Here is a 54737-nt window from a genome sequence, read left to right as displayed (position 1 = left end):
GTTTCCTTCAAACTGCACTCTATAGGTTACTGTTCTTCAATTTACCATGTTTATGTTTATCCTTAATTGCTTCATGGAAGCCCCACTGCAACTGATGCCAAACCTTGTAGGGTTAGTACTCTTCCAAAATATGGATTCAGTTTCAAGTGTGATGAGCGGGCTGAAAAAAGGAAAGAGGTTGGTGCTTATTTTACATTGTTGATTTATATTGTGTATTCTTGCAGCGCTTTTACTTAACTTTTAAGTCTCCAACAATTTTTTGTGCAGTTCTACTCTAAACTTGAGGAAAAGATTCATGCGAGGGAAATAGAAAAGAGCAAATTGCAAGCTAAGTCCAAGGTATTATTTTGCGATTGTGATGACTTATGGTCCGGAATGATTTCCTTCTTATCATAATAATATTTCAATTTTTTGCCAGGAAATTCAAGAAGCTGAGATTAAGATGTTTAGGAAGAGTTTGAACTTTAAAGCAACGCCAATGCCAAGCTTCTATCAGGAACCTTCACCTCCTAAGGTGGAAATAAAGAAGGTTAGTTGAATGTTCTGATGTGTAAAATGCTAGAAATTAGCATAGGAAAATTTTTCACTGTAATTCAAGTTTAATGACAATGGCATGTTTATCTTATTCTTTGATTACTTTTTCTTTTCCTTTTGGGGTTGAGGTGGGGGGAAGGGTAGGGCTGAAATGCTGAACATGGCACTGCCTAGGTTACTTTCAATGTTTTATCTTTAGGTTCACCACCTTTCCCAGTTGTACACGTTTGTTGTTCAGGCACTTGCACGTCTCTGCTCATCATTCTACAAGAGCTGTTTTCTTTTCTGCAAAATGCTGTTTTAGATTGTCGAGTTGCAAGTCATGCGTCTTCTATGTCAATTGTCATTGTTAGTTGGAGCTGATACATATAGCTTGTAACAACTTGGAACTGGTTAGCAATTAAATCAATGTTGTTGTAATTAGTGAAAACCTTTCTCAATGACATCGAGGATAAAATTGGTACATTACTGTCATGAGGTTGATCTTGAAGGGCTGAGTTTTCTGTATGTTATGTCGGAAGATGCAAACTTAGATGTTTTTCCCCTTATTTTCCGTTGTTTATTGGTACTATGTTGTTGCCACATCTCTCCTTGGAGCAACCTTGTACCAGTCCCCATGACTTGTAAACGGTGCCCAAGTAATATCACTTTATGTTAAGACATTGTAGCCAAACGTTTATTATCCTAAATATCCTAGTTTTGCACGATGTTTTAAGTTGTTGACACATTTATTTTTATAGGAAGTCCAACTTCACTTTAAGTATCGTCAAAGGAGATTTTATTTCGACCAACATTTTTCTGTTTTGATTGAACTTCTGAATGTATAACTTTGAATTGAACTGCTTTAAGTTGCTTTGGCCCATTCCTCATCTCAAAGACCACTTTATTTATCCTTTCCCGAGTGTGTGGAGATTCATCATTCTATAATATATTTGATGTACCGCTTTGGATGATACACATGTTAACCATGGTTCAACTTTATTTCTATTTTGTGTTTCATATGGGAGCATTGGATTTATCAGGATATGCAATATTGATCGTTTTTCTATTGCCTGGATGCAGGTACCAACAACAAGAGCTAAATCTCCAAAGCTTGGTCGAAGAAAAAGCACAACTACTTTGGACTCTGATGGTAACAGCAATAGTGGCCACCAATTAGTTCGGCTAAGTTTGGATGAGAAAGCAAATCCAGGTAGCTCTGCCAAAGTAATTGCTCGTCCGCTTAAAGAAGCCACAACGGAAATCTCTTCACAAATTGCCTTCTCAGAAGACTAGTTTGTCCAGTACAACAAATGAGGAAAATGCATCAAAGGCACTCGATCTGGGATCAACTGTATCTAAAGCAACTACTGAGGGAAAGATAGCCTCAGTGTCATCTGAAGTGATAGAAGAGAAGGCCACTTATCTAATGTGACAAATGGGGAATTATCTCCATCCCAACAGCAGGAGACAGTTTCTAGAGCTGATTCAGGTGAAAGTCAGGCTGACACAGATCGAGAGCCAATGGTTGGAGAGCAAGGTTATGTGGACTTGGTACAATAGCCGATTACATGAAGCACCAAGCAAGGCAATGGTTTGAAGTGGATGTTCATATACAAAGCTCTTGACTTCATTTTGCGTAAATAAAGATGTCTAAAGACTGAAATCATCAATGAATCAAGCATGAAAAATTCTACATCATGGGTTATATGTTGCCTTCTATATTCGGCAGTTTTGGTTGTTTCGTGTGTCACTTGCAAAGGTTGCTGGGCTTGTAGTTAGGATTCCTGCTTTCCTGTTTGAACCACTGTATGTCAATCCTCCTTCACTGAGTTGTCCTAATTTTCGGAAATTTTGGAGTCTGTTGCTGTTTGAGGATCCATGATCGATCGGGGTTTGTCCAAACCGAATGGAAACTTTGTTTTGTGAATTATGTCCATTTTGAAGTTGTAAATGCTTTTCGTTTATGCTTTTGAAATTAGGGCCTACATTATTTTGCAGACTGAGCATCAGTCAACCTGCTGCACTCAATCTATCATTTCATGCTTGGGAGGCAGGGGGCACTATTTATAGTATACTATGATTGAAAATTTCAGAATGGCCATTAACCTATTAATTTTCTTTGGGGGAACGGTATGGTTTTACCGGATTATACAAGCAATGTTTGGCTCTTTGTTCAAATTAATTTGCAAAGTCAGTTATTTGTCTGATATCGTACTTGCTGCAATTATTGCGTTATAAATTAATAGTTCACTCATAACTCCGATGTGTAATATTCAGAGTGTCTATCTGGAATTTACGGGAATAAGTAGTGAATTTTACATAATTTCTTTGAAGTGATTAGGTGTCCAACAAGTGACCTTAGCTCGAATCAGGCTAGGTCTTGGAGCAAGACTTTTTGAGTTGAGCATTTGATTCATTTCATTTCATTTTCTTAATAAAAGATTTTTTTTATCTAAATATAATGTAAAATATACTAAAAATATGAAAATATAAAGGACTTTAATTTTTTAATTATTAAAATTTCCCCATATATGGCTGTGTCTGTATATGACTGAAGGCCCCCACATCAGGCCCAGCTGAAGAAGCAATCCTTTATTCTCTTTCTCTTGTGACAAGATTTGACAGATCAATAAGACGACGAATGAGAAACTATTTTGCGTTTAACTTATCTTTCACAGTAGCATTCGCGCTAATGCTAACCATATATAAATAGATTTTTTTGTGATTATACACTAATTGGAATCCACGAAGTCAAACTTTATATAATTGAGATGCTGAACTGTAGCAGATAAAGAAAGATCATGTTCCCACTTTATAAGATGCTGTTTCCAACAACTCCAGATTTTTTATTTTTTTTATCTATTGTAGCTGAATGTAGACTTCTGATCTTTAATCATCTCGAAAGATTAATAGTTTCTTCAGAATTTTTATTTATTTCTTCTAACATGCTAGGAAAATGAAGTTCCGATCATTCAGAAACAACAGAATTTATAGGAAGATATATAAGTCAAATTAGCAGATTAATATCAAGCTTTTACATACATAAACTTCGATCACTTTTATTAATTATGGCACAGAAACATACATGCATGACCTCCAATGGCAGATTTAATGCTACTCCTTACATTGTTCAGAAAGGTTACAAACTGCAGTTCGGAGCAAGTGAGACCAGCAAAACTAGGGCTTGGTAAAAATAAAACAAAAACAACTCCAAGAGTTGTCATGGCAGACTACATAAACTGCTGCCATGGCCAAAGCCCGTGAAAGCTAGACACCACACTTTGAACTGCCAAAAGCGAACCATAACTACAATGACTCGAGATCTTCAATCCGCCACTGTAAGAAAAGAAAAAGACCCAACCATCACGTGTAGAACATTTGAGTTCAAAAACGTGGGAGACTCGGTAAAACCAACTATGATGGACGAAAGACAGTAACAAATAACAAAAAGCTTAGCTCAAGCAGAAATGAACATTGCTAAGCAAAAACACCAGAAACCCAGCAGACTAAAACCTTTACGAGGAAGGAAGAAAAGATTCCCTAAAATCCGGAACCCAGCAGCGACTATATTCTCAGGGAACTCCGGCCATGAAGAAACAAACACCCATTATTGGGATTCAAAACCTGGTAACAGATCTCTGATGTAAAGAGACCTGCAAAAAAGAAACAAGGAAAATGGCCGTATTCCCTGGAAAAGGGGACTGAGTACTGGACAATGGAAGACCCATAGATGATGGACCCAAAAACTACACAAACTGCTAATACTAACAAAGGCTATTCTGAAGCTTCTCGAAGGGTCAAAACCCGAGTTGTTGACAATCCCATACTGCAACATCGTTTAGAAAAGGATATCACACCTCCATAGCTGCTCCACTAGCAGGTCAACTGCACCACTGCTGATTGCCTTGCACTGCTGTAGATTTAACCCCAAGAGGGTCTGACCCAATTTTCCAAGTGATGGCAGGCTTTTGTCGGAGACCAGATTGCAACCAGACACAGATAGGATCTGCAGATTGATCAGATTAGAACGAGCAAGAGCTGCAATTCCAGAGTCGGTTATTGTGCACTTGGAGACATCGAGATCACTGAGCAACTGACAGTTCTCTGCAATTGCAACCAAGCCAGCATCACTGATCTTGCATCCATCAAGATTCAGCATCTCTAGAGTCCAACCATGCAAATCAGCCATCTTACAAACAACTTTGTTACCTAAATTGGGACAACCGCTGAGATTAACCTTCACCAAACCGGCCTCACAACTCTCGAGCAATGGGAAAAACCCAACATGTGTTATTCCATGAAGCCCACTCAACTCCACATTCTGCAGTTGAGGGCACAACTTCCCCAACGCAGCCAAGCTAGCATCACCAAACCCCTGGCAGTTACGGATAGACAGCGATCGAAGGGACTCACAAGGTGGTAGAGGAGGCAATCCTACATTTAGGTCCTTGATCCCCAAGCAGTTCACAAGAGAGATAGATTTGAACTTTGCACCACAGTTAATAAGAGAACCAAAAAACCCAAATTGGGTGACCCAGTGGCACTCCTCCAGTTCCAAGCTCTCTAGTGAACCTGCTGCTTTAGCAAAAGACACCAACCCATTATCAGATAAGAAGGCACACTTGCGGAGGCAGAACTGCTTCAAATTCGGGCAACCCTTGCCAATAGCTTCAAGCCCCAAATCTGTCACTCCACAGCAGGCTTTAACAGTGAAAGATTTCAATTTCTGTAGCCCATGACCATTACCCATAACCCAGAAGCCCTTCTCAGTCACATTTGGAAGGCTAGTGAGAGATAGGCCAGTCACTGCCTTGCCATAGTGTCCAATAACGGCTAGAGAGACATCAGTAATGTTCAAGGCCTGAAGCTTTAATTTTGAGAGGGAATATGAGGTTGAAGTCAAAAGGCTTGCAATTCCTTGGTCTCCAAGGAGGGCGCAATCTTTGATCGAAACAGACTTTAGGTTGGGACAGCAGCGAGCTATTGCTTGGATACCTTCATTTCCAATGTTTGCACAACCTTCAATGGTCAGATCAGTCAAATCAGGGCAGCCCTTTGCAAGGGCAAGCAAAGACTCATTAGTAATAGCAGGACAGTGACAAAGGTCAAGCTTCTGTAGCTGGTGACATCCCTCAGCAATCTCACAAAGACCGTCATCTCCAACAGTAGCCAAATTCCACAAGGAAAGAACCCTTAGAGAAGGACACCCACGAGAAATGGCCCTCAGGCCAACAGTAGTCACTCCACGACTGGAATTGCTTCCTCGAATGAAAAGCTTGCCCAATCCTCCACGACCAGCAGTTCCAACAGCAATAGCAGCAAGTCTAACATCTGTTGCTTTCTTCCCTTCCAAACTCCTAGAGAGGTATCCACCTGCAACATCCTCATCTTCAACGTCAGAAACATCTCCACCCTTCTTATCTGTGCTCTCATAGTTGAGATCCAATGCTTGGGTAGTCTTGTTGTCACTGATTTCATCGCTGCGGATGTTGCTTACAATTGTAAGCCAACGCTTGGAGACACAAGCGCAGGAACTCCTCTCTTGGCCGCCAGGTAATCGTCTGAAAATTTCGAATAAGCATTCATCAGGGAGAACCTCAATTGATGGTTTCTTCTGCTCAAACCTCTCTCCAGAGAAAACAAAAGGCGCACTGATGCGGGACCTCTTGCGAGAGGGAAAATATACATCCACATGACGTCCAAGGGACAAAAAGAGACTTGATTCCTTGGGGTTTGGGTACATCGACCCCCCAGGGCAAAAATCATCAGTTCCTGAAAACCAAGATAAGAAAACATTGATGAGAACAGAGAAGTACACAAGACGATAATAAGAAAATCCAGCTTAGAAATCAAGTTGTTTGACCATATAAAAACTTTCAAAAACCACATCTCTACCAATATCATTTCGAACAAAACAAAGAAAAATGAAAAGAAACCTATGAATATATTCTTAGAGGCCAAACTTTCGACTCCAGTGGTTCATATGAAGCCCCATAAATGCAAATCCACAAGATCCATGAACTATATGAAGCTTTGAACCTATAACTCATAAATCCATATCATATATAGTCCCACAGACCCGTATATTTCAGAAAAATCAACCTACAACCCAAAAGAAAGCCATCTGAACCTCAAACCTTAGCTGATCCCTTCAGAATAGACCAGATCTACAACCAAAACCCTTCTATTGTTCTCAACATGAAAGATACATAAAACCACAAATAGATCCAGGTAAGAAACACACGTAGCTCCTCTGCAACATCAAAAGATCCCATAAATTAGACAGTTCACGGCCTGATCTACAACTAGAACCCGTTCACGAACTTGGTTATTTAAAGAAACAAAATCAGCAACTAGAAAACGTAAAGTCAACTGGAGTTCTTCCACTAGATCAACCTGGATCCGACTAATTCACAACCAAGACTCCAAATTCAAACTTTACCTAATCAAACAAATACCAAAGAAAGACCCTTTTGTAAAATCAAATTGGGAATATATCAAAAGCTATAAAAATCATCAATGATATTTCACGATAATAACAAAGATCAGTACCCTAAGCTACCATGTACGTTCTCAAAACTCTAGTCTTTTTCCATATTGAAATAAAGTATAACCTAATCATATCCCATCTACAAACCAAGTTGAACAAAAACGAAATAGAAGATACCCACACAAAAAAAAAAAACGAAGCTAAAAACTAGCAAAGTTGGAGAAATTACCACTAAAAGAAAAGAGCTTTGACATGGGTACAGCTCAAAAAAACCCCGGAAGGTGAAATCTGCACCGTTAGCCGCCCAAAAACCCTCCAAAGAGAGAAAAAAGAGAGACCCGACAAGGAAGAAGGCTAAAACGTCAACGTATGTAGCTGGAAGACACGAATGCATGAGATGGATTGGAGCTAGAAGGACATGAAAACCCTATCAAATAGGGTAAAAAAAAGAGAGAGAAAAATGGAAAGTGTGGAGGAAGTGCAAGGAAAAGATGGATGAGCAAAGAGAAAAAAAGGGATGGTTTTTATGATGATAGGAGAGAGATTTGGGTATGCAACAATACACATTAAAATAACCCACATGCAATGTATCTGAGCTAAGAAAGTGGAAAGCTCTGCCGTTTCCTTCTTAATCAATATTCTCTCTCCTCTCTTACAACCATTTCTATTTTCAATACCGCTTACCGCTTATTGCTGATTTTTTTTTTTCATTATCGTCATATGTTTGGATACTCAATTAATCTATACTCCCGTACGGTTGTTGAATCCTATAAGGGAATAAGCTATTCTTAATTTAAATATTTGGGGATAGGTTGAGGATTTTCCATGAATCGAATCCAAATTTGATATCAAGTAAAAAGATTGTTACTAATTTTTTTATCATTTCATAATTATTTTTTATTATTTTATGTAGAAGATTCTATACCAATTACACAATATATACGCCTTGCAATTTTGGAATATATTTATTCCTTTGAGATTGAATTGTGGGTTAGGTTAGAAAACGAGGTGAGAGTATTAAATTTGGAAATTAATGCATGTTTAAAGTCAAAAGATCAATACTATTATTGTGGTTTGGGTGTTCTAAAATATAATTTAGAGGAAATAAAGGGGAAACTTCTTATTTTGGACCTACTTAATTAAGTGGGTACATATACATAACATGGTGTTTTTACACAATGCTAACAACCAACCATTCCTGCAATATTAATTCAATGATTTTTTAGGTCCATTCTTTTTTAATAAAATATTATATTATAAATTGAATTTTAACTCGGTTAATATTATTAATATTAGTATCGGTATAAAAGTTGGGGGTTCAAGTGCGTTTATACACATTTTAGCTTCCTATTTATAGGTTAAAATTGAGTTAAGGATAATTCTAAATATTGTATTTTTATAAATACTTATTAACCAATCGCATGAGATTAGCTATTACTTTATTAATTGTTTAGAGTTAATTCATTTGATTAAGATTTTCAGTCGATTAATCATTTTAGATGTGTGATGTGGAGCATATTTAAAATATATTATTTTATTGATGCATATTTAAAATATGTTAATTAAATTGTAAACATGTGTGTATTTACCTCATAGATAACTTGAATTTGATGTGTTAAAACAAACATGTCAATTAATTTTGAGAAAATATGTTCTTTCTTTTTAACACAATAGATTCGTGATATTAATGTTGTAGATAGAAACATGTTTATAATTTAATTAAAAATGACAAATTTTAAATCGTCTAATGTATTTCAAATAGGTCTACCCTAAGTGGAGTTTTGTTTTTTCTTCTGAAATGCAGGTGTGAGACGGATTTTTTTTAATAGCGAGTATAGAGCATCCGCATTAGCAGACGGTTTGGAAATTGTCTAAGAAATGGGGCTTAGGAAAGTTGAATGGGAAATTGATAATTTGTTGCAGAATCAACAGAACTGGGCAGGCGAGGAAGCCTTGGTTTGCCACATTCTGAGGATTTGCTCAAGACCTTGGATGGTTTGTTTCAAATATAGCAGCATAAATCAAATTGAGGCTGGCACATATAAAATATTTGACAACAGGTATTCATCATCATCCCTTCATTGCTATCCTTAAATTTAATCCATTTACCTTAAATATATTTTACATCATATTTATATCATCATCTAACATTCAAACCAAAGAATAGATTATCATAATAACTTAATTAATATATATGACACATTAAGAATTTAATTAAAATACTTTAAATTTTTTATCAATAAAAACTTAAAATAATAATTAAGAGAAATTAACCCAATTGCTAAAACCATTTGGCGTTGAATTCCAATAATTTTGTTTTAAAACATGTTTAAAATATTTGTATTGCTGTTGTTATTATACACCATGCATATAGCAAAAACATGGACTGTCTTAGGACATGCTTCAATAATGTATTTAATACATAATATTATCGTGTATGACCAGGGGTGAAGTTAGGAAATTTTTTAGGGACCGAAACAAAATTTTAATTTTAATAGTATATATGTTTATAATTTTAATGAATTAAATTAATTTTTATAAATTAGGAGAGTCAAAATATAATTTTATATTTATTAATTTAAAATTTTAAAATTTCTAAAAAGCATAAATATTTTTGTATGATATAACTTTTGAATTTGATTATTTCAAAATCACTCGTCACTTTGAATTATAACATTTTATTATGTCCAAAAATAGTAATAATTGTAACTTTTATTATGTTTAGGTCTCTATTTTTACTGCACAAATTTTAGATTCAAATTATTTCCGTTTTTAATTTATTTATATTTTAAATTAAATTAAATTAAATTAATTATTGTTCAAGCATATATTTATGGTTGTAACTTGTAAACTCAAGAAGGAAAAAAATAATTGCAACTTGGAAAATACCATACAAGGCTATTAGTTAATTTTAAACATATTAATTAATATTACTTGATTGCCAAACATTAATTAATATGTGGTAGCTTATTTTGTTATTATTATATTATTAGGCTTAATTGCAACTCAAGTTAAACATTAGTATGAGGTTCCTTAATAAGGTGATTGTTATCCTACAAGTAATTAGGATAAACAAACTCAACTCGAAATCAATGAAAATTAAATAAAAATCCATTAACAAGTTGTCTCTTCCAACTCATGAAATCCAGAAATGCACCTGTATGCATGCATTTCATTATATATATAAATATAAGTGTTAGCAGCTTTTGCTGATCTCCCAATCTTCATTTGCATATGCATTCATATATAATTATAGATCGGTTCATGTTGGAATTTTATACAAACCTTTGACGGATCCAGTTGTATATCCAGAGATGAATCCCCCCATGAATTAAGGACATTAATAATAATAGCATAAAGGAAATGACAGCCATAATTACGCAGAGCTAAACCCAACTCATATACATTGCATTTTAATTATTATTATTATCGAAGAAATTAGAGTAATTAATATTATATATAAAATGTATATTATGTGTTGTCACTAACTCAGTGGACCAAGAAAATAATTCGAAAAGATTTGGTAAGGACCCCGTACTACCCTACACATTTATTTTTATTATTTATAAAAGAAAATTTTTGTGATAAATTTTTATTAGTCCATGAGAAGGACGTGAAACGGGGAAAGCGTTATTAAAGAAAAATGAGGGACTTAATAATTTATGGAAATAGAATTTTTAATATTAATGAGAAAAAAAAAAAAGCACCACAAGTTGTTCTATAATATATCAACTTGCAAATTGCAATGTATGTGGGCAATAGGAAAAGATTGATGGCCACATACATACATTTCCATATCTTAAATTTCAACCACATATGACACTTGGAATATTAATCCACAGTTTTCAAACATAAAAATATAAAAAGTATGAATTATTTTATAAATTAATTTTTTGAGATAATTAGTCACCAAAAAGTAAAGATATTTTAGAATTTAGGCATTAATTATAATAACATATTGTGCCAAGTGCATTTATTGATAAACTCTGTATTAATTTCAATATATTTAATAAATAGAATAATCCTAGAAATTTTTTTAGATCTCTATTGTTAAGTGTTAACAAAAGCTATACCATTTGAAGCATAATTTGCCCCACCTCGAACGGCAGTCCGACCCTGCCCTCATAGGCAATAGCACTTCTCACATATGAACATTTTGACTTGGAAAAATATCAGTATTATTGATTAGTGTAAAACATATATAAAAAACCAATTGATGAGATAAGATGAAATTCATAGTTTAGCAGGCAGGGTTTGAGAGATTAACAACAACTATTTTCCCACTCAAAATTTAATTATTGGTAATTATGATTTGAATATATAAGGCTTTTTTTATATATATATGTTAATTTTAACCATTAAGAAGCAAGGTATGCAAGAAAATGGATAGGTTCATTGTTCATTCTGGAATGTTAAATCAGCCATATACAATGAAAACGACGTCCATCCATTTGAATTATGCGTAGAATTTTGTATTAAACGGATGTAAATTTAATTATTAATTTTAACAGGGATCAAAATGCAATACTTCCATTTTACCTAATGACCCAAGTTTCTAGGTTACTGTATGTACTATTGATAACTAAGGAACCTTTGAATTACCCCAGTTTCTAGGTTACTGTGAACACATGAAAAGTATAAATATTATTTCTAGGTTACTGCATACACATAAATATATATATATGCATCATTTGAGTTTATCACAGGCAGATGCATAGATTCTTCTTCCCAGGTTCATTGATTTTTAGTGAACGTAAATATACGCTTTTGACCAAAGATTAAGGTTCCCTTTCTTTGGTAATTTAACTTGCATTAGTATAAACATAAATAATTAATAAATATAGTGCATTAATTATTTTCCTAGGTTGTTATTATTTTTAAATTGATTTTAATCTTAAAAGTTGAAACCAACCACTTGGACTAAAAATCTTCCATGATATCCACGAGGGATAATATTAAATTATAAAAGGAGCAAGGACCATCCCCAAGTCTTTCTTTATCTTCTTATCACTACTACTTCTAAATGTGCCCAACTCATCATGTAATGTTCATATTCTCCATTTGACTAATCTATTATCATCATCCACTTGCTTTCTCTATTTTTTTTTTTTGGGGTGCATTAATTAAGGTGAGGGAATTGCTTGTTCAATACGTGAAACCTCCCAGTTTCAATCTATATTTATTCTATTTCACTGTTTTTATCATATTAATTTTTATATATTAAAAAAAGCAAATATAAATAACACAAAATATCAAACGGGACGTGATAATTGAAAAGTAATTAATTTTAAAATTTAATGATATAAAGTTAATCATGATATTATCATAAAATGCTAATGGTATTAAAGAAAAAGAAAAGCATAAAAGAGGAACAGGGGTTGTTGAAAAAAAAGACAACTTGACACAGGGTTCTTTGCCTCAATGATGTACGTGGTAAAAGGGCAAAAAAAAAAAAGGCTGACCATTTGTTTTGTTTGAAAGGGGGGCAAGGAAAAGATACGAGTAAAGGATGGGGCAATAGTGGGGCCCAACAACGCCCACTTTGTATGTTGGAGGATGAAGAAGCCATCTTTTCTTTAAATTTTGTTGTCAAATTCGATGTATGCTTCCAGAAACAGTGACTTCATTAGCAAGTTCCAGTTTAAACACGGTTGTGAAAGTATTCTCCAAACTTTCATTTACTATTACTTTTGAAACTGATCTTTTAGAATATTAATTAAAATATAGGACATTATATTATGTGTTACAACATTAGGTTAATATGCTCATTCTTAAATTAAATGTGAAACACATTTAGTCAATTCAAGTTGCTTTAGTTGAATTTAAGGTCTGATTGTCTGGTGGTTATCAAGAAATTTCCTATGGCTTCCCCACACGAAAACAACACACCTTTGAGGCAGCTTAAGATTAACCTTCAAAAACCTTTTTTTTTTTTATGTAATATTAGATCATGATATTTGTAATTTTGGAGTTTGTCTTTTATATATGTAAAGTATATGGAGTTGTGGTGTGGTGCATGTGCATTGTAATACAACTGGGGCCGATTTTTTTGTGACAAAGGAACCCACAGGCAAGAGGTGCTATTAATGTTTTGAGCCTAACATTTGCATAGGGCAACTGTTTCCAAGTTTTGAGACACAGTGGGCTAGACCCAGCTCCCTTTAAATGGGTTATTGATGGCATCTTGTTTCTTTTAATAAAAAAGACAAAAACGCACAAACGACAGTCCATTGTTAACTATCAGCAAAGGGGCCAAGAAGTTCATATAGAAATAGTGGGATATTTGCATCTTTATGCAAGAATAATACAGAGAAGATGATAAGTAAATAGACAATCTCAATAATTTATGGGGAAAAATATATTTCCTTTCTCTAGTTTTGCATCATCCTGCTTTAACCATATAAGCCCTCTTGCTCCCAAACATCAACTAGGAAATCCACCATCTCCTGTCACAGTTAACACGACAAGGCTTGAGGAACAGTACGAGGAGGATATCTATAGTTTCTAATAAGGATAAGAAAACAAGCATACAAAACTTACAGGAAGGGGGATTGGGTGCGGAAATGGCTTAAAGTTCCCATGTAAACTCTCGTAGATTGTATTCCAACTGCAATAAGATGGTGTAGATAATAAGCACCATCAAGATATAGGTCTTTAAAAAAAAAGAATAAAAATGAAAAAGCCCTGTTTTTAACATGTAAAGTTGTAAAGAGTGGTTGAAACAAGTTAAACTTGGCTTAATGGTTGTTATCCTCTCCTTAAGAGGGTTAAGGTCTGGGCTTCAAGTTCCCTCTCCTATGTATTGGAGTTAATGTTCTATGCTTTTAAATTAAGAACAACTAAAATTACGAACCTTATCGTGGGTTGCCGAGGTTGCACCCATTTGTCGGACTTATTATTTCCAAGCCATTGTTGCCTTGTTTGGTCCCAAAGAAGAAGGCCTGCAAGCAAAATTTTCATCTTGAGAAAATTTACCTACCAATATGATTATCCCTCTGTAGGCAGATGTTTTCCGGTACATTCGGTATAATGCTGCTACAAACTTGCAATATCACATGAAAATAAACGAAACAAGGGGATGCTATTCAACTTTGTTTAGTAGCATATAGAAGCTAACATAGGTGAACTTGCCATGATTTTCAAATTCAGAAGGATGACTTGTGCTGCCAGAAGGATCGAGATTAGATGCGTTGGTTGATGAAATGCTTCCCTGGGACTGGACTCCACTATGTTCCATCTCGCACCCACTGCTATTCCAGAAATCCTCAGAACAGCTAGATCTCTTTGCTTTCCGGCCTTGAATCTTTAGACGCTTAGATGGATCATCCACCGCAATGAAGCACCCAAAACAACCTCTGCTCTGTTACAAACCAGGATTAACCAAGTGCATGATCGGTATCAAGTATCAACTATAACAACTTAATCCTTAAATCTACCAGCTGGAAGAAAAAGCCATCAATTTTGCAGCCATAATAATATAAAAATCTGAGAATAATTGAAAAAAAAAGGGAAGCTTCAAAATGTGTGATGTTGAAGATAATCAATGAGTGGTTGCACATGAAACATAGTGACATTGACATATCAATCATTTTCCTGAGTCTAGATGACATGAACTACAAATATGACCACGGGGCAGGTGAATACTGCAAATTACGCCAGGCAAACAGCTAAACCTTTGGTGGCGAAGGGGCGATATCTAGGCTTAATCTCCAATGAGTAGGGGATCAAATTTGTGCAGTAACTAAAAGCAAACATGCAAATATCAATCAAGCCCATTTTCCCTAATACATAAATGCAGGGAAGGTAAATTATGCAAATTGCACCAGCTTAATCTCCAACATGTAGAGGATCATATTTTGTGCAGGAACTAAATGCAATTACAAAAATCACTTAAGCCCATTTTACTAAAGTTTCAATACAGAGAAACATACAAAAGAAAAGTCGTCTCTCACACTGAAGAGAGCTTTGCATTTAGCCTTGAATGTGTCCATCAGCCAGTGTGTTAGAGCACGTAAATAAGCTCCAGAAAAGAAAACAAACGAACAAAATGGTTTCTTCCCAAAACATCTCTCAGTCCGAGGTAATAAACAACACCTAGGGTTCATAGCTCCCGTGGAACCTCAAATCCCAAAAGCAAAACAAAATCTCTTGTGTCATGCAATCAGCTATCCAATGCTTCAAGCAAAGAATGCCCCTCAAAATCGAAAAAGTCCCCTAAAACCGTTTCCCCCTTCCCTCCGTACGTCTCATCTTATAGCTCGCTTACACAACAAGTAAGCACTAAACATAGCCCAAAGATTCTATACTTAAAGATAAAAGCAAACTTGAACTACACAAACAAAGCATTGACAACATTGTTTTATAACCAAGAGAGCTAAGAGCTAAATGTGATAATATCCACTCAAACAAACAGCTTAAAAGGTACAAACTTTTTTTCCTTGCAGTAAAAAAAAAATATGAAGAAGAAGAACTGACCCCATGCAAGCAAAAAGGGCAGAGACCCAAGTGGAAAGGTAACCAGAAGATTGCATCTAAAATCCCCAAAGCAAAACCAAAATTCCAGGAAAGAAAAGATTAAAATTCCTGCAAGGTTAAAAAAAAAAATCAATACTTTTTGCTTTTCTTTTTTAAAATCTTTTCCCCGGACTTTTTTCCTAGAAAATGAAACAAGGAAAAAAAAGGGGTTTTCTGAAAAGAAAGAAGACCTTGAAAACGGCATGTTTAGAAATGGATACGGATATTTCGTGATTAAAACGTAAATCTTGTTACTGGAAAGACGTTGGTTTCCAGCTCCTTCAGTTACCAAAGGGCTCTCGTTCAGTTCTCCTTTGTTGCCTCCTAAATTAATCTGTTTTCTAGTTTTATTGAATGGCTTGAAATTGTAAATTTCTTTAAAATCTTAACCTCGAAGTTGGTTACCTTTTAGTATATACTATTTTTTCCTAAATTTTGAAAATATAATATATATTATTAAATATATAAATCCGTTCCGATTCCTTAAATACATGGCTACAAATATTTTTCAAGCAAATCCTGTATTGGCAGCTATGAAACTAAGTAGTTACTATTGGAGGAAGGATGTTTGATTTGCTTCCAAGGACAGGAGCATTGGTGTCTGGAAAATTTTCAGCCCCTCGAAGGGATGAAACTGAGCCATCTTCTCCAACATTAATGGGGTAGCGAAGCAGGTGACCCGGCAGATCCTCCTCTAGTGCTTCACTTGAGTACAAAACCCAGTTTCTTTCAGCAATAGAATTCACTTCCTGGACGCATTTCTCGGTTTCTGGAGTAGCGAAAGAGTCATGGCGCTGACCGAGATGTTCTTTCCAAAGAGCCATACGAAGACCATATATCTGACCCCTAGCCGGTTGCTTAGTAGCTAAATGATATGGTTGAAATGCCCCCATTGCAATCTCAGAGTCTCTTGAGCCAGCCATTGATCTCTCATTGATGTTGGCAGAGCCAATGATTATGTACTCATCATCAACTGAGAAGAACAAGAAGCTATAAACATGTTCAAATGGGAAAATTAAATAAATAAAAAGGTTGAGAGATTTCTGCTAAAATAAAACTATGATCAGTTCATTACATACCAATCATCATCTTTGAATGAACATAGATCATAAATCGGCGTGACTGTTGAGCTCTCCCATAATCTGAATTAGGGTCTGGTTTCTCATTAGGTAAGTACTCTCCACTCTTGTTATTTTTCTCCCGGTTCCCAAGGCAGAAAAACGTCAAATAGTCTCGGGGATTGCCCTTATTGTGAAGGGCTTGAGCAACATCACGATACATCATTTGAATGGTTCTCCTTTGCCAATCTAAGATTGCCTGGACAGGACCACTCTCTGGTATACCTTCAGGCCACATTGGAATCACAATGTACACTGAAAACCTCTCGCCTGCTTTAATTTTACTTACAATCTTTAGGGAGAGTTCTTTTGGTATGAGATTTAAAGCAGCAATATCTTCATCCTTGACGTCCTCAGAGTTCCAACCAAAGGAGCTTCCTAGGAAATATTGGTTTTCAATGTAAATGAAGTTCTTTGCTCGGCGAATTGCATTGATATATGCATCTTGAATGCTTCGTTCAATGATGGTGTTTTTTCCACTTAGAAGGCCATATTGATGTGCTATCTTAACATTTTCAGGAAAGCCAACAACCGCCCCGTTATCAATGGATCGAAATAACTGGACACACCATGTTTCACTGTGATCTAAAGGCAGGTTCTTTGGTGGTCGGCATGTCATTTCTTCTAGCTTCTTCGTAGAAAACAGGTGATGTTTCCTACACACAGCTTGTTTTAACCACCTTTGTTCGAAATTGTAAAGGACATCCCAAGCAACCGGACCTTCTAGTTTGCAATGAATATCATGCCAAGGCTCCCTCGGACCGCCTTTCTCGATTGATGAGTAATTGAAGTTTGGCTGATGGAAATCATCATGATGGATGTCTTTCAATGTATCAAATAAAGGATGATCTTGCGTATCATATCTTCCGTCACAAAGATCAATACCGCCGATAAAACTGACAACCGTTCGGTTCTCTCCTGGATTCGGGTTTTCGCTATCAACTATAAGTGTCTTCTGATGGTGAGTAAACATGGTAGCAATTTTAATGCCCTCGACAAAGCTTCGTTTATTATCAGGATTACGAGGACATAAAACACAATGCACTCCCCTAAACCGAAAATAGGCCGATGTTTCTTCGTCATGGGTTGACATCAAGCCTTCCTGTTTCAGCAATTCAATGGAAGTTCTATCATCCCAAACAAGCAAAAGAACTTTCACCCCTGCCCTGGCCTTCTTCAAAAGCAGGTTCCCAAGTGTTTCATCACTTCCAGGCTTTTCTTTCTTTGGATCCCTTATCAAAGTTATCTCAGTGTAAACAGACCAACCGGTTATATAAATGAAGTGTTGGGCACTATTAATTGCATCATAGATGTCTTCCCAACATCTTCGAGGGTCATAAGTCATCCCAGGTATGTCAGGCTTGAAACCATCGGAGATATTGGCATCTTGATACAGAGTAACTTTGCAGCCCTGTCGCTGTCGAAAGAAAGTGTAAGGAACTCCCTCAAAACCCGGGGTTTTAATTCCCACACCCCAACTTTCCTCCTGGATAACACTTTGAAACTGCAATGCAACACGGATTTGTGGCTGTCCAGGTAGTGCCTTACGCTCCTCATCCTGTATTTTAAGATTGCAAGTCACGGTCGCCCCATTGGCTACAATAATATCTTTGACAGGCAAATAAGCTCGGCCTATTAGCACTGCTCCTATCGGACTGTTATCCTTTACAGTGAATATAACATGTGAGATCAAATGGGCACAATATATGCGGAAGGTCTCGTTCCATTGGGGCGAAGATGGCTTGTGTCTTACAACACCTGTTCGGGCAACTCTGGCTTTGTCTAGATCAACCGTTGCATACAGCTGTGGACCTAACGCCTGCAAAAGAAGTTATTGGAATATTTCAGAGCACGCGAGATGAGTGAAAGGTGGAAGAGTATGGCAGGTATCGTACCGTTCTCTTGAATGTGGCGAGACATTTTTTCTGGAACTTGCTTGCAGTCATCGTCCCCTACATTTAAAGAAAACAATAGCGCAAGGATTTAATTCCTTTAGAAATAAAAATAAAAAGGTCCATTAGTTTTGTTTACATTCAACATTAACACATGGTAATCAGACAGTTAAGAATGTGTGCGTGTTATAAATCACTGTAATATCGTGATCAAGACATTGTAGTATCTTCGTGTTATGTATATTTAAAGGACCATTCTCTTACAGTTAAATTCGAATATGTTAGAACGGATATAGTTTAAACTAAAATGAAAAGAATGGATAACATAAGATATGAGAAATTATTCCAGACATGATATAATTTTAATGCAGCTCTAATAAATAGTCCCTAAATATGTACAGGTTTACCTGGAGGCAAAAATTCTCTCTACATCCAAATGGTAGCTCATCTATCCCATATATTGTTGCAGAAAGTGTCCCATGCAGCAAATGTTTCTGCTCCTCCTGCGTCATTGTTTGACCAGCGAATTCCTAAAGAGATGAGTAAAAATACACCCACAATATGAACTTTTCTAAACAGAGCAAAAGAGAAAAGCTTTTGGGTGATTGCCTTAAAGACAGCTTAATGGATGAACTCCAGGGGAGAGATTTTGATGTGGCATGTTGTTCAAAATTATAATTAGAATTGCTTTCTTTAGTATAGAAGTGTGAAGAAAAATATTCATATGCATTTAAAGTAGGAATCAGTTCCCAACTTTGCTTCCCGGTAAACACTTTGCCAGAAGCAATGTATGAATTCTTTAAATAAATATACAAAAACCGGAATTGCTGGAATTTAAACGTTAAGACTTATTAGAGTCCAGATGTTAAAACATTTGGAACATTTTACATGCACAAGGATAGGCCATTAAGGTTTTTTTCTAAACGTTAATGTTGTTTATTACAGGTAGTGTGCTTGATTCGTAACCACCCCCCCCCCCCAAAAAAAAAAAAAAGTAATCCAACAAAACTGGGTTTAGCAATGCATTTAAAGTCATTCTTTGCTTGGATATTGAAGCATGTGAATCAAAGACAAAGAATCTAAAACAAGACGTTAGAGGTATTAAATGTCAAGATTCCAAATCTCTTTCTTTGCTTTTTTCTTCTCCTTTTAAAAGCTTTTGGGTATAGACAAATGAGAAGGCAAATGCTAGGATGGGTATAAGAAGAAATATTTTATTATTGATCTCATCGATAATAAAGAACCTAAATAGAACAAAGCATGTAAAAATGAAACTTAAGCCAAAAGAAAGGGTCAATAATGATTGAGTCAGGCAGGGCAGCCTCTTGATTCATAGCCTTTGAAGGATCACAATAAGCAGAACTTACAATGAGCAACGGTTATACTGGAGGGACCAAAATCACTTGCTAATCCATTTACTGAGACAAGACCATGATTATATTCAAGCAAAGCAAGAAAATTGAAAAATATTAGTTTCATACAAAGCATGGAAAATCATCTTTGAACAATCACAATAGGTCATAGCAACAATAGGGTAACAGCAGAGATGTACTGCATTACAAACCAACATTACAACTTCATCTTTCAAAATGGCAGAGTGGCTTTGCGACCAAGAAGCCTGATACAGCAAAAGAATTTGCTGCCAAAACAGTCAAATACTGGTTATATTCGATCAGCTAGGTACCTTACTAGAGAGTTGACAGGCTTAGCAAAGTCAAGATTTTCAGTCCCCCGGTGCCTAACTTTTATTCGAGCTAGGTAATCAGCAGCAATCCAAGCAAAGCTTAACATCACAACGCCTTCATCGCCATCAGGCTTCTGGAACTCTAACTTCTTCTGAACCCATTCAGGATGGTAAGTGACTTGGTACCATGCTGAAGCCTTTCTTTCATACAACTTGTTCTTCTCATCCTCATTGAGCTGCTCAAATTCGGAGTCCATGTTCTCAAAAAGTTGTCTGAATTCTTTCCTGACGGAACCATAAGAATGACCAAGCTTCTCCTTCAAATCCCCTAGTTTCTTACTGGCATATTTGGGCATGGACCAGATTTGGCCAGTTACGACCTCCTCTTCCCTCTTAACTTTGTACTGTTTAAGTAGTCCAATCAGCTGCCCGTCATAGGAGCACTTTTTAGCCCATGCATCAGCTATGTAGTCAGCGGATCCTGTAATTTCAAGATCTGCATCATAATTGATGTCACTAGCACCAAAATTGAGCTCAGAAGATTCAGAGACATCTTTGTCATATGCATCTTTGATATAACGATATAGTCTTCCCAGAATTTTGTTTGACTTGTATGACTGGAACTCCTCTTTACCCATAAAATCTGGGTAAAGTTTTGGTTTTAATTGAGCAGGCATCGACACAATCTTCCCGGTTTTAGGAAAATCAACAGCTATAGCCGCTAACTCTGCGAGATGTATACATTTCTCATCTGAAGCACCATGTTCACTAAGGTCAGAATGAACCACATGTGCATTGCAGATACTTCCCAGGTGCTCATTCACCATGTTTTTTGAAAAAAACTCAATTATGTCCTGTAGAGTAAATGTGAAACAAAAGAGTCAAAAGATTATGTCTTTCACCTACTTGGAACTTAAAAATAGTTCATTCATCAGAATATAAACTGATGACCCCCTTTTTGATATATTGTATACAAGATTATATTCCCACGATTGTGCTCCAGTTTCTACCATTTGAGGATTCTTTTCCTCTTTAGCACACTAGGAAATTATAATAAAGTATTCACCATGACATAAATCCAAAACCCGCTTTTCCTGTTTTATTAATATGTTATACTTGAGAACTTCCTAGTGTTACTGCCACAGTTTTTCTCATTGCCCTATGGAAATTATAGCAACACAGACAGCTACCAGTGACAAGAAAAACCATTTCAAAAACAGTCTGTCAGTCAGATTTCAACCCAACAACATAGTGCCATTACAACATTAAGACAGCCGGTTATATAACCATAAAAGAATAATAACATTAAAACAGATAGTTAGGCACTCAAACATGCATGTCTATGATAGAAACATTCCTTTCAATACTAGCTTCCAAGTACCATACTAGAAAACAATACTGTTTTGTAGGAACAAATTGTTGGTTTTATTAAGAAGTGCTGGTACTTGTATTTTGCAATTGAGAATAAGGAAATTAAAAAAAAATTCTGGAATTTCGCCAATAGGAAAAAAGGAAATAAGAGAAAAACAATTCTGGAAAACCACAGGTTCATAAAAGTTCAATGATAATAATAAAACAGAACAAACAGTTACCTTATGAGTGACTGGGCGATTCAACTCTCGAGGCTCATCAGGGTCATACTGCATGGGTTGTGAGCTCTTCTTGCTAGGGGGGATAAGAGCCTCTTCCCATGTGACAAAATAAAGGTCCCCATCAAGATCACTTCCAGAAGCTTCATTCGTATGGGGTCTCTCACCCTTTTGAGGGAAGACCAGACAGTCATACAAATGGTGTAAACCAGGGGCATCAACTGCTTCTAGAATTCTTATATCTCCAGGGTGAAGACAAGGATTCTTAGCTATGACAACCAGCCCCTTAATTACTTCAAAATTTTTCTTTGTTTCAGCAAACCTAGAACCATGTTTGAGGAAGCAGTTTTGTAGAGATGGAGTTGACACTTGGATAAAGCACTGACCTTGTTCAAGTACACCTAGTTCATCCAAAACGCCCATTAACCATCTGCCTGAATGAATAAAAATCCTAGATTTTTCCCTAAGGCCCCAAAGTTGAGATGCTCTCACACAAGTCAACATTCCTCGTAAATGAGGTTCTGTCTGAGGCTTGAAACCTGCACTCAACATTATTGCTGGAGTATGCCCTTGCTCACCACAAGATGAAATAACGACTTCAAATGCTGCATCAGTGTCCACAAGGACTTTGTCCAACTTAGAAACCATGGAATTTTGCATTCCCCAAAATACTTCATCTGGCACACCCAGTGTTGAAAGCAATGTAATAATTTGCCTATTCAGGAAGCCAGGCTGAAACCTTGTCCAGGAACAGATTTCCAGTGTTGTGTGGTGAGAAAAGAACTTAATCATACTGGTCCGTAAAGAAAGACGGATCCGATCACCTTCTTCTGGCCAACAAGACACGACCCCTTTACAACCAGCATATCTAATTTGATAAGCACAAGGAGGATTCAAGTCCAGCTTCAATTTCTGAGCAACTTCCATAGCAAGATCGGGAGTGATCTTGCCAATCCCATCAGAGAAATCATATCCATTCCTCTTTATATCTGGAAGGTGCATGTTAACCTGTTCTGAAGGAACTTCCACTGCTGCGTACGTTGACGAGAAGCACTGACCCATCCTGGCAGCACATTTAGCAATATTCCGGTTTGTAAACTTCCCCATCCAACCTATAATTTGAAGCACATTTATCTTCCCATCTTCAGCAAAAAACCATGCAGAGCGGTCTCTCAATTGATTGGCTGAGAAAGCAAGGAAAGAGTATTTGCGACCACACAAGTAAAATCCATCTGTTAGAATAGACTTTACCCTTTTGAACACTCCCGTTTTCTGAGAAAAAGAGGTAGACGTCACATCCCTTACAATTGCGGCATTATAGTAAGTGAGCACATTTGCATTCATTGTCTGCATGCCTTCATCCATAAATGTGACCCTTAAAAACCGATCAGCAACATCTTTATATTTCCTGAGAACCCTATTAGAAAGCTCAACTTCCGGAAGAAGACAATAAGCTTTGGTTGGAGTAATGGCCAATCTTCTGATTTCAACAATATCATCCAACTGTGGAGGGCTCTTAAAGAGTTTGGGATTCCTCAACAGCCAGTCATGAACAACTTTCAGCTTCTCATAGGCATCATACACTGGACACCTATAGGAATAGATGTGCTTTAGTGCAGCCACATTGACCTCCATTGATTGATTTCTCAGTAGCTTAAAGAAGTCCTCTGATAGCTGGTGCTGATTAAATATGCCTTTGTGCAGTACAGCATTAACCAAAAACATTATTTCAAAAGGAATCCCTTCCTTGTAAATATAATAGAAATGATCAGACATGAACCTCCCAAAATCAGGTTCATCACGGATCCTAAGTTGTGATTTGAGATCTTCCACTGGTACTCTTCGTTCTCTGAGATAAACCATGGCCTTCTTCAGCTTTGAACCATGACGGGGAGGGACTAGGAATCTGTATGTATTACAACGACCGATAGCTCCACTTGCAGTAAAATCAGTGGTCCGGATCCACTGATCATCATCATCCAACAGATCAAATGGAACTGATTTTTCAAAGTCGTCATCAGCAGTTCTATACCAGACCCAAGGTGACGAAGCCAGCTGCAAGAGCACTACAAAACCTGACGGTTCTGAATACTGCTTATACTGCTTAACTTCATTGATCTCCCTAACCAGAAATTCAACCTTAAAGTCACACTTTATGACAGCATGCTCATTTGTGCCTTTGAACGAGAAGGCTGTATCTCTGGAGAAACAAAATTTGCCGGTACAATCAAATGGATCCACAAGAAACTCAACACCAGAAGGAGGTCCTCTCCAGCCAACAAAGAATTCATCGCAGCTAGCTAGTGTTCCAATCTCCAGGGAGACATCAGGTAGCTTAAAGGGTGTTGTGTCCCTCCTCCGTCGATTCAAGTAATAAGGATTCTCAGGCCCCAAACTAACCTTCAACAGCTGATTGTTGAAAGCAAGCTCAGTACGACCTGCAGCATCCACAGCCCAAGTCACTGCTTGCGGTGAAGCAAAATGAACAAAGGCATGGGGCTCCACCTTCTTATAGTTATCTTTTCTTTGGATAACAGTAGTGTCAGTAATTTCGAAATTGGGATAAGATTCTGGTGGTGTCCATGACGTCTTCAGTCTACACCTCCAGACAAGGCCAACTTCATTCTCCAAGTACTTCATCAAATCTCTGGCTTTGACATGTCGGTCAAATCCACCAACACTAACTTGTGTCACCACAGTCTCCTTTACACTCCCTTCTAACTCCATATATTTCAGAAAATTAACCAGTTCGGGTTGAAAGCCAATAAGTTCCTGAAACAAAACTAGACACAACATATTCATGAGAGAAAAAGAACACAAATTAAGAAATCAGCACACAGACTTCTGTCATATTAGTCAATTGAAAATAAGCCTTAATTTTCTTTTACAACAACCTCCGCAGCGACTAGGTGGATTAACACTAACATACTCAGCAACAATACTAGGTAAATTTCCTCTCAAAAGCATTTTATCCAGAGGGGGAAATTACAGGCATCAATTTGCTACCAACCCATGGAATTCAAGCCATTTAAGTGCCCCATAATAGGTGAGCAAATAATGGAACTAAAAAGTTAATTCAAACCATGGTATCTTAATTCAAACCATGGTATCTTTGAAAATGCATTAGCACCAAGTTGGACTGAGAAACAAACTACATACTTTAGTTTCAAAGGTTAGAGCTTTGTGCTTCGACAATGGTAGAAACAGAATGTATCATGCAATTGAAACTTATGGAGTAACTTCTTCATGTTCTCGGAACAAATTGAAGAATCGTTAATAGCAGAACAGTGATTTAACCCCTTTTTTTTTCTTTTTTTTTAGTAGGAAATAACAAAGGAAAATGGAAACGATCCACCCTTATTCTATGGAACATGTATACTATCTAGACTTCATTTTCTGCCCTTATCCTTAAATTCCACATACTAATCGAGGATTCGTAATTTAACTGTACAAAATATACCTAATTGATGCAAAACAGAATCCATTCCAATTATTACTAGTAGTATGAAATTCATCTTCTTGCATTGTTTTAGGTAAAAGCTTGGATCTCTTTAAAGAGACCATAACAAACAACATGATGCCTCGCTTTAATTGTCAACCCTGTGTCCATTAATCAGAAGATCAAATTCAACCTTTTAATCTTCTGCTAAACCACATTACAGCCAAACAGTCAAATCGGCAATTTAGCAAATTACAGAAATTAAAAAGAAAAAAGAAAAAGAAAACTTCAAATTTAACATGATGTGATAAAAATCGAAATACCCAAATCCAGTTTCTCATTTTTAATTTCAAACAGAAACCCCTTCTAAACAAAAAGTGATCATTGCAAGGTTAGAAAACAAACGAAGTTAAACTTGAAAAGAAAAATGGGTTATCAGAAAAATCTGCTAACCTGAAAGCGTATTGGTTTGACACAAGAAGAGAAGCAACTTTGAACGCGTTTGCAGAGTAGGAGTGAGAGAAAGAGAAAGCAAAGTATTTGTGAGTTTTAGGGAGTGAGTTTAGAGTTAGAGGGATGGACCCAGTATATAAACAAGTGTGCTTTTAGCGTGTCTTGAGGCTTTGCACTTCACGAAGAAGTTGTTTAGGAGAGAGACAAAGAACTTAAGTCTCCAGTTCAGATCTTCCCCTTTTTTTTTTTTTTCTTAGTACTTGCTGGAGAAGTTGTTTCCGTTTCCCGCTTTTGCCTTTCTTATTGTCATTTGTATTGAGTACAAAAGAAATATTTTATTAATAGAATTTAAATTTGGTAAACTGCATTAAAATTGAGTGCGCTTTCTTCCATCGTAAATTTTTGATGTTTAGAGACAATCTTGAAATTTACTTTACTCAATTCTCCTATTTATGATATTTTTAAAACATTCTTTCATATATATTTTTAGACTCTTAACTTTTTAACAACTTTACTAAACTGTCTTATTTATCAAATCTTTTAACCAGTTTAGTTTCTTTCATATAATTTGTGTTAATTCTTATTTTATTACAGTTTATATATTAATAATTGTATAATGTTGAAATTAATTTATAAATCCGAGTGCATCGTCAACTAAATTTGTTGGAAACTCAAAAATATATTTTTTAAGTAATATGAAAAATTAATAATAATCAAGTGGTAAAAAGTGTGTGAAAGTGAAACGCTTGTTGAAAGGAGTGTTTGTAACTAAACTTATACTTTATTTAAGTAAAAATTGAAATTGAATAAAATACTAATTAAAATTTCAAAAAATTAACAAGGAAAATGTGACATTTGAATTGCTCTGACTTAAAATTATTGGAATTTATTAAAATATTGTAAAATTATAATAATAAAAATCATGTTGGAGTTAATTTCAATAACTTTAACACTGGTAGAAAAATGAGACTAATGTTTGAAAATCCAACTCCAAATCCAACTCCAAATATGGTAAAAACATTTAAGGAATCTTGCAACAATGCTTAAGTTTAAGCATTATCCTATTCAACTCTTAAATAGGAGGATAAATGCATTTTAATATGTTCAAACTCACATTTTATTATATTAGATCAATGATATATTATTTTGTTTTGCATGTAAAAATCATTAAATATAATATGCAAAGGATACTAAAGTAAAATATGGATACTTTTATTAAATCAATTTGTTCAAAAATTCAAATATCGTTGACGAAAATATTACACTTAAGACACCAAATTTAACGCATTAACTATTTTTTGTTAAAAATATATAATCTGAACGTTTAAATCGATAAAACAAATACATTAACACTTAATCCACGTCATTTTATTTACTAAAATGCCAACTTGTAATTTTAATTTCTTTTCATAACAATACAACATTTTTCTTTTTCTTTTCTTTTTTTCATTTATCTTCTTCTTTACTAAAAAAATTCCCCTACAAACACCAGTAGTGGAAGAGACCAACTTGAAAGCTAAAAGCGAGCAAAGATTCACCAAATAACTGAAGCACTGTTTGAGAAGCAAGCCAAGAGCAAAGGTTGGTCAAGAAGGAGATATTCATCATAAAAATTGAAAGAGAAACGAATGCTCCCTTCCACTGCAAAATCCACCAACGTTAAATGAATACAAGTTCGCTTCCGTCGAAGGAGGCATCATCTGCAACAGCAATATCATCGCGAGGACATCTAATTGTACTAAAGAGGAAGTAGATGCCATTTTGATGCAACAGGGAAGGCTTAGCAAGAAGTGCCCCAGTGCCATTTTAAATAATTTTAATGTTATAAATAATTCTTCCATGCATTACGAATTAGTTAATTAAAAAAATATCTTTTAAATAATTATTTTAAAATTTAAATAATTTAATAAATTAATCAATAAATTAAAAACAATATTAATTATCATATCCGATTTTGTTTCTCTTTACAACGATATTAAATTTATATCATTCTCAAAATAAATAAATAATCAACCAATAAACTACATCTTGAAAATTTTTTATTTATAATTTTTAACTTTTAATGATTTAAATATCTAATAAGATGGTTATTCTTCTTTTAATTTCATGTAAACTCCATTTAATAGTCAACGATTAAAATAAGAAAAATAAATAATTAAGTAAACATTAATAACCTTATTAACATTTAATTAATACCGACTTTAAAAGGGGAAAATTTTGGGCCCAAAATGGGCTTGTATGTACCATAGCGTCAGCAGCCATCTAGGTCCAGCCCAGAGCCGCAGGAGATGGTAATTAATAAAAAGAAGCTAGGGCATTTGGGGAAATAAAATAAAATTTCCGCTGTGTATAAAGATCTCTCTCTCTCAAAATCCCCATCTTTTTCAATCCACGAGTACTCAAAATATATATATATTTTTCACATTTGAAGAGCTAACCCTTTTTTGCTTTGCAGACACCGCAAACCCTAACCCTAGTACCTTCAATTTTCTCCCTGCTTTAATTAAGTTCAAAGGTAAAGCTCCCGAATCTACCTCTCTTTGAAACCCTTGTTCGGGTTATTTACTTTTCGATCTTCTATTTTTGTTGAAGCCCTAACGTTTTGTTGTTTTATTGGGATTATGTAGATAAATGGGAGAAACAAGGGACAACGATGCTTACGAGGAGGAGCTTCTTGATTACGAGGAAGAAGAAGAGAAAGCCCCTGACTCTGTCACTGCTAAAGTCAATGGCGAGGGCGGCAAGAAGTGAGTTTGACTTTATTTCAAACATTCGCTTTCCGTTCGCTTTATTTAGCTGCTATTTAATATTTATGAAACAAACTTAGTTTTCCTTTGGTTGGAGAAAGAAAAAAAATTAATTTGTTCTGCTTTTTTTTCTTTTTTTTACTGTGGTAATTGGTAAATGATCCATGTGGAAGGACTGTCGTTCTAATTTTGTTGATTTTTTATTTTTTTTGGTCTTTGTAGGGGCTATGTTGGCATTCACAGTTCAGGATTCAGAGACTTCCTTTTGAAACCAGAGCTTCTTCGGGCCATTGTTGACTCTGGATTTGAGCACCCTTCTGAAGGCAAATCTTTGACTCTCCTTCCCTTTTTATATTTGTTAGCCTTTATATACAGTTCCACCTTTAAAGCATATCAATATTCATGGATCATACCTTTTGTTCCACTTCTCATTCCTATTTTATGAAGTTAAATTTTATAGATGGCTTGTTCTTTTGGCTGTTTGTTACGCTATATTTCTAGTGTTTGGTGCTTTGTATGCAAAATGCTGCTTTTTGATTTTTCTTATATGAACCTTTGTTGCATTATTTTGCAGGTAATATACCACTATCATAAAGTTTCAATTAAATGGATCACGGAGGTTATATTTTACTTACTACGGGTTCCTTCGATGCACTTTTCTTTGGTTCTACACCAGTGCAACATGAATGCATTCCCCAAGCCATATTGGGTATGGATGTCATTTGCCAAGCTAAATCAGGGATGGGGAAGACTGCAGTTTTTGTTCTATCAACACTGCAGCAAATTGAACCTAGTCCAGGACAAGTTATTGCCCTTGTTTTATGCCATACAAGGGAGTTAGCTTACCAGGTCAGATAGTGATCTGCATCGATTGTTGGAAACTTTGTGCTCATAAAACTTTGCTTTGTCTGCTTCCTGTTATAAGACATATGTGTTGTCCTTTTGTAGATTTGTCACGAGTTCGAGAGGTTCAGTACTTATCTGCCTGATATCAAGGTTGCTGTCTTCTATGGAGGTGTCAACATCAAAGTTCACAAAGATCTACTGAAAAATGAATGCCCCCACATTGTTGTTGGGACACCTGGAAGGATATTGGCTCTTACTAGAGACAAGGATCTTTCTTTGAAGAATGTGAGGCATTTCATTCTTGATGAATGTGACAAAATGCTTGAATCACTTGGTATGGTTTTCTTGACCTGAAGCCATATAAGTGTTAGTTTTTTCAATGTTTAATTTACTGCCGCTATTCTCTCTGGTATTTATCCCACATAACTTCTGCAGACATGAGGAGAGATGTGCAGGAGATTTTCAAGATGACCCCTCATGATAAACAAGTTATGATGTTTTCTGCAACGCTCAGCAAAGAAATTCGCCCGGTTTGCAAGAAATTTATGCAAGATGTAATTTTTCATGGCCAATTCTACTTGAATTTAGTATCTTTTTAATTCATTCCCAGCTTCACCTGAGAGTTCTGTAAAATTTTACATCTGGTGGCTCCATCTCTATATGCTTTCCCAGTGGTGCTACTTGCGTGCAGTTGCTTCATCTAGTCATTCATTGGTTATGCAGATTGAATGGGGCAGATTAATGTTAAGTCATAGGTTTGCACTGTTTAGGCTTCTGAATTAGTTGATTTGTTTGAGCTGATTCTTTATTTTTGTTTAATTTTAATCAGTTCTCTATTTAGGCTATTGATATGGGCTTAGAGTGGGTTCGTAAGAAGGTTTGGGCATTTCCTTGTTTGGGGTGTGTGTCTGTCATGTAATAGAATACTAAGTAACAGATCTGCGAGGAGGCAAGGCAGATGGACAAGAATCTTAATTCAAGGATGTCCATCCATAATTCATATCGTACTGGATTCCATTTGCTTGACGAAGCTCCCTAATATGATTTACTGTGACATTTGTTCCTTTCAGCCAATGGAAATTTATGTTGATGATGAGGCCAAGTTGACCCTTCATGGTCTTGTACAGGTTTGCTGTGAAGCTGACTCATCCTCCCTCAGTGTTTTGTTTGTTTAAGATATTGTTTAAATGTTTATTTAAAAGAAATGCTTCCAATGACAGCATTATATCAAATTGAGTGAGATGGAGAAAAATCGCAAGTTGAATGACCTTCTTGATGCGTTGGACTTCAACCAAGTTGTTATCTTTGTCAAAAGCGTGAACCGTGCAGCTGAGTTGAACAAGTTACTTGTTGAGTGCAATTTTCCATCCATATGCATTCATTCTGGCATGTCCCAGGAAGAAAGGTTTGCACATGTCATCATGATTCATTCTTGCTACCTTGTCCAATTTTGAATGGGAAACACTTTGGCTAAACTTTATATTCTTGTAAAATAAATGACTTAAGGACCATCTTGTATAAGGATTCTTGTCAAAAGTTTTGAGGCAGTTTTTTGTCGTGTTCTCCAAGTATGGTGGTTTGGTTGCTTATTTTGTGTATTCTGTTATAGTGAATGTTTTGATTTAGCACTTGGGTCTATGGAAACATTAATGTGACATGATTGTTTATTGCTTTATTCCTTTTTTCTCCAAAAAATAGAGTGCAAAATAAATGTCAAGCTAAAATAGTGCCTTTTTTTTTTTTTGGTTTTTGAGTTTACGTAGTATTATTGGTTTCCTGTGGTCCCAAATTTTGGTATCTTGTTTTAGCATCTGGCTGGAGTGTCTAATGATTACTTATTGGCTCAGGCCGCTTTTTCTGTTCCAGTATCCAGAAGGTAATGTTCCTTGATTAAATATTATGTGGTTTCACTTTTGATGATTTGTAGGTTAACTCGCTACAAAGGTTTTAAGGAGGGGCATAAAAGAATTCTTGTGGCCACAGATTTGGTTGGAAGGGGAATTGACATTGAACGTGTTAACATTGTCATCAACTATGACATGCCTGATTCTGCTGATACATACCTGCACAGGGTGGGTTTTGATCTGTCTGCATTATCATATTAGTCTTGCTTCTATTTAAATTTAATGTGTAATAATAGCTGATCTTATTGGCAGGTTGGAAGAGCTGGTAGGTTTGGCACCAAGGGTCTTGCAATTACTTTTGTTTCTTCTGCTTCAGATTCTGATGTGCTCAACCAGGTTGGTATTAAGAACTTCCGAACATATTTTGACCCGTGATTTATCCTCTAATCAACTTAATGAATCTATTGCAGGTCCAAGAGAGGTTTGAGGTCGATATAAAGGAGCTTCCTGAGCAGATTGATACATCTACATACAGTATGTTTCCTTTTGTCGTCCATCTGTATTTTATATAACTAGTAGGACATTTATGTTTCTTGTCAGTGATCTCAAGGCATTATTCATCTCTCCATTCTTGCTTGGTTTAATATGTTTTCGGTTTGCCGTACTCATTGCTGCCGTTGGTATTTGGTTGGCCTAACTACGTAGCATTGAAGTACCTTACTTTTGTTTCTCTTTCTGTATGATATATTGGCGTTATGATGGATGTCAGTTTTTATTTTCATATCATTTTCTTTGGTGGGAACCAAAATATTTTCTAATGCTAAATGATTTGTTGCTGTAGTGCCGTCATAAAGGAAGTTCGTTCTGCAGAAGCCTAGTTTTCTAGTCGAAATCAGGAATTGATTGTGTGGTTTGCTGGAGGCCACGTGTTGTTCTCAGATATGGAATGCTTTTAAATCAGTTGCTTGGGAGGAGCAGCAGATGCAATGCCGGTCGGTTTTAACTTTCTTATTGTAGCCTTGTTAAGAATTTAAATTGGTATTCAGCTTTATCTTTTGGGAAAATTTTCCCTTTTGAGGACATTGTTTTCACTATGCTAGAGTTGCATGCTATATTTTAGTATCTGTTATAATTTGGAGATAGTAACTACCTATCTGTATTAATTAGATTAGAAGCTCATTATGATTTACTAATTACAAAAATGATGATCACGGGTTTTGTTTTGGATGTTATATCACGTTGCACGTCTATTTTAGCCCAGTATCTGTTCTTATTCTAGCTCGGCCCTTTATAATAAGGCGCTGATGAGAGTAATGGTATGAACAAGAAATATTTAATATTTGGAAGATATCCTTATCATCACAATAGAATCTCTTTTTATTTACCTGGACATTTTGTTTTTGCTAGAAAGGAAGTCCAATGGTATTTCGTTCTTTCTCTCTCTAATTTAGAAGTTCGCTGAAAAAGACAAGCACTTGCATTTCTTGTTTTAGTCAAACGATACTGGTTATTACTGGCTCGCGTATGACTACAGAAAAATGAATTTTGGTTGCCTCTGCTTGGAAATTTCTCTCAAATATCATTTATTTTGCAATATTTCTTTGAAACATTCCAATTTCATGAAAACAAACGATAAGGACAAGATAAACATCAAATTTTCACCTTCTATATACGTTCGTTGCAATGGAAAATAACCTTTGTTTTATATTGTAGTTTCCATTTACAAATTTGCAATTGCGACCATGTTGTTGCTGCTATTCCTCTATGCCTTCCTAGACCAAGCCTCTTCAACCTCTCTTATTGATCCACACACTTTTTCTTTCCCGTCCTTTGATCCTAACAGTTGCATAAATGGCAGCTTAATCTGCATGGGCTCCGTGACAGCAGGCAATGGATACCTGAGCCTGACACCAGAGCCTAACAACAATTCAACTTCACCACTGGAGAAGGTTGGTCGGGTTCTATTCCACCAACAAGTGGTTGCCTGGCCAGCCTCTTTCTCCACCACCTTTACCATCAGGATTTCTCCCTTCCCAAATTCTAATGTCTCTGGGGATGGTATGGCTTTCATTTTTGCACAAGATAATGCAAGTTCACCACCTTCCAGCACTGGATCATATCTTGGCATCATGGACCCATCAACTCAAGGTAGCCCAAAATCTCCTTCAAAACATTATACAAAATCTATCCCTTGTACGTTTTTATGTAATTTCACAATCTGCACCATCTCTCGTCCTTTTTGCATTACTACATCTTATAAGTAATCAAGAACCAATTTCATACCAAATTTTAGGTGGCGTGGTTCAGCAGTTAGCTGTGGAGTTGGATACTTACAAGAATGAATGGGATCCAGATGCAAACCACATTGGTATCGACACAATAAGTATAATTAACCCAGTTGCTGCTGAAAGCCTTAACGCTACAGGTATTGATCTTAAAAGTGGAAGAAACATCAAGGTTAGAATCGATTATCACGGTTGGAAAAAGCTGCTGGAGATATCTATGGCATACTCTGGGGACATGTTAGTGAGAGTACTTAACCACTCTATTGAGATGGAAGACACAGTTCCAAGCAGTGTCTTTGTCGGCTTCACTGCAGCAACTGGCCGAGTCCCAGAAAGCCATCATGTCCTTGATTGGACTTTCTCAACAATTCCATTGCCGGATCTCAACAACCATGGCTCCAAATACTTTAAGATGAAAACTATTTTGTTGATCGTTGTTCCTCTCATCATGGGATTATTGATTGTATTAATATGCTTTCTCCCATCATTTCGAAGACTTGTAAAAAGGAAAAAGGAGATGGTTAAGAAGAAAGTTGATATCGAAATCCGATCGAGAACTGCGGCAAACGTGCCGAAAATGTTCACCCACAAGATGCTTGCAAAGGCTACTCATAATTTCAGTAAGGAAAATCTGCTTGGAACTGGTGGATTTGGAAGTGTTTACAAAGGAACCTTAAAAGATGATCCCCCAACAATCGTAGCTGTTAAGAAGATTTCAGCAACTTCAAAACAAGGTTTCTTCTACTTAGCAATACATCAGAAATTATAGAACATGATTTGTTATTTCATTAGTAACAAGTTTTGTGAACTTTTCATGGTTTCTTAACGTGCACGTAACAGGTGAGAAGGAGTACTTTGCGGAAATATGTACCATAGGGCGGCTAAGGCACAAAAACATAGTGCAACTCCAAGGGTGGTGCCATGAAGGTGAACATCACCTCTTGGTCTACGAGTACATGCCGAACGGGAGCCTTGATCGTTATTTTGGCAAGAAATTTCTCGATTGGGATACTAGATTCAAGATATTAACAGGATTAGCATCGGCATTGCTTTATCTCCACGAAGACAGCAGTAACCCCGTCGTTCACCGAGACGTTAAGCCTAACAATGTTATGTTGGATGAGGAATTCAATGCTCATCTAGGTGATTTTGGGCTAGCAAGGTTGCTCCAGAATGATGACTCGGTGACAACCATGTTAGCAGGAACTCCAGGATATTTGGCTCCAGAAGTAGGCTTCACCGGGAAATCAACGCCGGAATCTGATGTTTATAGCTTCGGTATGGTAGTAATTGAAGTCGTTTGTGGGAGAAGATCAAAGGGAATTATGGACGAAAACAGCTTAGTGGATTATGTATGGAATTCCTATGGTCAAAATGAATTGCTAAACTGTGTGGATCCCAAGCTAGAAAGCGAATTTGATGAAGAACAAGTAAAGAGGACATTAATAGTTGGTCTTGCTTGCCTGCATCCTGATTCTACACAACGTCCCAAGATAAGGAAAGTGGTTCAAATATTCCTGAACCCTGATGAACCTTTAATGGATTTGCCAGAATCACGACCCAGTGCTGTTTATATAACAGTTTCTTCCTCTGGTTCCACCACCACAACCAATATTGAGTCCAAGAGTGCCCCACAGTTGCCTTCACTTGACTCATCAAAAGCTGATGACGTTGTTCTTCAATGCGATTTCTGACGCGCAAGATTCTTCGATTTTATAGGGATTAAAAGTAAATAAATGCATTTTCCCCAAATTTTTTATGAGAGTAAAATCGATGTAAAATATATGCAGTGTAATATTCTTTCCCGTTAATAGTAAAAAATTTACATTAAAAAAGTGTTTTCCGGGAGTCGAACCCGGGTTTATTGCTCCTAAGCTTTAGTTGAGAGAAGTACAGAAAAAAATTTCTGTCAAAACTTTTCTTCATTTTGAAGCACCGACAATGAAAATCTGTCCTACTCGGAAGGACAACAAACATTAATGGCGTTGTTTTGTTTACTCTGAGGTTCAGTAGGACCAGAAAGTGACTGACGTGAAGCTTCTGTTCAACCATTTTTATAATCACTTAGCTGCACTTTCCAGGCGTTGTCTGAAACTGAATGAATCTAATCACACCAATGACTCAGAGAAGCAGAAGATCTTTGAACGAAAAATGGTCATCTGCCTGCTCAGAATTTTCTGTTAATAATTCTATTAACCATATTCAATATAAATTTTGTCGCAATTTAAGTGAACCCGACATATATGTCTGGATTGATTCTTAGCCTTAACATCAATTATTCAGTTACACAGACATTTAGCATATGGGACAGGGGCACCTTCTCTCCTTATATTCATAAAAGTGCTTTGGAATTTCTGACTCATCACCTAAAATTACCAAATTTTTAACCATAATTAATCTTTGTAGGGTCTCAATAAATTGGCAGCAAACCATTCCTTCACACTTGGCCTCCTCGTTAATGAAAAAGAGGTGCTCGTTGCCCCATATCAAGAGGAGGGTCGTGTTAATGGCTCTCCATTAATCATCGATTATGATTATTTTATTGGTTAGGTTTGTGTAGTCAATGTATATTCATATTGACTAAGAATTTTCTAAACTTTATGGAAAATATACGTATTTAAAAACTCTATTTATATTCTTTTAAAGTGTCACAATATAAATATTTTAAAATATGTTAAATACTATTACTGACCCTTAAATATCCATTAATAATTATGTAAATAGATTTTAACTGCCCAGAAATTTAATAGATGCTTATTAATATCAATTAAAATGGTTTTATTTTTGTTTAACCAAAATTTTAATTTATTATAATGTGAACATGTCATTGAAATTTTTTTATAAATTTAATAATCCTTCTTCAATCTATAAATAAGAGGATAATACACTTCAATGCATTTAAACTTACACTCTCTTATATTATTACTCATCAAATTAAGGCAAAGCAAGATGATTATCGATTAATATATGCTTAACCCTATTTCTCTACAAACCTATGCACTAGCATATAGAATCATTACAAGCAATCAATAATGGGTATTCTTTAAATACAGGACCTAAACACTTAAATTAATAAAAACTCGAGGATATGCACATATATATTAATAGTATTGTCACGATTAATTCATAATTACATACTTTTCTTTTGCTAATTTAAAAAAAAAATGAATATGCTCGACTCGTCGTATGGGATCAAGGTTCAATCTGATCTCTCTCTCTCATCTTCACATTATTTTATTAATTAATTGTCTAATTTAGTAATAATGGCGAAACCGCTTGCACAAAATTGGCATCAATTATCATACTTAATTAAAACTTATAATAACAATGAATTCTAAATTAAGTTAAATTCAAATTTAAATAATATTTTTAAACTTATCCAACATTAAGTATGGAAATTTAAATTATTTATATTAATACTTTTATGGAAAAAATAAATAAGTAAGTGACGTTTGGGGGGAAAAGATTTCTCTCCTCTCAGTAAAGTGGTGAAAGGGAAGAGTTTGAAATTGGCAAAGCATTAAAAGAGAAGGGGTCAGATCTATAATAAATAAAATATGACCAACTCAAACTCAGCTGTTCCTTGTGCATCCAAATGACAACAACAACAACAGCAAAAAAAAAAAAAAAAAATATGAAATAAGTGGAATTGAAAGTGAAATCAAAACTGAAATATGGCCCATTAAATAATTTGACTAATTTTGTAAAGAAGAAAATATGGAGATTCCATGGAGGCAATAAATTAGGTTAGGTATTATATTGGACTCTTTAACATGCATTAATAATATTCAAACTCCCCCAAATATATTTTTTCTCAATACGCCAAAAGTTGTTCGAACAAAAAAAAAAAAAAGATCACACTTTATTATTATTATTATTATTATTATTATTATTATTATTATTATTATTATTTTAAGAAAAAATATCATATTTTGCCAGCTAAAAGTGTTTTTTAATTATATTTCTCGCCTAATCCCAATTAATAAAAAAGCTTCTTCTTTTTTTCCTTTTAATTTTATTTTTCAGGCAGAACACCCACGTCTCAACAAACAAGTAATATTCCAAGTACATGCCTCGCATCTTCAAAGGTTAATTAATTATTAATTATGCGTTTGCATTGACTTGTAAATCATAAAATTAAAATTTTTATTTATTTAATAACCCATAATTACTATTTAGTAATCAATATTGAATTTCCAACCATGGTAAGAATTATTTCCAAATTGACCACCTCATTCCTTTTTCACTTTATTATTATTATATCTGTCTATTTTGTTTTCTTCTTTGTTGGATTTCGATCTATTTACATAGAAAAGTGGATAGTTATTCTTAGAAATCAAGTGTGTGAACATGATTTGGTCTTGAAAACAACGACCAATTCCCGTTGCAATTTGCATTTCTCAATGGAAAAGTCTAAGAAGGCTTTTATATTATTCATCTGCCCTTTGGTGATGGATTTGGACACCATTTTTGCATTCCTCCAGGAAAATTTTCTATAATTATAGATAAAAAGAAGATGGAATAAGATACTGTAGATCTAATCTTGGCACGTTACCTTCTTTTTTTTTTTTTCTTCCATTTGTTTGGGAGGGAAAGATATTCAAACTTAAAAAAAAAAATTTACTCAATTAAATATTTAAACTGTCAAAATATATAAAAATGTTTTTGACTTACACCCTTAAACTTTTATTGATTGACTTAATATTTTAACTTAGCTCACTCTATAAGCAAAGCACTTTTTAATAATTAATTTTTTAAATTGCCATTCATTTTAATTATAACTATTAACAAATATGATATTATTAATAATATTATTCTTAATTTTACTTCAAATCATATATTTAAAGTTTTTTTTTAAGTAAACAATTGCTTCATATATTTAAATATTTTGCTCAATGTGTTTGCTTGCTAATTAATTTATGACTCATACACATTTTTGCTTACAAATACATTATTATTTTTCTTAATTTACAATTAAAAAGATAAAATAGGTATTATTACTTAAAAGTCTTTTTATATGAAATGATGATCGAACTCTTGTTAAATATCTGTTTAATCTGATTTGAATCGTGTTATCCTATCCTCTACTTGTATAAAAGTATTATTATTTTAAAAGAATTTAAATTATAATTAATTTTATTATTTGATACAATAAATTATTAAAATTATAATTCCCTGTAAGCGTGACATTAACTTTAATATGATTAAAAGCGAAAACGTGAACCACTATATTATTAATGTAGCATTTATAACTGACAAATTGATTATTTTAAATATGAAATGATTATTGTGTTGTATACAAAATAATATATCGTCAATTAATAGTGAAAATTTTAACACGATATGTTGTGTATCCTTTTCAATTAATGTGTATTATTTTAAATAACATATAAAAGTGTCTTATTTTTATTTCTTAATTAAATTAATTTTATGAGTAAAATAATCTTCAAACTTTTAATTTAATAATTTTAAGTAAAATTTCATTTGATTTTTATATAATTACGGGATCATTCTTCACTCATATCGCCAGCGTATGATTAATAATTTTGAATAAGTTAAATGAAAATTTAAAATTATTAACTTGGAAGAAATGAAAAGAAAACAATGAAAATTCATTTGGAAAATTTATCATTTTGGGAAGAAAAAAAAAAAGTTAAAATGGCGGAAAGCAGGCGTGAGTGAAAAAATTGATGGGGAAGTAGTGAGACACGCGGCAGTCACGTGGCAAAGGCAGTGAATAAGGCGCAGCGTAAGCGCATGCAGCCCACGTGATGAATCTCATTGGACTTTGGACGCGCAGGTTTTGCCATCCCGAATCTACCCTCCCCACTTCCAAACTTTTTTATTTTTCCCGTTCCTTGCAACTCCCTTGACTAAATTCATAAATGGTACTGGATGATAGCAGAATGTGGAAATTATGTAATAAAATTATAAAAATTAAAATAAAATTTAAATGTGAGTTAAAGTTAAGTTTATAAATATAATGTGGTCGTCACCTAAGTGTATTTTCTATATAAAAACATAAAAAATATTTGTGAGTTTATAAAAATAAAATTGAGTTGGGATTGAATTAGTAGGTGTCACTAATTCAACAATAATTTAAATATATAGATATTGATTAGATTATAAAACATTTATAATATAGGTAAAAAAGTTATATTTATAATAAAAATAAATAAATTAAAATTTAATTGGAATGGTAGGAGATTTTGAATTTAAATATCATCATATCTACATTTTCTAATTATTGTATAAAATTATTAAAAATTAAATATGTAATTGTATTTTGTAAAATAATGGAGTATGTGATAATTTTTTAATCAAACCGTGACATGATAACAATAATTCAATCAAGCGAGTAGGATTTGTAACACCCCCTACCTGTATCCGTCGCCGAAATAGAGTACGAAGCATTATCGAGGAGTACAAAACACTTACAGATAATTTAAATATTTTTTCATAACAACTTGTCTCGATTTCATACTATTTCATATTTAAGCTTTACTTACCAAAGTATTTGAAATATCATCTTTATGCAAATAGCACACATGAGTAACATAATTCCATAATTAAGAATGAACACATTTATCAAACATATTCCACATTCATATATCAATGTCTCACGTTTCTGTATATCAATAACCGTCATTTTTCTTGTTTTTCAGATAATTATGTGTAACCATTGATAAACATGCAATTCACTGTTTCCTCCTGTTAATCACAATTTCAAATGACAAATTCGTGTGAATGAGCTCAACCTTATTAGGTGTTTAAATTCTGTCACTTTGATTCACATACTCATAATTTACTAACAGATCCTGTCAAACACAATCTCAGAATGACAAAATCACATAATTGAGCTCAATTATAATAACGATAACATTACTTACATTTCTTTTTCCACACGTTACATTTACGACTTACCAACTTGTCCATTCAAGGAATGGCTTACGGATTTGAGTACATCGTGATCTAAAGCCCGAAGGCTAACTGAAGCACATAAGTGCTAAACGGAAGCCCGAAGGCTAACTGAAGCTCACCAGAGCTGAACTGAAACCCCAAAAAGGTTTGACTGAAACTCATATGAGTTAACGGAAGCTCATAAGAGCTAAACAGAAAGCAAACACGAGAATTCGCAACAAATGCTGAATCTCAGTTTACTTGGGTAATTTTCCGTCAATTCATCTTTTTCACTGAAAGATCGTACTCATTTCCTGCGTTCCATTCCTCCGAAATTCTCAGTTCAATTTCATAACTTTTGTACATAATTTACTTATTTTCAACAATTAACATACATAAATATTAATCACCATTTATAAAATAATATTGAAATTTAATAATATTAACAAATGGTCACTAAATTTAGTTATATAAACTCACAAGTTCGATTTTTACATTATAGCAATAATCATAATTTCATAATAAATATTCCAAATAAAACATTATATCGTTTCTAATTCAACACTTATTAATTATAATCGGGTATGTGATCAATTTATACACAAGTCATTCATATATTTTTCCTCCTCCTCCTCTCCATCCACATCCTTGGTATAAATAACACACTTGTAAGTAACATTATCCATAATTTTCACCAATTACTTATATGAATATTCAAGCTATCCACCTGTGTCATAGTCACTAAATTATTTATATCTGAAGCTACGAAACTCCAAATTAAGATCCGCTAATTTTTCATAAAACTAGATTCACATATCTTCTTACCATAAAATTTTCACTATTTTTTGTTGTGCTAATTAATACAGTTTATTCATTGAATTCTCTCCTGTTCTGCTGTCTGACAGTTCCGACCCTTCTTCACTAAAAATTAATTATCTTCTCGTAAAGGATTTGAATGATGTTACCATTTGTTTCTTTGAAAATAGACTCATTCAGGATTCTAAAGATATAAATTTAAGCTCCTAATTATTTTTATCCAATTTTTGATGATTTTACAAAGTCAGAACAGGGAAACCCGAAATCATTCTGACCTTGTCTCACAAAATTTATCATATCTCATGATTTACAATTCCATTGCTTACATCATTTCTTCTATAAGAAACTAGACTCAATAAACTTTAATTTCATATTTTATTCATCCTCTAATTCTATTTCTACAATTTTTGGTGATTTTTCAAAGTTAGACTACTGCTGCTGTCCAAAAAAGTTTTAGTGCAAAATGTTGATTTCCATTTTGCCCCAAATTTCACAATTCATACAATTCAGTCCTTGCTCAATTAACCCCTTAATTAAGATAATTTTCTCAATTAATAATTTTCCTAAACATTATAAGTTATTTCATAACTATTGAAATTCATAATTTCAACATAAAACTCTAACTTCAAACTCTTTTACAATTAGGTCCCAAACATTCACTTTCTATTCAATTCTTTCAATAAAATCAAAATATAAACAGTTTAAAGCTCTAATTCCATGCCAAATCATCATATACTTCCAGAAAATATGCATAGAAACTTTCAATTTCTTTCATAGAATCAAAAACTAATGAATTCAACAAGTGGACCTAGTTGTAAAAGTCACAAAAACACAAAAATTTCAAGAAATAATCAAGAATTGAACTTACTTGAAGTAAAAATATAAAAAACCAGCTTAATAGGACTCTTCCATGGCGTTTTTCTGATGAGAATGCAGAAAAATAAAGAGAAATCTAGATAATTCCACTTTAGTCCTAGCTTTATTAAGTAAATTTTACAATTTTCTAATTTTACCCTTAATTCTCCTTATTTTCTTGCTGATTTCATGCCCTTGCCGTCAAGCCCAAATAGACCTTGGGTCTATTTTCCTTTTAAACCCTCTTTCTTTTATTAATTAAGCTATTTAATCATTTCCCACAATTTTACATTTGATACAATTTAGTCCTTTTTGTTTAATTAACTATCAGAACTTTAAAATTTCTTGACGAAACTTTAATACTAACATATTAACACTCCATAAAAATTTATAAAAATATTTATGGCTCGATTTAAAATTCTTGAGGTCTCGATACCTCATTTTCGATTCTAATTATTTTAATATTTATTTTAGTACGCTATTCACTATTTCAAAATTTTTCCTAACTTCACATTTAACTTATACTCACTAAATTAATAATATTTCCTACTCATTTGTCGGATTTAGTGATCTCGAATCATTGTTTCGACACCACTGAAAATTAGGTTGTTACAAGATTATAATTAGCGAAATCATTAAATTTAACAAGCTGGAATTATTAAAGTGATTTTTGGTTCTCAATTGAAATAGTGAAGTAATTTTTAGACTTATTCATGAGAAATGGAAGCTAAGTATAATTGATCCATAATCCTATCCAAATTACATATTCGTTTGAATTGAAAATGGCAAAAAGATGGATTAGATTTTATTATTATAATACTAAAATTATTCACGGACAAATATTTAATGTAAGAATTCATGTTTAAAAATTCAACAAACATGAAAAATAGGCGTTACAACAAAAAGCCTAATTTAGGGTGAGACTTTGTTAGAGTTGGTACTATAGCGTTATCCGTAAATAAGTGTAACAACGTAAAGTCATTTTCTACCACGCTTCTGATGCAGTGGCGGAAATTAAATTGATTGCTGTATTTTATGAAATGAAAACTCCATTCTTTCTCGACTTAAAAATGAAGTTACGAGATTAAAAGTGAAAATTTGTAATTTAGGAATTTATCAAAAAAATAATTTCCAATTTATTGATATAAAAATTACAAGTTCAGTCCACGAATCAGTGAGTTTGAAAGGTAGAATGCAAATAAATTATTAGGATAATATTTTTGAAAAGAGAAAACATGGAAAAGCCCAAGAAGAAGAGGCCCAATCGACAGACGGAAACAGCCGAAGGAAGTTACCATATTTGCCACGTTAAAAACCAGATCTTTTCATCAGTCGATCGCTCACACACAAAAAGTCAAAACAGAGAAAACTCCTTCCCTATAATCCGCTCTGACCCCTTCCTCACCCTCACCCTTTCCCACCGCCGCCTCCTCCACCATTTTCCCCCATCTGGGTATCTCCCCAATCAACCAAATCACACACAATGGGCAAGGGCGGGTCTTTGAGCGACGGCGTCATCAAGAAGATCCTTCTCTCTTACACCTATGTTGCAATCTGGATCTTCCTCAGCTTCACCGTCATCGTCTACAACAAATACATCCTCGACAAGAAGATGTACAATTGGCCTTTCCCCATCTCTCTAACCATGATTCACATGTCTTTCTGTGCCACCCTTGCTTTCCTCCTCATCAAAGTCTTCAAAGTCGTCGAGCCCGTTTCCATGTCTCGAGAGCTTTATCTCTCCTCCGTTGTCCCCATCGGTGCTCTTTACTCTCTCAGCCTCTGGCTCTCTAACTCCGCTTACATTTACTTGTCTGTTTCCTTTATTCAGATGCTCAAAGCCCTGATGCCTGTTGCCGTTTATTCCATTGGGGTTCTTTTTAAAAAAGAGGGCTTTAAGACTGACACTATGGCCAACATGTTGTCGATCTCTTTAGGGGTCGCTATTGCTGCTTATGGTGAAGCTAAATTTGATACCTGGGGAGTGATGTTGCAGCTGGGAGCCGTTGCTTTTGAGGCTACCAGGTTGGTTATGATCCAGATCTTGCTTACTTCTAAAGGGATCACCTTGAATCCGATTACTTCTCTGTATTATGTTGCGCCATGCTGTTTCGTTTTCTTGTTGGTGCCATGGATTTTTGTTGAGCTCCCAGTTTTGAAAGAGACATCCAGTTTCCACTTCGATTTCGTCATTTTTGGGACCAATTCTTTATGTGCTTTTGCTCTTAATCTAGCTGTGTTCTTGCTTGTTGGAAAGACTTCTGCTTTGACCATGAATGTAGCTGGGGTTGTCAAGGACTGGTTGTTGATTGCATTCTCATGGTCTGTTATTAAGGATACCGTAACACCCATCAACTTGTTTGGGTATGGTCTGGCATTCTTGGGTGTTGCCTATTATAATCATTCCAAGTTACAGGCTTTAAAGGCGAAAGAAGCACAAAAGAAGGCTGCACAAGCTGATGAGGAAGGTGGGAGGTTGCTGGTGGAAAGGGAAAGTGAGGGAACTGACAAAAAGAGCGAATCTCAGAATTAGATCTTGTCGGCGGTTAATTTTAGGATATGAGATATGGAAGGAGGTAGCAGATAAGGGCTAAAGGGAGAGTGGTTGGGATGATGATCGTGAAGGTTTGCATTTAAGGGCAAAAGGAAATGAGGGGATCGGATTTCTTTTGCCCCATTTGGCTGCATTTGGGTTTTGGTATGTTGTGTTTTTAGGCCTCCGTTCCATAGACTAGTTATTATGTTCATTTCTTAGTAATACCAGGGGATTGTGATTCACATATGTTGCTTATTTCACAGGTTAATGTATGTTAGTAGAGGAAGAACAATCTAAAATGCCCTGTACTCTGTTGTTTTTTATTTAATTTTTATGTCTTCTTCCTTTTGGGATGTTGACAAATATTACTGTAGGTACTCCTTCCATTCACGGGGTTTTAATGCTTTTTTATTTTATTTTATATATGTTTCTTTCTTATTATCTGGTTTCTTTTTTTTGCTCAATGTTTCGCTCACAGCTTGATTAATAACATACGTTGGTTCTAATTTGTAGATTCTCTTTTCGATTTGTTTTTTCCCCCTTAGTTTTAAATTTAGGTCTTGGGAGGGTTATGAATTCTGAGATATATAATGATTCTGAAGCACAAATGAGGGACTAGAGAAAGTGTTGTCAATGGCAGTGCTAATAACGCAGCTTGCTTACTGATTCCTACATGTTAGCAAGGTTTGGCATGACGTTCATAAGAATTGGATTACCTTGAAATCGCCCCCTTGCGTACTGATTCCTACATGTCAGCTAGGTTTGGCATGACATAGTACTGAGACAAATTAGATTTACCCTGAAATCAGTCCAAATATACCATGAGAATTGGATTACCTTGAAATCGCCCTCTTGCGTACTGATTCCTACATGTTAGCTAGGTTTGGCATGACATAGTACTGTGACAAATTAGATTTACCCTGAAATCAGTCCAAATATGTGACGTAAACTCAATCTAATATTGAAACTGCTTTTTTTCTAATATAGTCTCTTTTGTGCCAAAAGAAAAGATCAGCAGGCACCAGACATTTTTGTATCTAGTTATGCAAAAGATGAGTTTATGGTTCATTTTTTCAACACTGAGCTAGTTCCTCTTGTAGACTGTTGTGCTACTTGTGTCCCCCATGGCTTTTGGTATGGGTTGGTTTCTCAATTCCTTGAATTTGATTTGGGAAAACCGCAACCGTGTTCTGGGAGTTGCCGGAGATTGTTATAAGGATTGTTCAGTCTGATATTTTCTCACCACAGTTTACTCGCATTAAAAATATTTGGTCCTGCCATGGAGGAAACCATCCTAGATTAAAGAAAGGCAAAAGGGGCATTAGATGCTCAAAAAGGATCCTTTCTTTCCCTGTCGTTGGGAACTAGCGGTTGAATCTTCCTAAGATAAAATGGAGTTTGGTAGTTAAAGTGGGCTTCTTAGATCATAATTTAATCCCAAAGCTTTATATTTTTCCAGTTTCACGCTTATGATTTTGACTTGATGCTGGTGCGCAGGTGCACTTACCACTATACTAAAGAGTTTGTGCCGCATAAACTTGTTGTTGGTGAATGAAAACGATTTTACCTATTACGGAAACTAGTAATGCTTTATATGTTACTGATGGATAATCATGGTGAATCAAATGGAACAAAGACACTTAAAATAAAGAAGATTGCAAGGGATTCCTTGTAGTTGTTTGCAGTGGTTGAGTCGATTCTTTTTCAGCAAGGAGAATAATACCTGGTTGCGTGTGATTATGAGCATGATTTCAGTTTGTATGCTGGTTTGGTAAAATCTGAACAGATTTTACCTATGGCAGTGGCTCCCTGTCGAATAATTTTCGGCTAACAAGTAAAGTTTGGCTGAAATGGCGAGAAAGAGGGGAGGTTTGGATATCCATTTTAAGTTCACATATTCATTCATACCCTTGGTTGAAAACCAAAATTTGAGTTAATGAATTGATTCAATGACTTGCTTTTTAAGGCTTTTAACTAGTTTCACACCCCGTCTCCTCCAGTCGGCTAGTGAGTAGTGACCTAAAATTTTGGCAGCATTTCAAACCTTCAATATCGTTAATTGGGATTACCTAACTTTCACCTTGAGGAATATCCATCTATATTCTGATAAAATTTGGTCAGCATTCATTACTAAAGCATGGTATTCAAGCGAGGATTTGCATAAAAAAAAGAAGAAGCAGTGAACTGTTTTATTTCTCTTGTACCTTAAACTAACCAGCCAAACATGTTACAGGCAAGAACTCTCCATTCCAATGGAGTTCTACTACTTTTAAATACTTTGGTGATTAAAGAAGACTCGAGTAACATAGTTTTTCATCTTTTTCCTTTGTTACCAGAAATCCTTACATGAGCATAAACCATCCTTGAAATGGTGAAACCGACTCCGATCCCTTGCTATAATTTCTCGATTATAAATCTTTGATATAAACTTAGTGGCAGAATGACAATCATTACAAACTCGCAGGTTTTTCACAATCCTAATAGGAGTCCCTGGTGGAGTATTCATAAGAGCAAAAGCAATGGCCAGTTTTTCACTATGCCTATTCAAATTATCTTCCTTGTCTTCTTCATCGATATCAAGCATAACTTCCGAAGTAGAAGGGACATATCCAGCCCTCTTCATTTCTCTCCCCATCTCATCTACCATCTCAAATATTTCCTTAAACTGATTATGAGACATGTCTCCAGCAACAAATCTATAAATCTTATTATTTAGCTCTATCATAGTGCTCCCTGGGATCTTTCTCATCCCCTTCTTGTCCATCACTTCCCTAGCCTTGGTTTTCTCCTCCCAATGGGACATCTTTGCGTATATATTGGAAAGCAAGACGTAATTGGCCTCGAGTGTAGGCTCGTTTTGTATTAGTTGTTTGGCAAGGCTCTCTCCTAGCTTGAGTTCACTGTGTGTACGGCAAGCATTTACCAATGTTCGCCAAATAATAGAGTTTGGCTCAATAGGCATCTTTTGAACAAACTCCACTGCCTCTCTAACATGTCCTGCCCTACATAACATATCTACCATGCATCCATAGTGTTCGATTTTAGGCAAAATAGCAAACTCCTTCTTCATCAAATCAAAAAATTCCTTTCCTTCCCCAACAAATCCAGAATGACTACAAGCAGAGAGCAATCCAATGAAAACAACACCGTCTGGTTCAACCCCATCTCTTATCATCTCCTGAAATAAAGAGACAGCCTGCAATCCACGCCCATGCATGGCTAAACCAACAATGACAGAGGTCCAAGAAACAATACTTCTCTCATTCATGGTCCTAAACAATTTCAAAGCTTTGTCAACATCACCACACTTGGCAAACATATCAATAAGCGCATTATTGAGCTCTACAGATTTGTTCAGTTTTCTCTTTTCAATAAGAGACTCAACCCATCTCCCTAGTTCAAGTGCACCTAAATCAGTACAAGCACACAAAACAGCAACCATTGTAATCTCATCAGGGCAAACACCTTGTATCTGCATTTGCCTAAATAAGTCAACTGCATCATTCGATCGCCCCAAACGAACATACCCACCAATCATAGCGCTCCAAGGAACTGAGTCATTTTTCGGCATTTCATCAAACAGTTTACGACCAATCTCAATCCCTCCTTTGCAGCTACAATACATGTGTACCAATGTGTTTAAAACATGATTATTCCCATCAAAACCAAATTTTAACAATGATCCATGAACGGACTTGCCTAAATTCAAGTCCCCAATGCCAGCACAGGCCTTTAAAACAAAAGGGTACGTAAAATTATTAGGCAAAACTTGGCATTCAAGCATCAATTTGAAAACCCATAAAGCTTTGAGCTTCAAGTCCCCAGATTGAGCATAAGCTTTGATAATAGTGTTAAAAAGGAAAGCATCGTAGAAATCGGTGTTGGAATGGGGTGAAAAGAGGAAGCAATGAGCGTAATGAATGGAGTTGAGGTCAGAGGATTTGGCTATAAATTTGGTGAGAATTAAAGGGTTGTTATGGAAGCCCAATTTGAGAATTTGGGTTTGGAGTTGGAGGAGGTTTGAGAATGTGTTGCAAGAATGGAGAAGGGTAAGGAAGCCGCGTTCCGACGCAGCACTTTGAGTGCTGTAGCTGCCGGTGGCCGATGTTGCGATTGTACGGAGAAAAAACAAAAGCTTGGGTGTTGGAATTGAAGTTTGCATGTAGAGACGTTGGAAGCAAAATCATTGCAGTTCATCAAAAATCAATCTTTAATTTCATAAGTGAAAACATAGATCTTAAAGAAGTATATTTCTAATCATGGTTGCTTTTTTCATCAAAAGACTGCAACCTGTGGGTAAGGAAAAGTTTTGGGTTTTCAAAACTCATACAATAGAAGAATGTTCTGGGCCTTGTGGGCTCAGCTTTCTCGGGGTCGATTGGGCTTTTCCTGTTTTTAATAATTGAGCTTTGTTGTAACAAAGACTCAGGGTTCTTCGCTTCCCTTTATGGAAAGGGGATTTTCCGGCTGGAGTTTTTATTTTTTCTGATAATTAAGGAACAATATCTTTTTTCTTTGTACTTCTAATTTTTCCATTTAATTCTTACTTTATATATTTTTATTTTTAAAATTCTTATTTTCTAAAATACTGTGTTTTTTGAATTTTTGTTCTCAGCTTTCTAGAAATATTTTTACATATTTATTGATTTTTAAACTTTTCAAGAATTTAGATATATTTTTGAAAATTTACTATTTTAAATTTTATACACATTTTTTGTTTTCCTTGTTTTCATCTATAATTTAAACGTAGACATTCATAAACTGCTCTACCGTAGTTCTTAGCGGATAACCCAAATTTAGGTTTAATAGCACATCCTAATAGGGGGCGACCATACTTGTTCAATTTATCTCTTTCAACCTGGATGCCATGAGACGGGCCTTGAAAAGTTTTAATATAAGCAGTAGGGATTCGCAGATCCTCTAGACGTAGAGCGCGCAGGGCTTTGAACCCAAATACATTACCCACAATGGAAGTGAACATGTTAGTAACAGAACCTTCATTTTTAGTAAAATTGGAACAGTGGTTTCAAGACTACAAATTTGATGTAGAAAAATTGATTTTTATATTATTATATTATCTACAGCATGACAATGATATGATATAAAAATTTCGTTAAGAAATTTTACCATTTACATGTTCAATTTGATAAAAATGACTAAATTGCGTAAAGTGCGAAAGTTGTGTCCTATTAGCTAAATGTATTAAATAGCTATTGAACTTAAATGTAGAGGTCCTTATATGGTAATTAGACCATTAAAGGTGATAGTGGATAAGCATGAATTTATAATCATGACAAATAGTAAAGCTGCTAAAAGAAAATTCAGAAATTAGGTCAAGTGATAGTAGATAAGCATGGATTTGTAATCATGACAAATAGTAAAGTTGGTAAAGAAAAATTCGAAAACTAGGTAATTAAAAGATAAAACAATAAAACAAAAAGGACCGCTTTTATTGTAACACCCCTTACCCGAGTCCGAGGCCGGGATTGGGCACGAGGCATTACTTGACTTAAACGCATACATACAATCATTTCAAATCATAAAATGTGATCGAATTTAAAACGTTTCAATCTTAGTGAGATTCTTAATATGGGCCTACGAGGCCTAAATTGAGCTTTTGAAACTATCTAGAATTAATTCAAACGCCTTTGAAAACTTTGAAAAATGTCACTTAAAACAGGGCACACGTCCGTATGGCCCTGTTGACCTGGCCCTGCCAAAGGCCCATGTGGTTCACAAGGCCTAAGCATAAGGGGACACGCCCGTGCCCTGAGCCCGTGTGAATTAAATTCCAAATTCGAACCTACAGGGGTTTTCATACGGCCTTACACACGCCCGTGTCCATGACCCATGTAACACCCCCTTAACCCCGTCCCGTCGCCGGAACAGGATTACGGAGTATTACCAGTCTTTACAATACTTTTAAGCATTAAATAGGGATAATTATGATACATAAATTAAAATTATGTCATTTTGTATCTTAAATGGGCTTATATTGATTACTATAAACATTTGAATCCAACTGGGGTTTGATCGGAAGCTTATAAAAATTTTCGTGAAAACTTAAAAATTCCCTTTCGTGAACAATGTCACACGCCCGTGCAATCTAGGGGACACGCCCGTGTACCCTTCTTACACGTCCGTGTGGGAACACCGTGTTGTTTTTCTTTAGAATCTGTTAATTTCGCACGGCCAAAGCACACGCCCGTGTGCTTAGCCCGTGTAGCATTTCCAATTTACTAACTGAAGAACATTTTGGGTACAGAAGACACACGGCCTAACGACACGCCCGTGTGCGAGCCGTGTGTATCACACGATCTGATTACACACTCGTGTGACCTGACCGTGTGGACCTATGATGAGCTTCGTTTTGCAAGTTACTAACCCTGTAAAAACTTAAGCTTTAAGATAACATTTTTAACGACTTTCAACATGATTAAAACTCGATTAAACATATTTAATGCTAACCCAACTTGACAATAAAACATTCAACCAATGTACTCTCAGTGGTACCATAGTCTAGATTGACTTAAAATTTTTGTGTACAATTTTAAACAACTTATTTATATTAACTTTCAAGCATGTATATTTCATTTTATGATCTAACGTCTTTAAACCATTCTTGAACGTTTTTACTCTATTAACTTAATAGCCTAGGTACATGCCATTATCAACAATTAACATATTTTACCTTGTTGAGTTCGGGATCGGCTTTGGATGCTGACTCGACGATCTTTCTTTAGCTTAACCTACGCACGGAAACAACCGTACACTGAGTATAAACTCAGTGGTATTTCTATAAACTAAATACTTAATAGTATATATAAAAAAAATATAATATTTGCTTAAAACCATGTAACTTTTACAGTAATTTCGTAAATCAATAAAACAATAATATTTGTCATTCATATATATATTCGAGCTTTAGCTTTTAACTTCATAGTAATTCAATCACTTAACTTCACTTCATATCTTATAAATTTTTACCATTTAATTCGGTCTACATTCATTATCCATTTATCTTATTGAGTCTAGTTTCTCATAGAAGAAACGGTGTAAGCAATGGAATTGTAGATCATGAGATATAATAGATTTTGTGAGACAATGTCAGAATGATTTCGGGTTCCCCTGTTCTGATTTTGGAAAATCATAAAAAATTGGAGAAAAATAATTATGGGCTTAAATTTATATTTTTAAAATCATTAATGAGTCTATTTTCAATAGAAACAAACATGGAAATCATCCGAATTCTGTACAAAGAGATAATTAATTTTTAGTGAAGAAGGGTTGGAATTGTCAGACAGCAGAACAGGGGTGACTTTAAAGAATAAAATGTATTTATTGGCTAAATAAAAAATTCTAAAAACTTTATGATAAGAAGATATATGAGTTTAGTTTCAGGTAAAATTAGCGGATCCTAATTTGGAGTTCTGTAGCTAAAGATAAAAATAATTTAGTGACTATGGCACTGATGGGCAGCATTGGAATATACATAAGTAAATAATGAAATTATATATAATATTACTTATAAGCGGGTTGAAGATGAAGTCAATACTGATAAGTGAATGATTTTACAATGATAGATCGAGAACCCGAAGCAAGTCGAGGAAAAGAAAAGTAGCTGATTAGTCCCCGAACTTTCACAAATTTTGTAAATCGACCTGTAAGTTCATATGGTTGAAGTTTAATGATTATATGTTAATTTTATGAATTATATAATGTAATATGTATGATGAAATATATTTATTGATAAATAGAGAATAAAATAACAACACGAAAATCGAATAAATGGTTAAATTGAGCGGAATGTCGGATTTGAGTACTTCTGATCAGTGACAAGTGATAAGTGGTAGCCTCAGCTACACTTATTTGATCAGTGATAAGTGACAAGCGACAAGCGACAAGTGATAAGTGGTAGCTTTAGCTACATTTATCTGATCAGTGACAAGTGATAAGTGATAAGTGGTAGTTTTAGCTACACTTATCTGATCAGTAACAAGTGATAAATGTGATCAGTGTAAGACCGTGGCAGGACTATGACTTCAAAAGGTGATAAGTGATCATATGCAATACCATAGTTATACTATGGCAAAGTGAAAGTGAAGTACTCAATTTTCCGTAACCATTCCCTAATTTGGTAAAAGAATGATATGTGACAAATGGGCCCAAAAGGATTAAAGAAAATGGATAAGTAGTAGTAAGTTTATACAAGGGAACTCACCAATGGCTGTGGTTGACAGGTGAACTTAATAATTGTGTATATTGTATAAGTGTATAAATATTTGTTAAGATTTATGTTTTATGCCTATGAACTTACTAAGCTTCTATAAGCTTACATGAGTGTAATCAATGTCTCTTGTAGATTGACGTGGAAGTATAAGGAGGATCGGATCAACACAGAGGATCACACTATCCAGATTATCTCCGGTAGCTTTTGTAAATTTCTTTTTGATTTATATGGCATGTATAAGGTTTGATGATTATATAAATACTAAGACTTGTTTAAGAAATATACATTAAAGTAAAGAATGATGAATATGTTAAATAGTATAATTATAATAGTAGTATAATTTGGTATCAAATTGATTGAAATGAATTGGTTGGTTGGATTGGTCTCGGTTTTAAAATTTGTAGGGAAGGTTAGATATTTTGTAACGCCCCCTAACCCTATACCGTCATCGAAACAGGGTTATGAGACATTACCAGTCAGTACAATCCAATTTCGGTCATTAATTAAAATAAATATTTACACACATCCTAGTTTTAAGATGTCGTCCCTTTAATGGGCCCTCGCGGTCCAATATGAACAGTAAATTCAATTCAGGGACTAATTTAGAATCACTACGAATTTTAGTAAATTTCAAAATTCATACTACATACCGTTGCCAACCATAATTTACTCATTTCATGAGTACATCTACAACCTAAATTACTCTCATAAAACATCCTTGGTACATGCCATTACCAATAGTTAACACACTTTACCTTAATGAATTCGGGATCGAATCGGGATCTTGATTCAACGTTCTATCTTTACTAGACTGCGCACGAAACAAACCGTCTGTTGAGTATGGTATACTCAGTGGTATTTCCATAATCCGAACACTTAATAATATAACAATTAAACTTAAAATCACAATAACAATTATAAGTATTCATTTATTTGTTTTATAGATAAAATTTCAATTACTTACCATATAAATTCTATACAAGTCATATAACAAACACAATAACATATTTGTTCAATTCTTTTCACTTACTTACCGTATAAATTCTATACAATATATTCACAATTCACTTGTTTTCACACTTTACTTCTTAACAATATACCATTTTAATTCATTCTAACATCAATCATCATCCATATGAACTTCACTCATTTCATGAACCTTTTGGTTCATGTTTTCAATCTCATATCTCAATTTTAATTCTCAATTCAATTTCTCATTTCATTCCAATAGCTCAATCAATCAAATTCACTCGATTTATCTTTTCACTTATTTACCCCTATTAACAAGACTCGGACCTTGGCGGATACACGGATCCAACCAAACACACCAATATGGCACCCAGTGCCTCATCGGATAGTTCGAAGCAATATTTGACACCCAGTGTCTCATCGGCCTAGTCAAGTAAAGTTGGTACCAGTACCTCATCGAATCTATCCGAAGAAATATAGTGACACCAGTGTCTCATCGACTCGAGGTCGAAGAATCCCTGAACACTTCCAATCCTATGGCATGCCAACTATATCCGACTCAGCCCGATACTGTTAATAGGGTATTCAATTCACTTTTCAATTTTTTCAATCAATACACATTTTAATTAATCACATAAATTCATAATTCAATACAATTCAATTCACTTTTCAATAACAAATATCCAAATATCACAAATCTCATATTTAAAATTTTCAAACAATTTATATTTCAATTCAATTCAAATAATCAATATATATTCAATATTCAATATATATATCTATATATATATACGCCAATTCCATCAATATAAATTCAATAAATTCATCACATACTATATCAATCCATTTCATTTGCAAAACACAATAATTCTTACTTCAAAACACTTAATATACATATTAAGAAATAAATTCAACAATTAAGTATTAGGTTTGGATTATAGAAATACAAACCGTAATTTTGAGTTAACTCCGTTGACTTTGTCTTGTCCTTTCTTAGCCGAGATTTCGGTACCA

General features: G+C 34.9%; 9 protein-coding genes and 1 long non-coding RNA gene across 16 annotated transcripts in view; 5 read left to right on the top strand and 5 right to left on the bottom strand.

Annotated features, from left to right (window-relative positions):
* The window catches only part of LOC108472525 (protein WVD2-like 5), a 4741-nt gene extending 2250 nt beyond the window's left edge, over nt 1-2491 (top strand). The window contains exons 6-9 of the mRNA XM_017774065.2: nt 81-177; nt 268-339; nt 419-529; nt 1597-2491. Of these exons, the coding sequence (XP_017629554.1) occupies nt 81-177; nt 268-339; nt 419-529; nt 1597-1809 (493 nt within the window). The 3' untranslated portion in view covers nt 1810-2491. The remainder of the gene's footprint in view (nt 1-80; nt 178-267; nt 340-418; nt 530-1596) is intronic.
* Nucleotides 2492-3548: 1057 nt separating this feature from the next.
* On the bottom strand, nt 3549-7770 carry LOC108473542 (EIN3-binding F-box protein 1-like). The gene is made up of 2 exons (XM_017775178.2): nt 7236-7770; nt 3549-6288 (listed from the first exon to the last, which is right to left on the bottom strand). Exons 1-2 carry the CDS (start codon nt 7258-7260, stop codon nt 4355-4357), a joined length of 1959 nt encoding a protein of 652 aa, XP_017630667.1. The 5' UTR covers nt 7261-7770; the 3' UTR covers nt 3549-4354.
* Nucleotides 7771-13236: 5466 nt separating this feature from the next.
* Nucleotides 13237-15849, bottom strand: LOC108473047 (uncharacterized). 3 transcript variants are annotated; one of them, XM_017774611.2, is made up of 6 exons: nt 15712-15849; nt 15482-15589; nt 14138-14361; nt 13860-13947; nt 13547-13613; nt 13237-13452 (listed from the first exon to the last, which is right to left on the bottom strand). In XM_017774611.2, exons 2-6 carry the CDS (start codon nt 15535-15537, stop codon nt 13399-13401), a joined length of 489 nt encoding a protein of 162 aa, XP_017630100.1. In that variant the 5' UTR covers nt 15538-15589; nt 15712-15849; the 3' UTR covers nt 13237-13398. The 3 variants fall into 3 exon arrangements, with proteins under 3 accessions (XP_017630100.1, XP_017630099.1, XP_052884648.1); XM_017774610.2 differs by lacking the exons at nt 15482-15589; nt 15712-15849 and adding an exon at nt 14938-15111 and having other exon boundaries at nt 14138-14366; XM_053028688.1 differs by lacking the exons at nt 15482-15589; nt 15712-15849 and adding an exon at nt 14959-15111 and having other exon boundaries at nt 14138-14366.
* A 104-nt stretch (nt 15850-15953) lies between these two features.
* On the bottom strand, nt 15954-19078 carry LOC108472561 (phospholipase D alpha 1-like). 2 transcript variants are annotated; one of them, XM_017774108.2, is made up of 4 exons: nt 18938-19078; nt 18534-18590; nt 16600-18457; nt 15954-16493 (listed from the first exon to the last, which is right to left on the bottom strand). In XM_017774108.2, the coding sequence occupies exons 1-4, from the start codon at nt 19040-19042 to the stop codon at nt 16060-16062; spliced, it is 2454 nt and encodes an 817-aa protein (XP_017629597.1). In that variant the 5' UTR covers nt 19043-19078; the 3' UTR covers nt 15954-16059. The 2 variants fall into 2 exon arrangements, with proteins under 2 accessions (XP_017629597.1, XP_052884647.1); XM_053028687.1 differs by having other exon boundaries at nt 16458-16510.
* LOC128293147 (uncharacterized) lies at nt 18452-19369 on the top strand. The gene is made up of 2 exons (XR_008283226.1): nt 18452-18524; nt 18932-19369. It is a non-coding gene; the product is annotated as an uncharacterized LOC128293147 (long non-coding RNA).
* A 575-nt stretch (nt 19370-19944) lies between these two features.
* On the bottom strand, nt 19945-26034 carry LOC108474016 (RNA-dependent RNA polymerase 6). 3 transcript variants are annotated; one of them, XM_017775878.2, is made up of 3 exons: nt 25696-26034; nt 21807-24586; nt 19945-21068 (listed from the first exon to the last, which is right to left on the bottom strand). In XM_017775878.2, exons 2-3 carry the CDS (start codon nt 24528-24530, stop codon nt 20193-20195), a joined length of 3600 nt encoding a protein of 1199 aa, XP_017631367.1. In that variant the 5' UTR covers nt 24531-24586; nt 25696-26034; the 3' UTR covers nt 19945-20192. The 3 variants fall into 3 exon arrangements, with proteins under 3 accessions (XP_017631367.1, XP_017631368.1, XP_052884548.1); XM_017775879.2 differs by having other exon boundaries at nt 21807-24575; XM_053028588.1 differs by lacking the exon at nt 25696-26034 and adding an exon at nt 25264-25685 and having other exon boundaries at nt 21807-24575.
* Nucleotides 26035-28064: 2030 nt separating this feature from the next.
* On the top strand, nt 28065-32364 carry LOC108473856 (DEAD-box ATP-dependent RNA helicase 15-like). 2 transcript variants are annotated; one of them, XM_017775644.2, is made up of 12 exons: nt 28065-28210; nt 28323-28442; nt 28665-28765; nt 29119-29291; nt 29391-29622; nt 29724-29842; nt 30359-30415; nt 30509-30693; nt 31216-31360; nt 31445-31528; nt 31603-31666; nt 31974-32364. In XM_017775644.2, exons 2-12 carry the CDS (start codon nt 28327-28329, stop codon nt 31982-31984), a joined length of 1287 nt encoding a protein of 428 aa, XP_017631133.1. In that variant the 5' UTR covers nt 28065-28210; nt 28323-28326; the 3' UTR covers nt 31985-32364. The 2 variants fall into 2 exon arrangements, with proteins under 2 accessions (XP_017631133.1, XP_052884299.1); XM_053028339.1 differs by lacking the exons at nt 28065-28210; nt 28323-28442 and having other exon boundaries at nt 29017-29291.
* Nucleotides 32365-32504: 140 nt separating this feature from the next.
* LOC108473177 (L-type lectin-domain containing receptor kinase IX.1-like) lies at nt 32505-35589 on the top strand. Its single transcript, XM_017774716.2, has 3 exons — nt 32505-33280; nt 33426-34151; nt 34258-35589. The coding sequence occupies exons 1-3, from the start codon at nt 32875-32877 to the stop codon at nt 35109-35111; spliced, it is 1986 nt and encodes a 661-aa protein (XP_017630205.2). The 5' UTR covers nt 32505-32874; the 3' UTR covers nt 35112-35589.
* Nucleotides 35590-43293: 7704 nt separating this feature from the next.
* On the top strand, nt 43294-44887 carry LOC108473738 (probable sugar phosphate/phosphate translocator At4g32390). The gene has a single exon (XM_017775466.2). It carries the CDS (start codon nt 43472-43474, stop codon nt 44519-44521), a length of 1050 nt encoding a protein of 349 aa, XP_017630955.1. The 5' UTR covers nt 43294-43471; the 3' UTR covers nt 44522-44887.
* Nucleotides 44888-46679: 1792 nt separating this feature from the next.
* On the bottom strand, nt 46680-48916 carry LOC108471298 (pentatricopeptide repeat-containing protein At4g21065-like). Its single transcript, XM_017772937.2, has one exon. It carries the CDS (start codon nt 48684-48686, stop codon nt 46854-46856), a length of 1833 nt encoding a protein of 610 aa, XP_017628426.1. The 5' UTR covers nt 48687-48916; the 3' UTR covers nt 46680-46853.
* Nucleotides 48917-54737: the final 5821 nt, after the last annotated feature.

The sequence above is a fragment of the Gossypium arboreum genome, chromosome 5 (genome assembly GCF_025698485.1).
Source record: "Gossypium arboreum isolate Shixiya-1 chromosome 5, ASM2569848v2, whole genome shotgun sequence".
In the NCBI taxonomy this organism is placed as follows: domain Eukaryota; kingdom Viridiplantae; phylum Streptophyta; class Magnoliopsida; order Malvales; family Malvaceae; genus Gossypium; species Gossypium arboreum.
Note: the sequence above shows the minus strand (reverse complement) of the source record. Positions and strands in the feature narration are given on the sequence as shown.

Excerpts from the sequence above, each read along its gene's own strand:
- LOC108471298 (XM_017772937.2), bottom strand. The coding sequence starts at position 48,686 with ATGCAAACTTCAATTCCAACACCCAAGCTTTTGTTTTTTCTCCGTACA.
- LOC108474016 (XM_017775878.2), bottom strand. The coding sequence starts at position 24,530 with ATGGAGTTAGAAGGGAGTGTAAAGGAGACTGTGGTGACACAAGTTAGT. Across the intron at positions 21,069-21,806 it reads ATCGCCCAGTCACTCATAAG|GACATAATTGAGTTTTTTTC; the intron begins GTAACTGTTTGT and ends TTTACTCTACAG.
- LOC108473177 (XM_017774716.2), top strand. The coding sequence starts at position 32,875 with ATGTTGTTGCTGCTATTCCTCTATGCCTTCCTAGACCAAGCCTCTTCA. Across the intron at positions 33,281-33,425 it reads CATGGACCCATCAACTCAAG|GTGGCGTGGTTCAGCAGTTA; the intron begins GTAGCCCAAAAT and ends ACCAAATTTTAG. Across the intron at positions 34,152-34,257 it reads TTCAGCAACTTCAAAACAAG|GTGAGAAGGAGTACTTTGCG; the intron begins GTTTCTTCTACT and ends TGCACGTAACAG.
- LOC108473738 (XM_017775466.2), top strand. The coding sequence starts at position 43,472 with ATGGGCAAGGGCGGGTCTTTGAGCGACGGCGTCATCAAGAAGATCCTT.
- LOC108473856 (XM_017775644.2), top strand. The coding sequence starts at position 28,327 with ATGGGAGAAACAAGGGACAACGATGCTTACGAGGAGGAGCTTCTTGAT. Across the intron at positions 29,623-29,723 it reads CAAAATGCTTGAATCACTTG|ACATGAGGAGAGATGTGCAG; the intron begins GTATGGTTTTCT and ends TAACTTCTGCAG. Across the intron at positions 31,361-31,444 it reads CTGATACATACCTGCACAGG|GTTGGAAGAGCTGGTAGGTT; the intron begins GTGGGTTTTGAT and ends TCTTATTGGCAG.
- LOC108473047 (XM_017774610.2), bottom strand. The coding sequence starts at position 15,111 with ATGAACCCTAGGTGTTGTTTATTACCTCGGACTGAGAGATGTTTTGGG. Across the intron at positions 13,948-14,137 it reads TTCTGAATTTGAAAATCATG|GCCTTCTTCTTTGGGACCAA; the intron begins GCAAGTTCACCT and ends TTTTGCTTGCAG. Across the intron at positions 13,614-13,859 it reads CCTCGGCAACCCACGATAAG|TTGGAATACAATCTACGAGA; the intron begins GTTCGTAATTTT and ends ATCTTATTGCAG.
- LOC108472561 (XM_017774108.2), bottom strand. The coding sequence starts at position 19,042 with ATGACGCAGGAGGAGCAGAAACATTTGCTGCATGGGACACTTTCTGCA. Across the intron at positions 18,458-18,533 it reads TCGCCACATTCAAGAGAACG|GCGTTAGGTCCACAGCTGTA; the intron begins GTACGATACCTG and ends CTTCTTTTGCAG. Across the intron at positions 16,494-16,599 it reads TCATTCAAAGATGATGATTG|TTGATGATGAGTACATAATC; the intron begins GTATGTAATGAA and ends TGTTCTTCTCAG.
- LOC108473542 (XM_017775178.2), bottom strand. The coding sequence starts at position 7,260 with ATGTCAAAGCTCTTTTCTTTTAGTG. Across the intron at positions 6,289-7,235 it reads AAAGCTCTTTTCTTTTAGTG|GAACTGATGATTTTTGCCCT; the intron begins GTAATTTCTCCA and ends CTTGGTTTTCAG.